The following is a 71,910-nucleotide window of genomic DNA, read 5'->3' as shown; positions in this document are numbered from 1 at the left end:
GCAATGCCAGATGCTTAACCCACTGAGCAAGGCCAGGGATCGAACCCACAACTTCATGGTTCCTAGTTGGATTCATTTCCACTGCGCCAAGATGGGAACTCCCTGAATGAAATTTCTACACTTAAATTTTGGCTCGTCTATCAGATGGGTGATCAAAAAAACTTATTTTATTTCTCTTGGCCCTGGCTTCCCCAGCCATAAAATGGTAGCTGATTCTACACTTACTTATACAGTTAAATGCATATACATATATGTGTATATATTTGTACGTTGTATGTCTACATATATGTACATACATATATAATTTATACAATGTTTTACATTTATACACATATACATATATATGTATATGTATATATGTATATGTCTATGTGTATAAATATGCACATATATATGCACACACATATATATATGTATATATGCATATAGTGTGGAATGTTGTGCATACAGGGCAGTGTTCACTGGGTAGTGGTTGTTTATCTGATTACTCTATCACCTTCCCTCCAAAAGGAGGGGCAGGAACTCATGTCCTTGAAGGGCAGGGCTTGGTGGCCTCCAGGGCATGACTGCATGAGAACATCAAGGACTTTATGAAAGGGGAAAATTTAAGGTTGGAATAAGTCTAAAAGAAAATAGTAAATCCTGAACAGATTTGCTAAATGAGAATGGATTGCAGCACTCTGGCCAGAGGGAAATTCAGGAGTTAGTGCAGCAATTACAGCCCTCCCAGAGTTATAGGGCGCACCAGAGAGTCCTTAACTGATGCCCTGTAGCTGGAAGAGTAATTCACCAAGTGGGGCTGTACATCTAAAGAGAAGCCTTGCTGGAGACCAGGCGGTTTTTCCTTTCAAATTAAAAAGCAATTTGGATCCTTAAATCACAAGCTGTTGAGTTCTCCTCACACCACTATGCAAATCTTTTTCTATAGGCAGATAGATTGAGACAGCAGTTAAAAAAGAAAATAAATAAATAACTGCTCCATACATTTAAACCTCTTCTGCTCTCCATTCAGAACAGAGTGGAGCACACACCCCACCCCTGCCCCCACTGCTTGCAGATCCCAGCTGTTTCTGCCTGATTCCCTCAGCCCAGTCACTTGCTGAGCATTTGCTGGGTGTAGGACAAAGTCTGGGCCCCAATCTGACCCGCCAGCTCAAGATGGGAAGCAGAGAACTAATTTAGTCCCAGACTTCCAGCCAGATCCCAAGGAAGAACTAGGTAATACTAAAATCAAATGGAAGAAATGAATAGCTGTTGAGCATTTATCATGCAATATGGGCTCTTGGGTGGTAATTCTCAAGAAAGCAAGCCCCGTTCGGTATCATATTTCTCATTTCACCAAGGACACTGAGCATAAGTGAGGTGAGAATTCTTCCAGGTTCCAGTGACAAAAACCCAAGTCAAAGCAGATTCAGCAGGAAAGGGGGTTCAAAGGGAGGATGATGGGGAGCTCGTAGAAGGCAGAAGAGCTGCGTAAATCCTTGTGCCTCGAATCCTGGAGCCTGGACTGAGGGCCGTGTGTTCTTGGGACATAACTTTCTCTCCCCCCACCCGTCCTGGCTTTCTCCCTCCTTGCTCACTCTTGCCCCTCCACCACACTGCTCTGCTTCTCTGCTTGGCTCTGATCCATCCAAGTGGGAGTAGGTGCCTGTCCTCTGGCTCTCCCATAGTGGAGCCATGATTGGTGAGCTGCTGTTGCAACTAGAATGAGGAAGAGCCACTTTCAAAGGGGGTGTGTGAGTATGTGCATGTGTGTGCGTGGAGGCAGGTATTGTCAAAAGAAAGGAGAGGAGAGCTAGGCTGACAAAAGCCATGACCTATGTCCAAAGATATCTAAGGCCTGCAGGGAAGACCCTCGCTTCCATAGAGTGGAAAGGGGGCATAGGTTTCATATGAAGCACTGAGACCTGTATTGGGGTAATGTGATGTTTTTTCATGTGTGTGCCTATGACCACTAATGTTGGAATCTTGCCGGATGCTGCTAAAATGCAGGTTCATAGGCTCGATCTTGGCCCTATGGAGTCGGACTCCCATACCTTTCATGTCATCTAAATGGTCTTTATGTGGAGCAGAGCCCTGACACTTTCACACCAGGACACTTAAGGTTACCACAGATGTCTAAGGGTCTTGAGGTTACCACAGATATCTAAGGACACCCATTAATTCCTTCTACACCTATTGATCACCTGCTCATGCCAGGCCTGGAGCCATGAGATCAATGAGACATGGCTCCCAACGTTGAGGAGTCAACAGAGGGTAGGAATTATAGGTGCTGATTTTTGTATCTTCCCAGAGAGCCTAGTCACATATTCACAGATCAAACTTTCAGTACTTGAGAATGAATGAATGGATGGATGGAGTTTGTAGGACCCCTAAGCTTTCATTTACTCCCCATAAAACACAAACACACTCTGAAGAATATAAAGAAGAACCAAGACAGGAGTCCCCGTTGTGGTGCAGTGGTTAATGAATCCGACTAGGAACCATGAGGTTGTGGGTTCGATCCCTGGCCTTGCTCAGTGGGTTTAAGGATCCAGCATTGCCGTGAGCTGTGGTGTAGGTTGCAGACGTGGCTCGGATCCCGCGTTGCTGTGGCTCTGGCGTAGGCCAGTGGCTATGGCTCCGATTCGACCCCTAGCCTGGGAAACTCCATATGCTGCAGGAGCAGCCCAAGAAATGGCAAAAAGACAAAAAGAAAAAAAAAAGAAGAACCAACGCAATTGCAGAGAAGACTGGCTGACTGTAGAGATGTGTGACTTTTTGGCTGGTGGATGTTCTTGTTTGACTGTGTCAGCACTTAGAGCTCATCTGGGAAAAGGGCTATCTGCTGCTGTGTCTATAGGGGGATGCATCTATCACAGACCTTACTTTGGGGCTCTGGTCTATATTGCCAACAGAACTCATCGATTAGGTGCCAACTGCCTATTAAATGGGGCATGTGATCCTCCACCCCCTTTTTCACTAACAGTCTACAGCTCAGCCTGAGGTGAAGAGAGGGGTTCCTGCTGTGGTGCAATGCGATCGGCAGCATCTCTGCAGCACCAAGGATGCAGGTTCAATCCTGGCCCAGCCCAGTGGGTTAAAGGATTTGGCACTGTAGCAGCAGCTGGAGCATAGGTGGCAACAGTGGCTCAGATCTGATCCCTGGCCCGAGAACTCCATATGCTCTGGGATGGCATATATTGCTGTGATCGTATAGTGTTTAGTACTCTGCATTGTGTGTAAGAGAAAGGACTTTTAAAACCAACACATTTCATTATCTTCTTCATTCAAAGAGAAGTCAAGAGGGAGCTGGGGAGGTTCCAGGAGGGCAGCTGTCTTCCCCCAGAGCATGGTGTGAACCTCCTGGGGTGGGACAAAGTGTATTCCCAACGTACAGGCTCCACAATGTGGTTGGTGGCTGGCACCCCTGATGGGGCAGTCAACCTGCCCAGCCACACCTGGAAACAGATACCTCCATCCCCAATCATGGGTGCCCTCCTTCCCCTCTGTCCTCCTGTCACCCAGCTCCTCACAGGAGTCTACTGGGTCCTGGGTGAGAAAGTTAAAGAAGCCATGGCTGCGGCTTTTCTCTAGGATAGAGCATCTCCTCAGGAGCCCCCCAGCTTCCTGCTGCTTTGGGGCCTTGGGAATTGCAACCCAGTCTCTCAGGTTCTCCCTGGTGGGGGCAGATTCTCATAGACACCCAGTACCTGGTGCCCCACTCTGCCCAGTTCCCTCTTACATAAGCACACAGACCCTCAAGCAGCCAGGAAGGTGCTGCCCAGCCTAGGCTGCATCCAGGATCTTGCATCTTCTCTCTGTGGCCCAAAAAGCAGGCTGCCACCTGCCACCAGCTAGATGCCCACCATCCACCTGCGCCCCGTCCATCCTGGACCAGGAGCTGCAGAATTTCCAGAGAATGAAAAGACAGTTCCTTTCTTGAGGACACCTTGGAATCTCTGGGAGATGAAGTATAGGCACAACCATGCCCCAGAGGACTGAGCAGAGCAGCTGGACTGCTGCAGGTGACAGGCATCAAGGAGGCTGGGGGCTGGAGCTCTTGGTCAGGAAGAGCCTGGGTGAGAGGCTCTTGGTCAGGGTAGCTGGGTGAGAGCTGGTGTGGATGGAGGAGGATGTTCCATGGAGAGATGAGAGGGTGTAGGAGCTTGGAGGAGGGGTATCCGCAGGTCTGGGGGAGCCTGGTGACATGTCACATTCCACCTACAATTTATGCTCAGAACATGTTATGGCCCCAGTACTGTGGGGACTGATTCCCACCCCCAAGCCTTTGCCATGTGTTTCGCCTTGTCCAGATTCCTCTTTCCAGGAGGTTCCTCCTGGCACAGTGGGCTAAGTATTGGGCATTGTTGCAGCTGTGCCACAGGCTGCAACTGTGGCATGGGTTTGGTCCTTGGTCCAAGAGTGGGTTCAGCAAAAGAAAAAAAAATCCACCACATCTCCCTTTCCTCCTTCAGAACCCTTCAGGGGGCTTTCTCCCTTAAGCCCACAGACCAGGAGAGGGAGTCACCCAGCCTGTACCACCCCCTCCATGTGTAGGCTGGACTTCACACAGCCTCTCCATCCTCTGCTGGGCCCTCCCAAGGACAGGCACTTTTGACTCCCAGCGCCCAGCACAAGGCCCGTCACAAAAATGCTGATCAGATCTAACTGAGCTGCTGGCCAAGCCCGCCCAAGAGCCTCTTTCCACTGTGAACATGCCCATTCTGTCTTGAGGCTAGTCCTCTTCCTCACTGCCCTGCATCTCTGCTCCTCTCCAGCTCTGCCACTTACACCCAGTGACCCCTGGGCCACTTGCTTTAACTTTCAAGCCTCATGCTCCTCCATATCAGTTAGTTATAAAGAGATCTCTACACTGAGTGGTTACGAAGCTTCCATGGCGCAGAGCCTGGCACCTCAGAGGCCCTCCATAAATATCCACTTCCTTCCTTTACCCTGGGGTCCCTTCACTGGCCCCTGTCCTGCTGCTGTGGCCCATCTCCTTTTAGCCTGTCTTCCCATTGCTGACACCTCTTTGTGTCTCAGGTGAGTTTTGGGGCTACTTAGACTCTCAGAGCTTCCCTAACAGGAAGCTTTGGCATGTTTGTTTAGTAGGAGAAAACACAACCCTGCCAGAGGGAAGGCTGGAGTATGTAAAGGCAAGAGAAGCCTTGGGGACTTGGACCCCAGTGAGGAAAACACCCACTTAGCAGGCCTCTCAACCTTTGCCTGCTCTCAAGTGCATCTGGCGTGGCTGGAGGAAGAGGGTCTACCCGGTTGCAGACACCTCAACCCTGCTGAAACAAATATGACAATAGCCATATAGGCGCTAGGTCCAATTCTGCTTTAGCCATCTATATAGCTGTGTGACTTCTGGCAAATTATTTGACCTCTCTGAGCCTCAGACTCCCCAGGTAGAATATGAGAATAGTGCTAGAACCATTCTCAAAGAGGCTGATGTGAAGATGAAATGTAATAATGCTAATGCCATGCTTAGCATGGTGCAGGGGATGTGGGAAGCACAAAATGAATTATATGAATTAGTAAATATGTGCATTTTTATGACTTGACCAAGCCCCAAAGAACAGAAGGATCCTTAGGGTGTATGGGGCCCCAGGAAAATATTTGATTAAAAATGTGTTCTAAAATCCATGTGGAGTGTAATGATTTATTGATGAAGATTTAGAATAATGGGCAGAGAAGTGAAACAATTGTTTATGGTCCAATCAGAGCTCCTGAAGCCTCTTTGGTGTCCCCAGGAAGTGTCTCTCTCCCTGTTCTGGCCCTGGAACCACCTTTTTGTATTCCTAATTGTTACATGCACACTCTCGACTAATTTTGTACTTCCCACTGCAAGGAAAAGGTGGCAACACCATGTTAACTCTCAATGCCATGGCTTTTTGGAACCTGTGTGTATTGGAGTCATGCAAATCTTTTTGCCCCTGCAGGTCCCTAATGCTATTTAGCTAATGCTGATTGACATCATGACTCCCAAAGCTGCATCAGCTGCTGTGCTGGCCGTGACCACTAACTTCAAGTTGTTATTGTGTTATAGTTACTGATGACCACATGGGCATGGCTTTCCTGAAGACTTCAAGGAAATGGGAGCAATAATTCATTTTCTAGTCATGTTAAACTTGGCCCTCGGAATTTTACAGCCTAAAAGTAAAACAACACATCTTCCAGCCATGTCTTTTCTGGAACTCATTAGGCTGAAATCACTATGTCCCTAGAATGTGATCGCTTGCAGGTATCAGCCTTTCATAAGCTGCCACAGGCATGGAGGACAGGCAGAGGGTGTAGGGGGAGCCACAGACTGGTGCATGCACATTGGGGTGCCCACTCCCTCTCCAAGTGGCTTAAGATGGGCTGGGGGAGTGTGGCGTCCCCACACCCATCAGTCACAAAAGAATGCATCGGTAGGAAAGGTCCATTGGCATTTCTCCAAAGCCCTTGGAGGAAATAAGTGTGGTCAGCCTGGAGGCTGCCTGACTTGGAGCCTGGGAGAGAGGTGTGGGCTTCATCCTGGGTAACAGAGATGGGAGGCACTCGGGGTGAAGGAGGCCTGCCACCACCCCCCACTGGCCTTGGGTGCCATAGACTGAGGCAGCAGCTGTGGTAAAACACGCCCAGAGAGAAGCAGCACGTGGGCCCATAGTGGTCACTCAAGCCCAGGTCCACCGTGGACTGTGCATAGCTCAGAGCCCCAAATTTGTCTGCCTGTCACGCATGAGAGTTACCTCAAAGTAGCATGTCAGCACCACTCTAGGGGCACAAGCCCATGCCAGCCAGTGAAAGAAATAACTTGCCAGCCAGTAGTTGTGATCCACTCAGCTGGCCACCCTCCTGTGAGTGTGGCCTGGCCATGGGCCTTGGGATGATTCCCAAGGCATGAGTCCTGGGGACTTCAGTTGTCTTGTATATCCCATGTGTGGGAGAGAGGGTCTGAGAACACCTGGAGAAACAGGCCTAGAGGTCTCACCTGTCTAAATTCAGACTAGGGGTGCCCAGCACAGAGGTTCTGCCAGCACGGGGGGTCTCAAGTACCAGAAGGATCCTAAGAAATCATCAAGGAGGGAGCCGTTAGAACTTAGGAACAGGAGTTCCCATTGTGGCTCAGTGGTAACAAACCCGACTAGTATCCATGAGGATGCAGGTTCGATCCCTGGCCCCACTCAGTGGGTTAAGGATCTGGCGTTGCCATGAGCTGTGGTGTAGGTCGCAGAGACATGGCTTGGATCGTGCATTGCTATGGCTATGTCGTAGGCCGGCAGCTGTAGCTCTGACTGAATTCCTAGCCTGGCAACTTCCATATGCCGCAGGTGCAGCCCTAAAAACAAACAAAACCTTAGAAACATACAGGATCTGGTCTGGGCCTGAGGTACCCTGATTGGTCATAACTCCTAGTCCTGGCCAGTCCCAGGTACCCAAGGGGACACAGAGAATTTCAAGAAAGTCACCCCAAAAGCAGGAAGCTGTAAGGCACAGAGCCAGGGGTCTGCTCACCTGGGCCTAAGGGAGGTATTTGCAAAAAAAACACTGAGATTTTAAACCTTATGTTCAAGAACTGAATTGCGTAAGAATTTCTCTGCCCCGTCTAGCCTGTAACCTAATTACCATGGACATGGCAGGGCTGCAGTGGGGCTGATGGGCCTGGCATAGGAAGTGATGGCCCAGGTCCCCAGGGAGGCCACTGTTTGAAGAGGGCACCTCAGCAGGCCAGTGCTTCTCCCTGGGCCCTGCCTTCCTGTGCCAGGTGGGGGTGCCCAACCTGGAGGCACAATTGGAGTTGCCTGGCGATGTTCTGGACCCATGCCAGCCCAGCTGAACCAGAATCTCTGGGGGCTCCTGTGCTTAGGGAAAAGATGAAGAGGGAACAGTGAACAGAAAGGGCTTTGGAGTCAGCAGACCTGAGTCCCAAATCCTAACTCCTCCACCTACAAGCTTTTTAACCTTGAACAGATTAATTAACGTCTCTGAGATTCAGTTTCTCCCTCTGTAAATGGGGTAGTTATGCCTCCTAGGACTGTCCCAAATGCAGTAATGAAGACTTGGAAGGCAGGCAAGTGCTCTGTTCTCTACTGATTGTGACCTTGGCCAATTATCTAACCTCTCCTGAATCTTCATTCTTTCAGTTTTTATTTATTTATCTTTAGGACCACACCCATGGCATATGGAAGTTCCCAGGATAGGGGCTGAACCAGAGCTGCAGCTGCCAGCCCATGCCAGAGCCACAGCAACATAGGATCTAAGCCACCTCTGTGACCTACACCACAGCTCAGGGCAACGGCAGATCCTTAACCCACTGAGTGGGGCGGGCCAGGGATTGAATCTGCATCCTCATGGATACTAGTCAGGTTCCTTACCACTGAACCACAACAGGAACTCCCCCTCCAATTTTTAAATGGGATTGTGTTAGCTCCCGGGGCTGTGGAGATGGAAGAAGATAAAGTCTTTCAAATTTCTAACATAAGACCTGGCGTATTATAAGGAATTTAAAAAAATGATCCTCTTGCCTGGAAGACCTGCCTATGAGGAGTGGGTGATCAGATACCCCATGGACAGTTGGCTGTCTCCACTGTTGCCTTCCTGTCTGCCTCCCCCGCCCCCAGCCCTGACAACACACCCCTCATCAATCCTTCTCTCCCCTAACTGCTTCAGTCATATTAATCTTCCTTGTTCTTTCTTATCTCCGAGCCTTTGCTCCTGTCAGGTGCGACAGAATGATCTCGCCTCTCCTGTCTGCCAAACGAGCCTGAGCACCTCATTCATGCCTTTGTCAAATGAAAATTTTCTCCATGGCAAAAAATACCCCGAACAAAGTAAAAGGACAAACCAAGGGAATCTTTTTACATATTCATAGCCATGCAATAGGAAGAGCTCTTACAAATTAGTGAAAAAGAATAATAACTCAATTTAAAAAAAGGGAATGAACACATAAGACAATTTCCAAAAAGGGAAGTGCAAATGGTCAATAAACATATGAAAAGAAGCTCAGACTCACTCATTATTAAAAAATGCACACACAAACAGAGATGCCATTTTTCACAATTATATTGGCAAAATAATGATGACAACGACTGTCCAGCCAGAGGACGGGGAGAAAGACGGTCCTGTACTGTTAATGGGGATGTGAGCTGGTGCAGCCTCTTGGGACTAGTGATTTGATGGATTTGCTGGTGTTTTAAAGGGTTGTTCCCTTTGAGAGGGCAATGCGACTTCTGGGAGCTACTTTACAGCTGTAATCACATGTGCACCTCTGTTCATTCCAGAGGTCTGCAGTAAACTCCTGCTGTATACCAGGCACTGTCCCTGGCACTGGGATGCAATGAGGGGTGGGCAAACCACAGCTGCAGCTGGTTAGTTTCTGACTGCTGCCGTAAAAATGACCACAAACCAGGTGACTTAAAACGACATGGATTTATCATCTTACAATTCTGGAGGTCAGGAGTCCGACGAATAAGGTTTCAGCAGGGCTGAGTGCCTTGTGGAGGCCCTAGGAAGATCTATTTCCCTGCTTTCCAGGTTCTAAAGGCCACCGTCTGCATTGCTGGGCTCACGGCTCCTCATTTTCTCTCTGCCTCTTATCTTCCTGCCTTACCCTTATAATGACCTGAGGGCCCACAGGGAGAATCCAGGTCAATCTTCCCATCTCCAGACCTTTAAGGTGATCACATCAGCAAAGTCCCTTTTGCTACATGTAGGAGCATATCCACAGGTCCTGGGGATTAGGATGTGGGCATCTTTGGGGGCTGTTTTATGTGGAGTAAATATTCTAGCATTACTTATACACAAAGGTATTCATGGCAGAATTATGAATGCCAGTGGTAGTGAACTAGCTGAACTGGTTATGACACATTCCTTTCATGGGACCCCAGGAGGATCTGACAGTAGAGCTGCATGTAGTCACAGGGATCCATCTCCCCGAGGCATGGTTGGGTGAAGTGACTCCAGAGCAGGGTGAAGAGTAGGCTGACAACTGTATAGAAAAGAAAGCAAGTGTGTTTCTGCATGTATAGACTATATTTGGAACTACACACAAGAACCTGCGAACAGAGCCAGCATCAGGATCTAGGGTTCAAGTCAGGGTGAGGCTTACACTTCAAAAGATATCCTGCCATATTCCTTTCCTCTTTTACCATTTGTGAATATAACTTTTCAATGAAAAGATTGAAACGATACCTTAGCATCTTACCTGCAGCCTCCATCACTTCCCCAAAGGTCTGCCCCCATTGTCTTCCTTCATGGCCTCCCCTCAGGGACAGGAGGGAGCTGATCTGGGTGGGTGGGTGAGTGGTTCTTGGAAACTTGAAGCTGAGGCAGCAGCAGAGTAAGGAGGTAAGATCTGAAGTGAAGTAAGGGCAGGACAGAGAACACCTAGATATTCTCACTCATTCATTCATTTATTCATTCAACACATCCACATAGGAAGTCACTGAGTGAGGGCCTGCCACAGGGGTTGGGCAGGAGGGAGAGCTTGGAGATAACCCTGGGGCTGAGTAACACTCTTAACCCACCCCCACCCCCATCTAACTTCAGACCCACAGACAGTTGTCAGCTGCCTGCTCTCTGCCTGGTCCTGGGCTGAACTGTGCTGCTTGGAAGTCAGGTTTGAATGTTAGAGACCCCTGGACTACAGGGGGCCACAGAGATCAGCCAAGAACTGAGGCAGGTGACCAGCTGGAGGCTGGTTCAGGGGAGAGAGAACAAGATCTGGATTAAGACTATGGCTGCCAGGGAGAGGGTGAGAAGCTGAGGATGACCTGGGGACTGAATGGAAAGAGCTGGCAAACTGAAGCCAGCCCCTGTTTCCTGAGGAGCTGCGTAGATGACAGCTGCCAGTGGGAAGAGGAATCTGGTGAGAAAGTTAGGGACTGTGCAGTGGAAGGCCCTAGCGGGACATTCAGATGGTAACTCCAGAAAAGGATGAGGAAATGAAAGGCAGAGAATGTTTCAAAAAGTACATAGTACATTTTGAATTAAAAAAAAAACAAAAACATTTTTTTGGGAAAGGAGGCAATGGTTAACACAGTCAAATATCTCCAATATCTGTCTATCTATCTTTCGATCTGTCTACCCAACCATCCATCCATTTACCTAATCAGTAAGTACTTGAGACAGACCTGCCAGGCACAAGGCATCATGCTAAAATCTGCAGGCAATGCTGTTAAGGTGCCTTATACTCTAGTCGGTTGAAAATTGAAACTAGCTATAAAATATTTAAATAACAGTTTAACCCTGAAGCCACAAAGGAAAAGACTGATAAATTTGACCACACACAAAAAAATTTAAAAGCTTTAGTACAGAGGAAAAAAGTCTTCAGGACCAACTGTAAAGGTATTTCTAATGCATATTGCAGACAAAAGACGAGTTTCCTTAATTTACATGGGAAGAATCATTGAGAGATAGATCCTGAATGAGCAGATGTGAACAGGAAATTCTTAAAAATGAAAGCTGATATGACAGTATTCTCAACCTGACTCATAATTACTGAAATGTAATTCAAAACAGCAATGAGATTTCATTAACCACATCTCAGGTTGGCAAATATTAAGATGCTCATTACTATCCAGAGCCACGCAGAGTGTGGGGAGATAGACAGCCTCTTGCTACTGATACAAGTTCACTAGTACAGCGTTTTTGGAAGCTAATTTAGTACCATGTCAACATTTAAAATACATATCCCGGAGTTCCCGTCGTGGCGCAGTGGTTAACGAATCCGACTAGGAACCATGAGGTTGCGGGTTCAGTCCCTGCCCTTGCTCAGTGGGTTAACGATCCGGCGTTGCCGTGAGCTGTGGTGTAGGTTGCAGACACGGCTCGGATCCTGCGTTGGTGTGGCTCTGGCGTTAGGCCGGTGGCTACAGCTCCAATTCAACCCCTAGCGTGGGAACCTCCATATGCCGCGGGAGCGGCCCAAGAAATAGCAACAACAACAACAACAACAATAACAACAACAACAACAAAAAGACAAAAATAAATAAATAAATAAAAAATAAAAAATAAAATACATATCTCACTTGACCTAGAAGTTTTATCCCTAGGAATGAGCTTCCTAGGTGTCTTGCATAGGTAGACCAAGGTGGACCAGGAAGGATGCTCATGGTGGCAAAGACTGCACATGAACTAATACTCATCAACTGGGGACTGGCTAGATAAGTTATGCTATGTCCAGACTATAGAATAATGTACATCTATTGGAAAAGATGAACTATAAGTGAAAGCAGCTTGGCAGAGAATAGTGTACCTCATTATAATATCAGGCTGGATTAAAAGGAGGGGGAGGGATTGGAATAGACTGGGAGTTTGGGGTTGGTAGATGCAAACTATTGCATTTGGAATAGACAGCAACGAGGCACTGCTGTACAGCACAGGGAACACTATCTAGTCACTTGTGATGGAACGTGATGGAGGATAATGTGAGAAAACGAATATATATATATATATATATATATACACACACACACATATATATGACTGGGTCACTTTGCTGTACAGCAGAAATTGACAGAACACTATGAATCAGCAATAATTTAAAAAATCTTGGAGTTCCCATCATGGCTCAGTGGAAATAAATCTGACTAGCAACCATGAGGACACAGGTTCGATTTCTGGCTCTATCTGTGGGTTAAGGATCCGGTGTTGCTGTGAGCTGTAGTGTAGTTTGCAGACATGGCTCGGATCTGGCGTTGCTGTGACTGTGGCATAGGCCAGCGGCTATAGCTCCAATTTTACCTCTAGCCTGGGAACTTTCATATGCCACAAGTGAGGCCCTAAAAAAAAAAAAAAAAAAAGAAAAAAAAGAAAAAAAAAAGAAAAAATCTTTAGGACTTCCCTTGTGGTTCACAACATAATTACTTAGTGTTGATTCTACAGTGGCTGTGGCTCAATCCCTGGCTCAGGGACTTCTATGTGCCACAGGTGTGCCCACTTGTTAAAAAAAAGAAAAAAACATCTTAAAAAAAGTATATATAGGGCATATGGATTATACTAAATTTTATTTTGGAAGAAGACTTGCAAACCTAGTAACCATTTCTGTCCTGAGACACTATGTGAATGATTGTCCCATCAAATGAGATATGAAATACAGAAGTGGGGGTGGGAGGGGAACATGAGTCTTGACTGTTGAGTTTAAAGTACACTTGGGGGGAGGGCTGAGCAGAGTTCAATGTAGATGGGAAGGCTGTTATTATCTGCATTATGTTTTCAAGTACTATTTGAACTTTTTATTATGTGCATGAATTATGTTTTATAATATATAAAATATTTTATAATAGATTTTAAATACAATTACATATTAAGACAATACTTGAGGAGTTCCTGTGTGGCTCAGTGGTAATGAACCCAACTAGTGTCCGTGAAGCCACGGATTTGATCCCTGGCCTCACAGAGTGGGTTAAGGATCTTGTGTTGCTGTGAGCTATGGTGTAGGTCGAAGACACGGCTTGGATCTGGCATTGCTGTGGCTGTGGTGTAGGCTGGCAGCTGCAGCTCCAATTTGATCCCTAGCCTAGGAACTTCCATGTGTTGCAGGTGCAGCCCTAGAAAGCAAAACAAAACAAAACAAAAACAAAACAAAAAAATCCCAATATTTAACAGCTGGCCCAAGGCCTGATGTGAGAAATATCTTTGAATCGTTAACCCAACAAGGGACAGAACGAGAAATTTCTCTGATCACATTGTTTCTCTATTTGGGAAAATCCTCCTGTCACTTCAAACTGTTTATAGAGGCCCTTAGGAAAATCCTCTAAGTGCCTGAGATATTTCCCCACCACCACAGCCCCACCACCTTGGCTCAACATACAACCATGATAGGCGTTTGTTCTGAGCCAAAGCATGAAAGTATGCTCTTAGCCAAAGACAGGATGAAACGAATCACTAATTCGGACAACTCTGTGTGTGTGTGTGTCTCTCTGTCTGTCTGTGTCAGTGGGCGTCTTTGTGTCTGCCAGGGTAAGCTGCACAGCTTGATGAATAGAAGGAGCCCTGAGGTAGGGACCAGGAAGCTGGGCTCAAATCTAGCTCAGTGATCAACCAGCTGTGTCCTGTGGCCAACTGCACTGGCTCTAAAATGAAGGAATCCAGCTAAGTCGTGGTGTCTAATGATTTGTGCAAGCCACATTCTGGTTTTTCTATGTTTTCTTCTAGGCCCCATTTCAAGGCTTGGTTATCTTTTCTTCCCTTTTTCTACTTTATCTGTAGAGCCTCCTACAGGGCTAAGCCTGCAGAGGGTTGGGGTACATGGCTTCCTGGGGAGGAGAGTTTGGATCTTAGAGGCAGATATCCTTTGATTTGAACCCCATTTCTGCTCCTTACAAGCTGTGGGGCCTGGAATATGACAATTACTTATTCTGAGCCTTGGTTTCTCCCTTTTATAAACTACTTTCAAGGTAGTGGTATGGAGTAGAGATCTCAGGCGACTGGCACTTATTAGGTGCTCAATAAAAAGGGAAATTCTAATAACGGCATCAGAAAGTGATGATAGGAGGGCACAAGGTGCCTACTTCCTTATCTCCTTCAAGTCTTCTCAAATGCCATTCTTCTGGGTATTTATGTCACCACCTCTTTGACTGTGTGTGTCACGTCCTATTGAAATTGTCTGTTAAATGTCTTTGTGTCGCCCACTAGACTGTGAATTCCTTGGGGTCCTGAATCATAATCCCTAGCACCTGGCACAGTACCTGGCACAGATATACTTTTGTCAGGTGAGTGTACCTGCCTGGTTACCTGCCACAGGTAGGCCCGAGAGGCCTGCAGGCTTTGGAGGTGGTTTTTCCTCAGGCCCAAACCATCATTGGCCCACATGTTTCAGCTGCAGTGGCGCTATCCTAGGAGGGTTCCTATGTGGATGGCGGTGGGGAGGGCTCTCTGGGCCACCTGATATAAGCAGCGACCCCTGTGCCATGTGCCTGGTAGGGATTCAGCCATCAGCCAGGAGCCTGAGGGAGAAGCAAGGCCATTCATCCAGGAGATAAAGAGCCATCAGGTGTGCTGGGGAGTGTCTGCAAATGCCACTCACCAGAGAAGGAGGCTCATTTTTAATTAATTGCAGCCTCTTTTATCAGTGACAGCAGGGCCCACAATCAGCATCACAGAATCATTGTAATTGCCTCTGAGAACTCTCCACACTTCAGGTGGCCTGGGAGTACCTCCTCAGCAGGCCCACATAGCCCCCCAGGGGCCCTCCTGTTGTCACTGATTGCACAACTCCTCAGAGGTTCTCACAGGTCCAGCCCAAGCTGCTCTCCCCACAAACTACCCTCCCAAATTCTCCATTTCAGTGAATAGCACAAGGCTCCTGGGCAGCCCAGCCAGGAACCCAAGAATAAAGCTGGAATTGACCCTCCTCTCTAGGCTTTGAGGGCCATCTGGTGCACCCTGGCCATGTGCCAGGCCTCGTCCCCTCTCAGTGGGGCAGTTGGGCAACTGGGCCTGTTTCCTCAAGGTCTTGTTCCCTAGGGGCCCCTCCCACAGTTCCGTCTTCTTAGAGCAGCTTCTCTCTGCCCTCCCTCCCCTAGCTGACTACTCATCCTCCCAGGGCCTCCATCACTCCCTCCCCTCTGCAGTTCACCGTCCTCCTTTGTTCCCTGGTCCCTGTACTGGATAACCTGGTTGAATGCCAATGGTTCTGTTTCCCCAGCTGGACCTAGCGCCTTGAGGGTCCAGCCACAGGTTGCCCCCATCCCAGTGCCCCACACCTGCCACAGGGCCTGACACTTAGAATGTGCCCGGGCAGGGTGTATCGAAACAAAATTGAACTCACAGTGGAAGGAGCAAAGGAAGGGTGGGCTGTCAAGTGCTGGGAATGCCACCTGATGCCAGAGGGTGCAAGATGTAACCAGTGGCCTTGGGGTACTGCTGATCTGGGTACTTGCTGTCCTGCTTCCCTGCCTTCTCAGACCACTGGCTACCCTCAGGCAGGCCTGGAGTGGGGCCACTTTTCAGAAGCCCTGGTCTTCTGGTACCCAGATCCCACTTCACAGATGGCATGGCTCCAAGACTGTACAATGGCTCCTCTTGGCTCTTTTCTGACGTCTCTGGCCAGCCTTTGGAGGAAGCCCCTAGCTGGGGAGTCCTCTAGGCATAAACTGTTATAGATGCTGGGGTGCCCTGGAATGACCTAGTCCCACCCCTCCTTGTCCAAACAAGGGACCAAGCTCTGGAGGGGCAGGATCTGGCTGGAGGTCACTAGCTAACATGTGACTGAGTAGAGGCTAGGACTGTCTAGATCCGTGCTTTTCCCGCTATAGAACATTCAGCGTTTCCCAAGCTCTTCAGAAGTCCTTCCATCAAAGCTGCTGTAGCAGCATCTCCTCTTTCCCAGGTTCTTTATTCTGCGGTGTGGGCATGGGAAGAACAGAGCAAGGATGGGGAGGACATGGGCTTCAGATTAGCCTTGAGTTTGGACTATTAGCGCTGTTGCAACCAGCTCGCTGGCGGTCCCTGGCAAATAACCTAACCTCTCTGAGCTTCTCACTAAAATGGGAGCTATAGAATCTCATGAGATTTTCCTGAAGAATGAGTGTACATAAAGAACCTCACACAATACCAGTCCATAGTGAGTGCTTAAGAAGTTGGAATTTCCCAGCGTCCTAAGGGTGCTGACTCCCCGAAGGGCTGTTTGGAAGAGATTCTGTTCAGGGCCAGCAGTAAACTGGTTATTACTGGGCATCAGGAGGAGAGAATGAGGGGAGAGTTTAGCTGAAGCCCGGACGTAGCGAAGAGGAACAGGGTGTAATACCTCTGAGCGGTGGGCGGGGTGCGGAAGGTGCTGGCCCTGAAGCCTCCGCGGGGACCCTCCGCTTCTCTAGGTCCGGGCCAAGCGAAGGCTGGCAGAAATCAAGGCCGGCGCCTGGCAGGCTGAGCACGGCCTGCAGCGCCCCCTCGTGTCCGCAGCGAAAAGGCGGCCTCCCGACCGCGGTTGGATCGGCCTCCTAGGCCTTGTCCCTGGAGCTGTACAGCAATCGCGCGGAGCGGGAGGCAGCCCGGTTACGTTTGTGAGGTGGGAGGCCTGAAACCCACATTACCCCCGACTCTTACACAGCCTCAGCTCTGCCACTGCCTGCAGTGGTCAGTCATCGCGCAGTGTTTACTGAGTTCTCGGAGCGGCACCAAGCCTGTGGCACCAAACACCTACTGTGTTCCACGGTGCACCTACTGCGTTCTTCTCAGTCCCCTCCGAAAGGGGCAGAGGTCCAGAGAAGAGCTCCCATCAGCTTGTTGGAAAATTCCAATCAGAAAATACAAAAAAAAAAAAAAGCCATTTTAACAAAGACGCAAATTTCATTTGTTCTTTAGTATAATTTTGAATGCATTTCCTGGAGAGATATCACACAGCTGTTTGGATGAGTTGATTAAGATTTTACCATACAAGAGTTACCATTTTAGCTCAGCCAGGTTCTAGTCGTTTACTAGAATTGGACTAGTAACCCTGAGGACGAGGTTTGATCCCTGGCCTCACTTAGTGGGCTAAGGATCTGGATTTGCCTCAAGCTGCAGTGTAGGTTGCAGATGGGACTAGGATCTGGTGTTCCTGTGGCTGTGGTGAAGGCTGGCAGCTACGGCACTAATTCAACCCCTAGCCTGGGAATTTCCATGTGCCACAGGTGTGGCCCTAAAAAGAAAGAAAAAAATTTTACCATGCAGATGAGGAGAGGGGGTAGGGAAGGAATCCCAACCACCTGGCCCAGGGCCTGGGGGCATTCAGAGCAGAGACCCCTACAGCCTACACTCTCCTGGGCCAGGCCAGCCCATCACTAATGCTGAGACCAAATTCATTTATGGTTTCTGCCATGAACTATGACCTCAGGGGTCACGAAGTGGGTCTTTAATCTTTGTATCTGTGGCTCCCAGCACAGCACCTCACACATAGAAGGTGCAGGTGAATGCAAATTACAGGGGCAAATGCAGTGTGAGATGGTGAGTTTGGGAACAGGGTTGTGACAGGTGGAAAGGAAAAGAGAAGTGCAGTTACAGGATTACACACAGAAGGGGCCCTCGTTAAAAAGTCCCTAAACTCTCCTGGTAGGACATTACACTTCATGTATTAGAGCTCCCAGACTTGCCAGTCCTACAGGAAACAGGACTTGACCAAGAGACAAGAAGTAGGGTGAGGTCGTGCCCAGCTGGGCAGATTGGGAGGCAGGACACAAGGGCTCAGCGAGGGAGACTTGTTTCTGTCATCAGATACATCCAGTTCAAATCCAGCCTCTGCCTCTTGCTAACTGTGTGACCTTGAACCCACAGCTCCAGGAATCTGACTTGGCAACTTGTTCGGAAGATGAAGTAAGAATGTGTGCCTTGCCCAGGGGGAACTCTCAGTGGAGGTCTCCCAACTACTTCTAATATTTCCAGGAAAGGGGCAGTGCAACCCACCCCACTCCAGCATCAGAGCCTTATTCTGAGACACCCCCAGCTCCTGTTCCTCCTCTGCCACTCTGGGGAGGACCTTGGTTCATGCATCTGAGGAAATAGGAGTAATCAGATGAGAACTCCCTCGTCCCTCATCTTGCCACCACCAAATCCACTGGCTTCTGCATCTTTATTCAGATTTTCACCTCTTTCCTACTATTGTGGAACTGCTCCTGCCCCACTGATTGCTTAAAACCTCTCAGCCTCTAGTCTGGGTAAGGACTCGGCTCCTGAAATCATGACCTCCCTTCTGAATTATTAATTCCTCCCTCTCTACTGGGCCATTCCCATCAGCATACAAACAAGACGCACTCCATCTTGTTATAACTCCTCTCCTGCAGCCCACCTGTCTTCCTCTGGCTGCAGCCACATATCTCTTCACAGCTCACACAGCAAAGGTATGCTCCTGACCCTGCACTTCCTGTCCTCCCAGGCGCCTGTGCACCAGGACACACGGGGACACTGGGGCTGAAAGTCTGAGCTCTGGAGGAGGAAGGTTCTGGGCTCTTTGATGATGCATATTGTGCTTTTATTGCTTACTTTAAATACCAATTTCTTTTCTGCTTGTAAAAATAGACTCATGACAGACAACACCCAAATCATGGAAAGATACAAAAAAAAAAAAGAAAAAAAGAAAAGAAAAAGCCATCATAATTTTACTGCCAAACATTTTAATGTGTTTCCTTCCAATTTTTTTTTTGCCTAAGTATACACATATTTAAATGTATGTGTATATATATATATATATGTATATATGTATGTATATATATAGAGAGATGATGCATATTGTGCTTAAAGTAAGCAATAAAAGCACAATATGCATCATTGAAGAGCCCAGAATCCTTTGTGTACACACACACACACACACACACACACACACACACACTATGGGAATTCCCTGATGGCTCAGTTGGTTAAAGATCCAGCATTGTCACTGCTGTGAGGAGGGTGCTGCTGTGGCAAGTGTTCAACCCCTGGCCCAGGAACTTCTGCATGTGTAGGCATGCAGGCACAGCCAAAACAAAAAAACAAACAAAAAAACCAAACCAGACTCTATATACCATGTACCATGCCCTGTGCTCAACAGTGGGAATAAAGTAAGATACAGGTCCTGCTTCAGAGTAGAGAGAGGCAGTGAAGAGTTCTAAACCATGCCGAGTGCTGCCATGCTGGCTGAATCAGGTGTGTGGCCCTCAGGGAACAGGCTGAATGACCACTGCTGTTCTGAGGGATTGGATGAAGTTCCTCAGGCTAGAGAGGAAGTTTAGGCTGGTGGGAAGTGGTGATTCAAAAGTTGACAGGCTGGCAGGGGCTGAAGGACTGAGGCCTCTTATGCAGTGGCTGGGAGTGGATACTTGCTTGTAGTGGCAGTGGGTAGTCTTTGAAGGTTTTGTAACAAGGAAAGTGATGAGAGCTCAGGCAACTCTGGCAAAGAACGGGTGAGACTTAAAGGGGAGAAACCAGCAGGGAGGCCACAGCCATTATCTAGGACTCTGGTTCCAGCCATGCTGGCGGAGGTGGGGGTAAGAGGATGTGCCCCAGAAGCCTCTCAGGGAGAACTCACAAGTCTCTGGTGCTTGACTGAATCTGGGGTAGATATCTACCCCTGATCTGAGAGAGAAGAAGGAAATTCTTTTTATTAAATCATGGTCCTTCTGTATGTAGTGTTTTATAAATTTTTCTCTTAAAATGAATATATCTTTTGTTGTTGTTTTTGGCTGCCCCATGGCATATGGAGTTCCCAAGCCAGGGGTCAGATCCAAGCCACAGCTGCAACCTATGCCACAGCTGCAGCAACACCAGATCCTTTAACCCACTGTGCTGGGCAGGGGTTTGAACCTGTGCCCTGGTGCTGCTGAGATGCCTCTGATCCGGTTCTGTAATTGCATGTTGTGTGTATCATTTATTTAACCAGTGGTCTCCTGCTGGCCATCGGCTAGTTCTAATTTTTCTTTACAAGAAATCTCAGTTCATAGCACATGGCACTTTGCTTTACCACATCTGGTAGGTATTGAATTTTTACAAATTGAAAATTTGTGACAACCCTACATTTTCAGATGATGGTTAGCATTTTTAGTAATAAAGTGTTTTATTTTTTAATTTTTATTTTTGTCTTTTTAGGGCCACACCCACAGCATAAGGAGGTTCCCAGGTTAGGAGTACAATTGGAGCTGTAGCTGCTGGCCCACAGCCACAGCAACATGTGATCCAAGTTGTGTCTGCAACCTACACCACAGCTCACAGCAACGCTGGATCTTTAACTCACGAGCAAGGCCAGGGATCAAACCCACATCCTAACGGATGGTAGTCGGATTTGTTAACCACTGAGCCACCTTGGGAACTCCAGCAATAAAGTGTTTTAAATTAAGGTATGCACATTGTTTATTTAAACATAATGCTATCGCACACTTGATAGACTCCAGTAGAGTGTAGACATAATATTTATAAAAACTGGGAAACTCAAAAATTCTCGTGACTCACTTTATTGTGATTTATTTTTTTTATAGCAATGGCCTGGAGCTGAACCCATGATATCTCCAAGGCCTGCCTTTATAGTCAAAATTCCTTTGAAAACCCTTTCAATAGCTCATGAAGTACAGTCTTCCTTGTTTTGTGTACATGGCCATGGAGAGTACTGGGTATGTATAAATATATAATATACAGCATCTACTAAAGAAGATATGTGCAAAATAGAACTTTAGGACACTAAATTGCCATTTTTCTTTTAATTTTTCTGAACTCGAGTAGTTGAATTTATATAAGTTAACCATGCATTTGTGTGATTCTACAGTGGTGTACACAGTGCTCTGAAGAATTTGATCTACATGTGTTAGGCCCCATTGGCCCCAGTTTGGGATCCCATCTCCCTACTTTTGTAAATTCCCTTTGTCCCTTTGCTATCCTCCCACCAGGGGTAGAGGGAACTTCCCTGCTGGGTGACTGTGTTCAACCATGTGACTAACTTTGGCCAGTGAAATGTGAGTGATAGCGTGGTTCCTCTGAGCCCAGACCTTAAGAGGCATCACGTGTTCCTGCTCACTCTTTCATGCCTCTGCCTTCACCAGGAGGCAAGTTCTAGAAGGATACAAGTGGAGCAACCCTAAGCCTGGCCAAGCCCAACTGGACTGCAGCTTGAAGCAGAGCTGCCCAGCTGAGCCCAGCCCAGGTCATCCCAGCCAATGTCCAGCTGACCTGCAGATGCATGAGTGAGCATAAATGATGTATCCTACAAAATCTTGGTATGATTTGTTATGCAGCAATAACTAACCAATATAGTAGGCATTTTTTGATTAGCTCCTTTGGTTTATTTAAAAAGCTCAGATGACATCTTCCAAATTTCAATAACTACCATTGAAATCCATTTTTATTTCTATTTATAGTTTCTCTCCCTTCTCACCAACACCAACGTTTTTTTTTTTTAAATTGCTGATTTGATGTGGAAATAAATGATCTCCCTCTTTTTGCATTTCTTTTATTATAAGTAAGGATGAATATTTAAAATATACATATGTTCACTAGCCTATGGACTCTCTTTTGTGAATTGATGGTTTATATTCCTGGGGCTTGGTTTTATTCACCTCTGATTATCCTGCCCCTGAAGGAAACTGAAGACTGTTGAATGAATGAATCCATTGTATTCTGAGCCCCTCCTCAGCCTCATAGACTTAGAAAATCCTATCAGGCGAGTGCTTTTTGTGTACAATTTTAATAATGCAAGTTCCTATGTTGCAAAAATACAAAATTTTCTGAATGCCTTCCGCATCCAGCATGGTGCAAATGAAAACATATTCAGAATTAGGAAGAACTGGCGATGAATTCTAATGACCAAAGGGGAATCATTTTATTTCTCCCAGCCTCAGTTTTTCTGTCTGTAAAATGGAGATAATAGTGGAACATCCCACTCAGTATTGCTGTGAAGAATAAATAAGGTAACAGGTCACCAGGACAAAAATGTAGCACACCTAGTATGGTGCATACCACACCGTAAGGCCTCAAAAAAATTCTTACGTTTTTTTTTTTAATTTTTATTTTTAGGGCCACACCTGTAGCATATGGAAGTTCCCAGGCTAGGGGTCGAATCAGAGCTACAACTGCGGGCCTACACCACAGCCACAGCAATGCAGGATCCAAATCGAGTCTGCAACCTATACCACAGCCCAGAGCAACGCTGGATCCTTAACCCACTGAATGAGGCCAGGGATCGAACCCGAATCCCATGGATACTAATTGGATTTGTTTCCACTTCACCACAACAGGAACTCCAAAAATATTAGATTCTGCTCTGATTTTTTCCTTCCTCACGTGGATGGGCTCAATGGATTAAGAGTTTGCTGGAGTGAAAGCAATCTGGGAAGTTTACTTAAAAGAAGTACAATTGGAACTGGGTGTTAAAGGGTGGGGAGGATTCTAGAGTAGTGGGTAGAAGAAGAGAAGATATTCTAGGTGGAATTCTGTTAAGAACAGGCTTGGATTCAGGAGTTGTTCTAATAAATGTTGCTGTTATTCAGTACCCAGTATATGCCAAGAGCACATGAGTTAATCCACATGAGGTAGTATTTTATTTTTACCATCATCATCCTCACCATATTCCCTCTTGACAGATAATGAAGAAGAAGTTCAGAGAGGTTATGTGGTATCCCTAAGCCATACAATTGGTCACTGGTCCTGGATTTGAATCTGAACCAAGTCCCACCCTCTTTTCAGCAAACCACCTCTGGCTTCAACAGGAGCCTCTGGCACCAGGGCACCATGTAGAGGCTCCACCTCCACACCCAGGCCAAGGCCGTGCACCTCCGAAGCAGCCCCAAGCCAGGGACTGAGTTTGGAGAAGGCACTAGGTCTGCAGGCTCCTGGACAGCTTGGGACTCCCTGAGGGGCCATCTTGGCTCACATCTCCCTGGAGAGCAGACTGAGACTCTGCTGGTTTGTCTGAGGCTCTCCTCTCACCTTTCATCTTTCACAGGTGTTACTCCCAACAAACTTCTTCCGCTCCCAGCTCCATCCATGCAGGCTTCTGGAGACCCACAGACACCATCCTAGGCCGTCCTACCCACCAGCCTATGTGCATGGGGCAGGGGGTATGGGGGGCCCAAGGAGATGCACAGCCAACACTGGGGTGAGGGCAACTGTGAAGGTTCTTGAAGGATCATAACCGACACTGAGCATTTCCCACGTTCCTGGCACCATTTAAAATGCTTTCTTTTATCTGATCCTGTGAATGAATCCTCACAAGAGCTCCGAGAGGGAGGAACTGTTACGATCTTTATTTTACAGATGAGGAAATGGGGCCCAGAGGGTTTCAAGAACTTGATTGTCCAGGAAAAGCCCTGTTATGTGGCAGCACAGGGTCCTAATCCAGGCAGTCTGGTTCTGGAACCTCAGTTCTGAGCCAAGTCTCCATAGCTGGGGGCTGGGAAGCTCTCCGGGTTTGCCCTGCCAGGCAGGGGGGTGATGGGGGCTTGTGCACAGTGGTTTTTTGAGGAACTTGCCATGGCTGTCATATCCAGTATTGCTCCATGCTGGCGTCTGTCCTACAGGCCTCAGCCAGGGCACAGCGTCCCCTGGGAGGGGAAGCAGGAGGGAGGAGAGTTATTTCAAACAAACAGCAGTGTCACTCAGAGTTCATGACGTGCGGTGGCCCCAGCCCCTCCCTGGCCTGCTCTCTGACAGTTGAGGATGCCATCTGGCTGATTTTACCCAGTTCCTCTTCAGGCCCACAATCAGCCACAGCACTATCATGCCACATGCTGTGGCCACCTTCTCTGGTCCCTGCAGTCCTGAAGGGGGTTTCCTGAGAGCTTATCAGAGGACCCACTGCCAAGGGGTGGATGGCAACCCCCTTCCCCACCAAGGAGTGAGCCCCTCTCTGCTTCTTACTGTGTGTAGTTTTACCAGGCAGTTATTGCTTATATAGCAAATCTCCCCCAAGCCTAGTGGCTTTAAGCCACAACCATCTGTGATCACTTATGATTCTTTGGGGTGCTTGGGCAGTGAATCCTGATGTGGACCAGGCTTGGCCAGTCTTGGTGGGGCTCCTGAACGTTGCTGTAGGATGGACCATGGAGGAGGCCTTTGCAGGGGCAACTGGGCCCTGCTCCATACGCTCACTCATCCTTCAGCAGGATAGTCTGAGCTTGGTGTCATATGTTGAAGGAATTCCGAGAGAAAGAGAGAGTGAGAGAGTAACAGGTCTGGCTCCTGTTGAGAAGACTTGCTGTCCCACTGCAAAGGCCATGAAGGGTGGTGAATGGGAGCCAACATACCTCAGTACTGAACCTTGTGGGGACTCAGTTTGCTCATCTGTAAGATGGGGATGATACTGCTTATGTCATGTGTTGCTCTAGTGTGCTGTGTCATTTTAGGGGATGGTCAAATGCAGCTTCAGGAGCAGGTGCAGGAGAGGCACAGGCAAAGTCTATTATACTCAACGATTCTAGAGAGACAGAGGCACTGCAGACCAAGAGGGCCACATGCAGAGGGCTCCAGGGGACTGGGTCAGCCATGCAGAACAGAGAGCCGGGAGAGGGTGAGGAGCTGTGGGTGAGGGCCTTTATTTGGGGTGAGGTGGGATACCTAAGCAAAAAGTGTGAGGGGATTTCATTAGTGTGTTTTGGCTTTGTTTTTGTTTTTGTTTTTTAAATAGCTGAGCCTATGGCATATGGAAGTTCCTGGGCTAGGGGTTGAATCAAAGCTATAGCTGGGGAGTTCCTGTCCTGGCTCAGTGGTTAATGGACCCGACTAGTATCCATGAGGAAGAGGGTTCCATCCCTGGCCTCACTCAGTGGGTTAAGGATCTGGTGTTGCCATGAGCTGTGGTGTAGGTCACAGACACCACTTGGATCTGGCATTGCTGTGGCTGTGGAATAGGCCAGCAGCTGTAGTTCCGATTCAACCCCTAGCCTGGGAACTTTCATATGCCACAGATGCAGCCCTAAAACACACACACACACACACACACACACACACACAAAGTTGTTTACACTGCCTCTTGTGGCAACACCAGCTCCTTAACCCACTGAGTGAGGCCACGGATTGAGCCCACATCCTCACGGAGACAATGTAGGATCCTTAACCTGCTGAGCCACAAGTGGAACTCCCTCGTTGGTGGGTTTGTGTCATTAGGTCACAGTCACAGGAGGGGAGGAAAGGAATTTGTGGTAGGGGCCCAGCTTATCACTTGGGCTCCCCTGGTCACCTGGGCTGGTGCTGTGGGAATGCTGAGGCAGGAGGAGGATAAAAACTTTTAATATTGAAAATACGCCTTGTAAAACTTGGGTCCCATTAGTTTGTTTTGAAAGCTAATCTTATAAGATGTAAAAGGCTGGTATTAGATCTGCCTTTGGAGAAAACCATTTCTTCATGTTGGGGAACCTGTTTAGTGGGTGTGGATGGGGGGTCTTTAGCCAGGATAATTAGAGTACAACACACAACAAGGATGTGCTGAGGAAAGACTGTGAAGCAATCTCAATACTGAGGAGATAAGTGCTCTGTTTAACATTCCTTCATTCCTTCACTTGTTTATGCAGTAATTCATTTATTCAGGGAGCCAGTTGGAAAATGTTTATCATGATTCTATTGTGTAAGAAACATTGTATAAGAGAAATTCTATGAACAAAGGACTGGATGTAATAGAGGGGAAGCATTACGTTTGCTGGAAGCCTGTGTGAAGTCAATTGTCAGGGGCTTGTCTTTGTCTATAAGGCTGAGTTTGGCCCACTGCCTAAGGTAATGGGGAGCCACTGAAAGCTATAGGCAGGGAGTGGCATGGTGACCTACGTCATTTCTAAAGATCTCTCAGGTAGCTGCCTGCAGAATGAACAGGTGGTTGGTTGGGCGTGGTGGAGAGGAGACTGATTATGAGAATTTCCAAGCATCCAGGCCACTGGGGCTGTGGCCTGGACCACTATGGTGGCAGAAATGGAGAGATGTGGGTGAATCGGAGAGATGTTTGGGAGGGAGAATGAGTGAGGCTTGGTGCCTGGGGGAGGTATGGTGTGTGACATTCAGTTTTTGTCTTGGACACTGACTGGATGGAGGGAGCCGCTGGTTGTGATGGGGGTAGATGATGAACAGGCTTTAGCTGCCTGACCTTCGAGGTACTGTGTAGAGGGAATTGGTAGGCATGAAGACGAGCAGAGATTAGGAGAGAGGTCTGCACTTCAAGTACAGGTTGTGGGGAATTGACAGCCAAGAGATGAGCACCAAAGCCCTGGAAGGAAAGTGTGGGCTGTGGCTGAACTCTGTTTTTGAGCTTTCTTACTGTGGTAGGTGCTGGAGGATGGTCCATTCCATAGGCAAAGATTTTTGTCTATGCCTATAAGTTGTTGTTTGTACCTATGGAAAGGGTGTGTGTGTGTGTGTGTGTGTGTGTGTGTGTGTGTGTGTGTGTGTGAGAGAGAGAGAGAGAGAGAGAGAGAGAGAGAGAGAGAGAGAGAGAGAGAGAGGGAGCGAGAGCATGTGAGCAAGCATACAGGCTGGCACATCCCTAAGGATGGCAGAAGGGGTTCCCTAGGCAGGAACCAATCCCAGTTCATCATTCTTGGAGGAGGCAGATCCTGGGCTAGGAGATGAGAGTGGGAAAACAGGACCTGAGAATCCAGGGAAGATCCTCCTCTGTTTCTGTCCTCCTCTCCTGCCTTTCTCTGATGGGCAGGGGGCTTTCCTGGTACCTACCCTTCCTGCTTGCTCTGCTCAGACCTCCTATACTTAAAATACCATGATCAAGTTAGCCAGGCTTGGCTTTTGGTAAGCTATGCAGAAAAATCTAGAAAGCTGTTTCTGCTTTCAACTTTATTTTCATGGCTCTCTCATTTCTCAAAAGGTTCAGGAAGTCAGCTTTGAGATTTAGATGGGAGAGGTGATGTCCTGTTTCAGGCTGTACCTGCCCTTTCCTTCCCTTGGGTAATAAACAGACAAACAAAAAACCAACCTTATGGGGAGATAAGGAACAGGCAACAAGATTTGAGAGATCTGAGAGATCAGGAGGCTGATAAGACACATTAGTTACACATTTGCAAAATATTATATCCCATAACACCTGATAGGGCTTAAAACATCTTCTTTCCTCCCTGATCTACCACTTCCCCATCCCAAAGTGCTAGAAAAACCTGCATCATTATAGAGGTTTCTGCCAAATGAAAATGTCCAGCTTTCAGAGATCCCATCGTGGCTCAGCGGTTAACGAACCCAACTAGTATCCATGAGGACGTGGGTTCGATCCCTGGCCTCGGTCAGTGGGTTAAGGATCCGGCGTTGCCATGATCTGTGGTCACAGACGAGGCTCGGATCTGGCGTTGCTGTGGCGGTGGGGCAGGCTGGCAGCTGTAGCTGCAATTCAACCCCTAGCCTGGAAACTTCTATATGCTGTGGGTGTGGCCGTAAAAAGCAAAAAAAAAAAAAAAAAAAAAGAAAGAAAGAAAAAGAAAAAAAAAAGAAAAACATCCAGCTTTCAAAGCCCCATCCACCCCCCTCTCCCCATCAAGGGCGCCCTCAGCCTTGATACCTGCACTGATTGAGCCGCTGCAGCCTCTAAAACCAGAAAGCACGCATGTATTGGGTCCTAGGCGGCTGGTTGAGCTCTTGAGGGAGGAAGCCCTGAGATCTCCACTCCATCCCCAGGCCTTCTACTGTTCCTCCTGGGTTCAAACTGTGACCCTGGGCAATTCTGCTAATGCCCCAAGGCTAAGCTCCTTACAGGTCAAGTGTGAATGAAGATGCCTCAGAGTCACATCCTGTCATAGGTGCACTGGACGCTCTGGATTTCACACTACCCTGAACCATTTACACCTGGAGGAGTGGGGGTGGGGTGTGTGACCACACTTGGAATACACGTCATCCCGTCATCCCGGGGGAGACTGCAAAGGGGACAAGGCGTTTCTCAGAGATGATGAGCTGCTCTACCTTCCTGGTTTAATTCAGTCATTCATTACATAAATATTAATTTATGGAGCCCTGTAGGGGCTCAGGAGAGGACGAAAATTCCTGCATTCATGGAGCTCACATCCTAACGAGACACATTTTCATGCTTAAAAGTACAATTTCTATTTTCCATACAACCTGATGCCAACATCATGGGCCTCTTCATTTGCTGGAGGGAGCGCTGGCAGCTGCAGAAGTGCTACATCTGAATGATTGAAGGGCTGATCATGACTAAATCTGACTACAGGTGAACCATCACATTTTGGTCCCTTGTCCCCTCACCCTCCCCTGGCTCTGAGTTGACACTCCACTGTCCCTGTGTGCAGTGGGGTAGGGGTGTGAGGACTGAATAAAACACTAGAAGCAGTGAGTGCAAGTATCCCTAAGGGGTGGGAGGGGCCAGCTAGTGATTTCAGCCACAGCCCAGGGCGGTGTCAGATAGCGCTTTGAGCTTTATTAGCTTAGAGCTTTATTAGCGGAGCCCACCCCCAGGGGCTGCTCAGCCACCCCCAGGGAGATCCAAGAAAGCACAGGGCTGAGTCTGGGCTGCAGACACCTGAGGGACAGAGTGGTGTCGGCTGTGGGGTCAGCTGCAGTTCACGCCTGCATCCTCATTGTGGTTGCAATTGTGAGATCCCCAGGTATTCTTGCTGCAGTCCCACAGGGTAAATTCGCTCCCTTTACATGCCACATTGTCCAGCCAGATGGTCCCAGTGCCTAGACACAGAGAAAGTGAGAGGGGAGAGGAATGTGGAATTGAGGTCCAAGCAGCCTGGCTCATCTGTCCTCAGGGGGCGTCCACCGATTTCTCCCACATCCGCCCAGTGCTGATAGCTGCTCTGCTTGCAAGATGACTCTGCCTCCGATCTGCTTTCTACCCTTTGACAGAAATCTCATCCAAGTATTTAATATGTAGTCTGAACATGATTTGAAATCTCCTCCTGGGGGTTGCCCAGTGTTAGTCTCTTCCTCAAACACCTTTGTAACCAGGCCAATCCCCTGGTTACATAGGGATTCAAACCTTCCTCAAGCTCCCTTCCTTCTAATATTACGGATTTCAGATCAAGAGCTCAGAGGACTTCCTGAATTATTTGATCCCGATAATTTATTTATACTACAGTGGGACAATCGATATAGGCTTAACCTGTGTGAGGAGAATGTGTATTCTAATGGGATTTTATAATCCAACTGGACTCAGATTTAAAAGTAGGTATGTACTTTTGGGGGAGGGAGGGATAAGAGCAGAGAATATTTTGGGGGTAGGAGCAGGAGAAACTGGCTTAGTGTTCCTGCTAAGGTCAGCCTTCAGGGCCAAAGAAACCATCTCAGACTAGAGGGTTAACTCTTTTATTAAAAGTCTAAACTTTTGCTGTAAGACATAACTGAGTGTCTGGCACCCCATGGACATTTTTCCGACACTGATCTCAGGAAGTCCCTGCTCTGATTCATTTTCTCTTCCCTTCACACTTTCTCCTTAAAGATGATCAAAGCCAGGCCTCCTGGTTCCAAAGAGCCAGAATGCCCATTGTATTTGCTCGCCCCGTCTCTTCTCTGTTCTCCCAGCTCTAGGCCCTCAGCCATCCTTCAGAGAGCGTCCCTCACAAACACCCTTGGGCAGGTGACCTTCTGGCTTCGGGGGTGGACAGACAATGGCCCGACCAAGCTTTTGCTGTCCCTTCGGGAAGAGAGCCTTCTTTTTCCTGGGGCTTTCAAGCTAGAAGGATGCAAACCCGGGGCCCTGAGCTACAGAATTTTTCAGTGGCTTGGACCAATTCTTTTCTTTTAACCAAGCCACACTGAGCCACTTGCAACCAAAGGGTGCCAACAACCTACCAGGGAGAGAAAGCCCACGTCAGTTCCTCCAGGAAAGAGGGTCCTGGTCAGGGAGTCACTTACCTCCTCCCACATTGTAAACGGCACTTCCTGAGGAGTAACCCAGCATGCGGCAGAAGACGGTGGCATCCGAATTGTCCCAGTCATCATCACAAATTGTCCCCCAGACACCGCTATAGAAAATTTCAGCTCGGCCTTGGTTCCTAGAGCCGATAATCCTGACAGACAGCATGGATTCACCTGGGCGACAAAACACATGGGAGAGGTGAGGGAAGCAGCCTGGCCACTTTGTGTGGATACGGGTTCTGCCTTTTCGGTTTTTGAAGCTGTGTAGTTAGGGAAAAGAAACCTCCTGCTTGGCTGTCCAGAACTGGGAAGGTCCCACATGGTGACAGCAGCACCCTCTGGCCAGTGGCCTCCATGTCCCTGGGTCTGTAGGTGTGAGACCATAGTGACAGGTTCTTCTGCAGCTAGCCTTACACATCCAACTCACAAGTTTTGCCTTCTGCTATGGAGGAAAAAAAGGAGAAGGAAGGAAGGAGGAAGGGAAGGAAGGAAGAAAGGAAGGAAACCATTGTCTGTGTCTTCAAGCTATGTGCAGTCTTATTCAAAGGTCAAACCCATTAGCTTTTCTCCAGAATGAGGAATCTCTGAAAACCAAGGCCTCTCCCCAGCACATTTGTAACTTTCAGGCACAGAGTAGCCTCTAAAGCATACATTAAAAAGAACAGGAATAAGAGTTCCCATCGTGGCTCAACGGAAACAAATCTGACTAGCATCCATGAGGACGCAGGTTTGATACTTGGTCTTGCCCAGTGGGTTAAGGATCCAGCGTTGCCGTAAACTGTGGTGTAGGTCACAGATGTGCCTCGGATGTGATGTTGCTCTGGCTGTGGCATAGGCCAGTGGCTATAGCTCCAACTGGACCCCTGGTCCGGGAACCTTCATGTGCTGCAGGTGTGAACTTAAAAAAAACAAAAACAAAAGCAAAAAAAAAGAAAGAAATTAAAAAGAACAGGAATAGTAATTACCTTTTTCACCCTTTGCTCCCTTTGCTCCCTGTAGCCCAGAAGATCCTGTCATAAGGAGAAAAACCACACAGTTGGAGGGAAAACAAGCCAGGACCCCCTTGCCCTCCTTTGCCAGCAGTGGGGAAGGGGTGTGGGGAGAAGGGTGGAGTGGTGGGGGTGTCAGACTCTCTTCTCTGACCCCCAGCTTTGCCAGCCACCTGGCATCATCGGGGCTGGATGTGCCATGGGCCCCCATGGTTGAGCAAGAAGAGATGGGCCTGAGCTACAGCAGGAGGGGTTGAAGCTGGTTAGAGAGGGACATTTAAGAGACATGGAGTGGAAGGCCTTTCCTCTGGTCAGTGTCAGAGCCTGTGCAGTGGCAGGGCCTGCCTGGGTGTGGTACCAGACATGGTCACCTGCCTTCCTCTTACAGTTCAGGCTGTGCCTTATGTCTGTAAGCTCAGTGCTGAGGGCAAGCCCAGAACAGGGCATAGTACCACTAAGCCTCCACCCTTCTGGTTCTGAGAACTCCCAACCCCTTACAGCAGGCCTCTCCTAGAACCCTCAGATCAGAAACAGAGGCCTTACCTTTGGCTCCGGGCTCTCCCTTTTGGCCACCTAGTCCAGGGGCACCCCTGGAGCCTTCCAGGCCTCGGCTTCCCTTCTCTCCCTTCAGACCTGCAGGGCCTGGAGAGGAGAGAAACCATCGCCATCAGATGCTCTGCTCTGCTTCCCAAGGGGGACCGAGAGTATTTAGTGAATGAGTTTCCCACCCCCACCCCTATCAACAGCTGTTTAGATGGTGGGCCTGGGACAGGGGTGGGGTGCTGCCCAGATCATCCTACAGCCAGGTAAACTCTGGTTGAGGATGTGCAGGTGAAAATAGCCACCAGGATTCCAAGTCTGTTGATCCTCATGGACTAAATAATTGTGTGGAAGTTCTAGCCTTTCTGGGAGAATTTGCTAGAACATTTCCAGGCTTCAATTTCTCCTTCAATAAATTAGAATAGGAATAGAACATCCAGCTCAGGAGGAAGAAAGGCTGCTCAGGAAATGTGTCTGAGGAGTTTTGCTGTGTCTGCTTGGGTTAGGCAGGAGAGATTAGAAATGCCACCGGTAGAGCACAGTAACCAACCACAGATAAGGGCGGGGCCATGGGGGATGGTAATGATATTCTGTGAGAGGCAGCAGGAGGGGTGGGGGTAGGGCTTAAGGGCTAAAGGGAGGATGGAGAGGGATGGAAGCAGATGTGGACAGGAAGATGGAGGCAAGGCAACCAACTGGGAACTAGAGATGAAGGTGGCCCAGCTCCCAGGGCCGCTGTGCAGCCTGACACCACCACCAGGGGGCAGCTCTCCCATCCTTCTTTACCCTTCACACTCTCAGCCCCTGCCCCTCTCTCTACCCCCTCCCCATCGGAAGAAGAAGAATCTGAGGCTGGAGGGACCCAGCCCTGGAGTCTCAGCCTCAGACCAGCTTGGTCCAGGCCACTCTGGAGGAAGGTTACTGCTGTGATTTCAGGGTCCATAAGACTTGACCTTGGAGCACAAGCCTTTCCAGTGATCATTCCGAGAAATTAAAATGAGGCTGGCCCTTTACCTGGAAATCCTGATTCTCCTTTTGTTCCTTTCTGTCCTTGAAGTCCTAAGATCAAAATACAGAAAAGAGGAGAAGATAATAAAACTTAGATATTAGACACTTTTAATCTTAGACAACCTCTACCTTTTGTCTGATTAATGCAGTAGGAAAGGTACATTGGTTCTCCACGATTGTTTAAAGCCTCTTTAGTGGAGCATAAAAGGAGACAGGCTGCAGATAAATGGGGACGCGTGTTGGGGTGAAATTGAAATGTATTGGATCAAAATCTGGATTATACAGACAGGCAGACAGACCCCAGACAACCTGACTTGGTGTCTAAATTCAATCCCATTCCTTTCTGTTGCATTTTATTGGAAAACAATTGAGTAATACTTTGATAATAATTTTTATTTCTAAAAGACTGTGGAGGGGAATCAGTGGCCACCAGGAGCTTTGGAGGTGTTCATCCACCATAGACTCCATAGCATTTATTGGTGGATTTCATTGTGGCCCCCAAGTGTAGCTAAAGAGTCATGTGGATAAAGGGTTTTACGGCCAGAAAATGGAAAAGTCATCACTGCCATTATTGGTGATAGTCCTATTTGCAGTTCTTTTTACCTTTTTTTTAGGGCTGCATCCGAGGCATATGGAAGTTCCCAGGCTAGGGGTTGAATCTGAGCTGCAGCTGCCAGCCTACACCACAGCCACAGTGATGAGGGAGCTGAGCCATGTCTGAGACCTACACCACAGCTCACGGCAATGCTGGATCTTTAACCCACTGAGTGGGGAACAGGGATGGAATCTGGACCTCATGTATACTAGTCAGGTTCGTTACTGCCGCCATAGCGGGAACTCCACCTATTCACAGTTCTAATGTGAGAGTTCCTTCCTTCCTTCCCTTCTCCCCGCTTCCTTCCTTCCTCCCATTCATCTCTTTATCACTAATTTACATGGAAGGGCCACTGTTCCTGGCACCATGCTGGGTCACTGTGGGACAACAATTTCTTGGTTTACAACATCATGGTCTCTCAATTTGAAGTGCCAATATTGATTTTATCTCAGAGAAACAGGACTCTCCAAGACATTTGCAAAGACTCAGGGAAATGAAAGCTCATTATTGACTGAAAAGTAACAATTACTAGAAGGTAACAATGGGAATGCACTTCCACTATGTGCTTCACTGTTGTCCCTCTCATGGCGCCAGCCCAGGTTTAACCAAAGATGCATTGGTTTGATGATCACCAGAAACCACAAGGACCTTAGTTACCCTCACTGACAGTTGCCTGGGAGAAGTTCCTGCCTCCCACTTCAATTCTTGACTTTGCTGAGCACTTACTATGTGCTCAGTGGAGGGCAGGCCACTTCAGGATCCTTTCTTGGAATAATGAGCAAGGGAAATCCTGCTCCCAGCAGCTTTTCACATGGCTCATCGGAGGCTGGGTGCTGCCTGGGGAGGAGGGTCAGAGGGCTAACAGCTAGGAAGCACTACTGCAGGCCTGGGCCAAGAGAGGTAGGAACACCTGGATCTGAGAGGGCAACTAGTTCTGCCCCTCATTGTGGGGATGAGGACCAGATTGAGGCTCAGAGAGCTTCTTCCAAAAGCTGGAGGGACCTTTGAGTTGGGCACAAGCCAGGCAGGCCCCAGCTCATCCTGGGAAACCTGTGTCCACCCTGGACCCTCTCTTTGGAAAGCCTGACCCCTTCGGTCCCCAGGAGAACTTCAGCAACCTGTGAAACCTGCTAAGCAGCCTTCTCTGGCCTCACCCATGGATAATGCACTTCCTCCCAAGGCAGCACAGTGGCCAGTCAGACAGCCTGGGCTTGTGTCTGCCTCTGTGACCTTGAGCCATGTTCCCTCTCCCTGAGTCTCCTGGCTGCCTCCAGGAGTGGTTGTGAGACTGAAATGAAGTCTGTGTCAAGCACTGATCCCCACATCTGGCCAGTGGTGCCCCAAGCACCCCAGGGGCTCTGTTGCACGTGTGTGTCTCTCCTCCAGTGGGGATTGTCTGGGGTTCTGGGGCTGAAGCCCCTGTGTGAGCTCCAGCCTTGCTGCTGAGCAAGCCCACCCCAATGTTTGCTGTTGACTTTAGGTGGCCCAGCAGAGGTGGCTGATGTATCCTTTATGCTCACCTGCATCTGAACTGCAGGTTACAAGCTTAGGGAGTCCTAAGTTTGTTTGTTTGTTTCTTTTTCTTTTTTTTGTCTTTTTTGTCTTTTAGGGCCACACCCGTGGCATATAGAGGCTCCCAAGGTAGGGGTCCAATCGGAACTGTAGCCACTGGCCTATGCTAGAGCCACAGCAACGCGGGATCCAAGCCACACCTGCAACCTACACCACAGCTCACAGCAACGCTGGATCCTTAAGCCACTGAGAGAGGTCAGGGATAGAACCCGCGTGCTCATGGGTGCTAGTCGGGTTTGCTAACCACTGAGCCATGACAGCAACTCCAGAGTCCTAAGCTCCTCAGCCACATTCAGAAACACGTCTTTGGTTGTTAAATAGAAAAATGGTCCATATCTGGACTCTTGACCCTCTCCTTCGTATCCTAAAGGGTGCCATATTGCACAAATCTCTAAGTGCCCTGTCCCTAGAAGCAAGGTGCAGGGATACCTGGCACAGTGGTCTCCCCATATTGCCTCCCTCCTCCACCCCTGCCAAAGAAGTGCTCCTCTCTAAAGCACCGAACGACAAATGCCCTATACAGACAGGAGCCCTAGAGAAGTCCCTGTTCACCAGGTCCATGGTCCCCTTGGCCTGACCCTCCCCCACTTTATTTCTCACACCCTCCCTCCAGCCCCTCACCTCTGGGGACTTGGCATCTGCTGCAGCCTGCACTATGCAGGCACTGTAAGCTACCCTTCAAGGTCCTGTCATTTCCTTCTTTACAGAGGAGAAAGTCCACACTCAGAGACTCCAGATGATTTGTCCCAGGTAACACAGGGAGAGAATGGTGTGGTTGGGGTTGGGACCCAGGGTTGTCCTCCTACTGGGCACCTCGGCTGCCAGTGTTCCTCCAGCTATGCCAGCTCCCTCCTTCCTGGAATTTCACTTGGATTGTCTGCCTGGTTCCAAAGCCTCTCAGTGGCCTTGGGCCACCCCTGACTCCACAATGAGTAGTCAAACTAGAGTGAGCCCCAGAATCACCTGCACAGGGTTTGTTAGAAAATAGTTTGCTAAGCCACTCCCCCCACCCTCCATCAGAGTTGCTGATTCACTGCATCTAGGTTGGGGCTCCGAGACACTGCAGTTTTTTTGTTTTGGTTTCTTTTAGGACTGTGCCCACGGCATGTGGAAGTCCCCAGGCTAAGGGTTGAATCAGAGCTGCAGCTGCTGGTCTACAACACACCCACAATAATGCAAGATCTGAGCCTTGTCCTCGACCTACATTGCATCTCATGGCAACAACAGATCCTAACCACTGAGCAATGCCAGGAATTGAACCTGCATCCTCATGGATACTGGTTGGCTTCATTATTCACTGAGCCACAAAGGGAACTCTAGCACAGCACTTTTAACAAGTTTCCAGGCATTGCTGGTGCTGCTGGCCCAGGAACCATGGTTTGAGTAACCACTTCCCTGAAGATATCTCACTCAATCTTCAGGAACCAGTTAATTCACAGCCTGCCTCCTCCAAGGAGTCTTCCTGACTCTGAGGAACTCACAGCCCTGCCCCATTCTGAGCTCTCCCTCTATGCCTTGGCCGTTGATAAAACGCCCTGTGAGATGCATATAATGGATGTTGGTTTTCTCCTCAAACACCACCGGCCCACCCTGATTGGATCGGGGAGAAGGAGACATGGATGAAAGCTAGGGTCTAGAGGTGCATGTTGTAAATGTACAGTGGGAGGGAACAAATGTCGTGGTCCTCTTAACCACAAGCAAATTGGGAGTCCCTGAGTATCACAGAGCATCAAGCCGAAAGGGCCCAAAGTGTTTACTGGCAAGGTGCTTATTTAGAGAAATGATTTTCTTCCAAGAAAAGAGTTTAGTTAGAAAGCACAGGCCTTCCTATTGTTTTATGTTCGGCCAATGTTCTAAAATCTTAGAACATCCCTGCTTGGAAAGAAAATTGCCTGTTTCCAACCCAGCGTGCTGGAAAATTGGCCAAATTCTAGACCTCTCCTTACACTCCACAGAGGAGGAAACTGAGGCCCTGGGATGATGTCCCTACCCACTGTCACCTAGCTGGTCGGCAAGTCCAAGGTGATGGGCAGGTCTCCTTTGATGGAAACTTCCTTAGTACCATCCTGACTTACAGGCTAAGTACAGCCTGGCCAATTTAGGATTAATTTAATAGCTTACAAATTGAGCTGTGTGGCAAGAAGGAAGATAGGAGGTAGGGCACCCAAAATTGGGACCCACGTAGATTTCTGCAGATGTCTCTAAGAAATTTTGAGGAAAATGAGGAAAAGTCTAAGTGACAAGTAATATGAGTTCATTATGAGTTAGGTAGCATATAATAAAGTCTTGGACTAACTCGATACTTAGGGAATTCATGGTATAGGGCTTAATTTCTATTATGGATTATTCTTTGCTGCTTATCTTTAAAGTAAAAAAAAAAAACCTTAAAATACAGAGGAGAAACGTGATTTCAGGTTATTTCCCCTTTGGCTTTGCCTCAAGAGAAAAATAAAAGGACATAGAAAATTCAGATCCTTGTTCTATTTTAGACATGAAGTCTGTTGAGATGTAGAATTTCTGATCTGATCGGTTTTTGGGAGCTTAACTGTTTTGGCTGCCTCTCACATCATTTCAGGAAGATGGGAAAGGTAGAAAAAGAAAAATGCCATGATTACAAGTTGAATTGAGCCCTTCCTCATTTCCAAACAAACTTTCCAAAATGGCTAAGAGATTTAGAGCTAAAACTGGTTTTGTTGTGTTTCTGTGGAGTTTTTTTTTTTTTTTTTTCAGTTTTCTCCCAAAATTAAATGATTTATTTTGCAGTCATTTGAAAGATCAAAGGTTAGAAAAAACTAAGTTTTGGAGGGTTTATGAAACCTTATTTCCTTTCTTTCTTTCCTTCTTTTTTTTTTTTCTTTTTGTCTATTTAGCCCCACTCCTGCAGCATATGGATGTTCCCAGGCTGGTGGTCGAATCAGAGCTGAAGCTGCCAGTCCACGCCACAGCCACGGCTGCCAGATCTGAGCTGTGTCTGTGACCTACACTACAGCTCACAGTAACACCAGATCCTTAACACACTGAGCGAGTCCAGGGATTGAACCCGCATCCTTGTGGATACTAGGCAGGTTCATTACCTTTGAGCCACAATGGGAACTCCCAAAACCTTATTTTCTGAATGATGCAGGAAACTACCATTAGAGAAAGTTCTTCTGGGTGTTAATGATCTTCAATAAACTATGCAGTCTGACTTCCCAGCCGAATGGAAGGAGTCTCCTCCTCGCCGTCTTTAGTCTGAGAAGGCTCCTTTTTCTCATGGGTTGTGAACAAGGGGAAACATTCCACCAGAATGGGTTGGAGTGCAGTTAGTGAGACTCCACGACAGCAGGAAGATTTGCCAGCTAAGCCAGGATTTACTCATCTACCAGAGGTGTAAGAGGTTTGAGCGATTCTGATTTCTTTGAATCCTACACTCTATGTTATTCTATGCGACAAAATTTAGAAAAGCACAATTTTGGGCTTAGACTTTGGGATTAACTTCTGAATTCAGTGTATATTAACTGTGAAAGCCTGAGGAAAGCTCTTACCCTCTGGGAGCCTTTGCTTCCTGAGCTGTCAGGTAGGGATGATGAAACTCAGTTGTGTGGGGAGAGGACCTAAGATCATGGGAGTAAAGCTCCAAGCGCAGTGCTGGCTCAGAGGCATCGTTAATAATAAACAGACCTCTTACGTTTGGTAATGAATGCACAATAATGAGATCTAGCTGTTACCTAGGTCAATCCAATGCCCTGTAATTTCTCTGTTTTCATCCCAGGAAGCTAGATAGTCTCTTGTGAGATTAATGATTTTATTTACAAAACGGAAAATGCTTCTGTTTGAAGACTGGCTTGATATAATTGAAACTGAACAAATGCCACAGTATCTCTGGTTTGGGGAGTACCAACATCCTAATACTGAAAACTATGCATTATCTTCTGCAGTGGGAAGATCTGGCTCCCAATCACCCCACCTTTCCTTCTCCCACCTCGGAAATCTGACCTCTCCAAAAGTTCATGAATCTATGACCTCAGGATGGTGTACAGCCCTGGCTATAACCAGGGTCCTATGGGAATTCCCTCCTGAGAGGACTATCAGCTACTTAATCAAGACAAACATTTGTATTTGAGTGAGAAACCTATGCAACTTGGGATAAGTTGTAATCATCACATGCCCCAGATGAAAGTAATTCACCATGTCTAGCTGAGCAGCCAGGATTAAGGAACAGCCTTTAGAATATGCCTGGTTGGTATTCACCAGGACTGATTAATGGATATTCCTCTAATGGTGCTCCACAGATGTGCACAGGCTCGTTAATGGAAATAAAATGGTTCTGACTGTGGGCCAAATGTGTCTGTGCTAAAATAGGGGTGAGGGAGTTCCTGCGGTAGCACAGTGGGTTAAGAACCTGACTGCAGTGGGTTGAGTGGCTGTGGAGACTCAGGTTCAATCCCCAGCCCAATACAGTGGGTTAAAGGATCCACCATTGCTATAACTGCAGAGTAGGTCACAGCTGCAGCTTGGATTCAATCCCTGGCCTGGGGAACTTCCATATGCCTCTGGTGTGGCTATTTAAAAAAAAGGAGAGTAAGATCTTGAGTAAATAATAAGGAGACATAGCAGGGTCTGAGGGCTCCATGTTTCCTAAGACTGGAAGAAGCTGCTCTGATTCTTCTAGGACTTGGGTAGAGAGAGAAGGTGTTGCTTATCAGAGGGCCCTGATGGTGGCAGAGATACCTTGGGGCTGCCTGGGGAGGAAGACAGTAGGGGGAAGTAAAATGGATGAGGCCTGAGCTTTGCCAGCCAGGCCTTCCTTTTGACCCACTCTGCACCTCTTTCTGTGAAGCAGCTCTAATTAGGGTTGAAAATACTCCTAATTGGGAGCTGCTCTTATTATGCAAATCCTCCCAGGACACAGGTGCAGGCAAGACTCCCCACCCTCAGACCATGGAAGCACAGTGCCCCTTGTGAGCAAAACAATGCTTTTTCTCCAATACTCTTGCTTCAGCCCTATTCACAATAGCCAAGACATGGAAACAACCCAAATGTCCATCTACAGAAGAATGGATTAAGAAGATGTGGTATATATACATAATGGAATACTACTCAGCCATAAAATAGAACAAAATAATGCCATTCGCAGCAACAGGGATACAACTAGAGACTCTCATACTAAGTGAAGTAAGTCAGAAGGAGAAAGACAAACACCATATAATATCATTTATATCTGGAATCTAATATATGGCACTAAATGAGCCTATCTATAGAAAAGAAACAAACTCATGGACATGATGAACACACTTGTATTTGCCAAGGAGGAGAGGGAGGAAGTGGCATGGACTGGGAGTTTAGGGTTAGTAGATGCAAACTATTGCATTTGGAGTGGATAAGCAATGAGATCCTACTGTGTAGCACAGGAAACTATATCTAGTCTCTTGTGGTGGAACATGATGTAGGATAATGTGAGAAAAAGAATGTAAATATATTGGAATTCCCATCATGGCTCAGCGGAAATGAATCTGACTAGAATCCGTGAGGATGCAGGTTCGATCCCTGACCTCAACCAGTGGGTTAAGGATCCAGTGCTGTGAGCTGTTGTGTAGACCGCAGAAGCAGCTTGGATCTGGCATTGCTGTGGCTGTGGTGTAGGCCAGGAGCTAGAGCTCTGATTTGACCTCTAGCCTGGGAACCTTCATATGTTGCAGTTACAGCCCTAAAAAGGCAAAAAAAAAAATGTGTATATATATATATATATGACTGGGTCACTTTGCTGTACAGCATAAATTGACAGAACATTGCAGATCGACTGTTATAAAATTTTTTTTAAAAAAGAATCATTAGGAGTTCCCGTCGTGGCGCAGTGGTTAACAAATCCGACTAGGAACCATGAGGTTGCGGGTTTGGTCCCTGCCCTTGCTCAGTGGGTTAAGGATCCAGCGTTGCCGTGAGCTGTGGTGTAGGTTGCAGACGCGGCTCGGATCCCATGTTGCTGTGGCTCTGGCATGGGCCAGCGGCTACAGCTCCAATTAGACCCCTAGCCTGGGAACCTCCATATGCCACAGAAGCCATCCAAAGAAATAGCAAAAAGGCAAAAAATAAATAAATAAATAAAAAAGAATCATTAGTCTGACAATGGTGGTGCAGGGCAGAGGTTCTCCCAGTTTATAACTGAGGGAGAAAAGCCAACATCTCCATGAAGCCCAGAATAACACTCAGGGGCAAGACAGTCTCAGGCCTCAGGGTCAGACCCTGAAGATCTGGGGTAAGGGAAAATAGAAGAATCAGATCAGAAAGAGGCAGGCAACAAATCAGGAACCCCTGACAACCACTCCCATATGGAATGCAAGACCTTGCTGGTGGCCTTCAGGTGGCATCTCCATGGCATCAGGCAGCAGCACCTCTGATGGTACTGATCCACCATCCATGAAAAGGAGGTCAGTTTCAAGGCTGGATGGATTGAAAAGACAGCCAGCATAGGAGTTGCCTGGGCCATGGATCCTGACAAGCTTGAGGGAAACCTCAAAGATTTCAGAGAGCAAGTCTCAGGAAGGGGCCCAGCCCACCCCTCTGACTAGAGCTCCTGAGCCTCCATCACACCGCAGACTTGACTTCAGGGACACCAACCTACAGAGCCCTCCATCACGCCCCTCACCAACTGTGCCTGCTCTGTGCCCTCTCCAGACTTGCCTTCCCCTCCTCCATATGGATGAGCTCTATGCAGCCTCCAAGCCTCAGCTCCATCTCCTCCATGCCTCTGTACTGCTCTGCCTTTTGCTACCCCCAATAGGAACCACTGTGAACCTGGAGCATTGAACAGAACTTTTTTATTTGTTTAATGAATCAATCAGTCAGTTGACCACTTTTTTTTTTTTTTTTTTACTTTTTAGGGCCATACCTGCAGCGTATGGAAGTTGCCAGGCTAGGGGTTGAATTGAAGCTCTAGCTGCCAGCTTACACCACAGCCACAGCAACACCGTATCTGAGCCTCATCTGTGACCGACACCATAGCTCACGGCAACGCTGGATCCTTAACCCACTGAGCGAGGCCGAAGATGGAACCTGCATACTTGTGGATACTAGTTGGGTTCGTTTCCATTGAGCCATAACAGGAACTCTCAATCAGTTGACCACTTTATCAATGAAAATGGAGAGGGCCTGCCCCTGGTGTGGGTTTCTAGCATGGCTCTGAGGTGAAGGCATCCAGGTTGTCTACCTCAAGCATGACCTTCTGCTCTGGCAGAGAAGGGGCTGCAACGGACAGTCCACAGCACAGCCCTTTCTCACAACCCTGCACTGGCCACAACACCTCCTGGCCTGCACCTGGCTTTCTAAATGGCATGTGGCACTTCTCCATGCAAAACCCACAGAATGCTTGTCTCTTGTACCAGTCTGCATGTCTGAGGCAGGAACCAGGTCTTATGTGCTACCGGGGTCCAGTACCCAACACAGTAGACCAGCCTTTCTAGACCATTGAAGATGTCTGAGCTCACTGAATGACTAGAGAAAATTAGCACAGTGGTTTATAAAGTAGACCACATTGGCATGACGGTTTATAACCTACACTAAATTGAGGCGATAGTTTATAAATAACCTTGACTAAGTTTGCACGATGGTTTATATATTAGTCTCTGTGAGTTTGTTACTGTGGGTCATTCCTCTCAGACTTTGGCCCCGCTGGGAAAATGTGCAAGAACGGGTTTATTGACACCTGCTGCCTGAATCCAGAGCCCTGACCTTTGAGGCCTACGGCAGGTCAGTGGGAGAGAGTGGACCTTATGCACGCAGCTGGAAGGCAGACCAGGAGACACTGCAGGTGAGCTGCCCTGCTCTCCTCTTTGACAATGAAAGCTTGGTCATGATGTTCAAGGCCTTTCACGGACTCTGGGCAGAGAAAGGGTAGCCTCAGGGCCTTGGACTGAAAGGATTCTGGCAGAGGAAAATGTACTAACAGATGCCAGAGCACAGGAGACCCTCTTTCTCTTTCTGGTGAGCCTGCTGGGAAGTAGTCCTCCCCTCATCCTCCTGACACCCAGCAAGTCCACCCACCCACCTACCCACACCCTCTGTTACCTGTGTCCCCCTTGCTTCCTTTCAAGCCTTCGGCTCCTGGACTCCCGGGACTCCCTGCTGGTCCTGGACAACAGATGCCATAGAGGGTGTCAGGGCTGGACTGGGTGGATCTTCAGACCTCACTCCCAAACTCACCACAGGACCCATAAGCTCACCTGTTGGCCCAGTGAGGCCAGGGCTGCCAGGCTCACCCTTGGCACCAGGGGATCCCGCAGCTCCTGGAAGGCCTGGAAGACCCCTGGTTCCAGGCTGTCCTGAAAGTTAAGTCATGAGTGAAAGGCTGGCAGAGGGCCTGGCTGCCTACCCCTTCAATACACCTCTGTTCTCTGCAGTGACACATGAATTGCTTAACACTTTAAATGCCCCACGTACAGCTTAAAGGAGATCTCTCTTTAGAAGCCTTGAACTAGCCCTATTAGTGGGAGGAAAATTAAAGTCTCAGCAATTTATTTATTTATTTATTTATTTTCCATTCACTGATGTAGGGTTTGGGGCTTATGGACTTACTAGGAATTCTGTGAGTGCTTCGCACCACTGGGCAGCAGAGTGGAGCAAAGCTCAAAAAAAAAAAAATCGATTAGGCTTTCCTCTACATATTGCTCTGTCCTCTTAGGAGGCACCAAGTTTTATGAAACCCTAGAGGCTCTGGCTTAATACTATGAAATAAAAGATAGTAAAGTCAGGAACAGTGGTAGCTGGAATGATGCCCAGATTCCCAGTTCTTACCTTGATCTCCTTTGAGTCCAGGAACTCCAGCCACACCTAAAACACAGAGAGACTTTTAGTGATCTTTTTCCCCTCTAGCTCAGTGGACCAGAAAAAAAGGGGAATACCCACAGGTCAACGGACCTGACAGAGCAGACTCTTACCTGGGGACCCGGGCATCCCCAAGTCACCTTTATGCCCCTGGGCTCCGGGGGGTCCCATGAGCCCCATGTCCCCTTTCATGCCCATGTCTCCTTTTCTTCCTGAAAAACCAAGAAGTTGCAGTCAGACATGGGATGAGGGCAAACCTGGCTGCCACGTCCAACTCTGACACTGCCCGTCTCACCCAAATTCCCAACTCAGACTCCTTGGACTCCTCCTTGGTGCCCAGAGTGGAAGATACAGTGGCTGCTCTCCAAAAGCACACCACCTTGCTCCAGAGACAAGACACCAACTCCTGAAATGTGGCCGAGGTGGCCCAGCCTGGAGGATGGGCTTCGGTACTCTCAGAGCCCTGGTCAGTGCCCCAGTCCCTAGAGGATGGACCACAGCCCAGGGCTCAACCAGCATTGACCAGCTTATCTGAGTGTCTGCATTTGGGGAATTGTTTTTTCAAACTTCCCAAACTTAAATCTGAATATTCCAGAAAGCAGATCCCAGGTGCTGAGAATAGAAGCTTTGAAGCATTGATGGAAAGAAAAACATTGCAGCAGCACTTATGCCCCCAGAGGTTCAGCCACAGGCTTTCCTGGTGCCCAAGGTTTCAAATTTTCCACTTGTCATCAGCATTCCAGGCTCACCCTTGTCCGTCCTCTCCTCGGTCCTCTGTCACTCCCTCCTCCTCTCTGCCACTGCTCAGCGCATACCAATCAAGGGAGGCTCCTCCCAGGCAGGGCCTGGCAGCCCTTCCCAAACTTGCCAGCTGTCCCACGGGATTAGGAAGCCATTAACATTTCATCATCAGCAGAGTCCCACCCCAAGCTACTCCCTCAGGTGCCAGGACTGACTGGTTGGGATAGAATTTGGTTAAAGTCTCTATTCTGTGATTTTTAAGATTTCAGAGCTGGAGAGGACTCAGAAGGGTGCCAGGCTCTTCTGGTACCCTTAGGTTAGGAAAGTAGACAAAGTCATCTGGAGTGGAGGGAAAGAAGCCACTGTCATTCGGGGCTCTCTGGGTCAAAAGTTTGAGTGACCTTAGGTGTCCACATGAGCAGAGGGGCCAAAAGGCACTTGTGAGAAGAGGCTAGGAATTATTTCCCTAGAGGGATTTGTTGGTGTCTTGTTTTTGTTTTTGTTTTGTTTTTTGTTTTTTTTTTTTTTTTGATTTTTTTGCTTTTTAGGGCTGCACCCGTGGCATGTGGAAGTTCCCAGGCTAGGGGTTGAATCCGAGCTACAGCTGCCGGCCTATACCACAGCCACAGCAACGTGGGATACATCCGAACCTCATCTCACGGCAATGCTGGATCCCTGACCCACTGAGCGAAGCCAGGGATGGAACCCTTATCCTCATGGGTACTAGTTGGATTCGTTTTCACTCTGCCATGATGCGAACTCCTTGTTGGTTCCCTATTGCTTGGGGCTGGCCAGAGTCATTGCATTAAGGTAATTGTGTGGCTGTATGAGGGGTCTTGTGACCGGTCTGGGCCTGAATCTGTGACTTTCATGCCTCCATCAAAGGGGGAAACCTGGGGAAGCAGAGCAGTACCGGTGAAAGGACCAGAGCCTGGCACCAGCTGAGGAGTCACATCTACGCCTGACTTCAGAACCTTCCCATCATCACAGCTAAAGGTGGAGTGAGGGAAACAAATGTATCCCCTGGCACCTCACCACCTGGCATTACCCATCTGCTGGGACAAAGAGCAGAAAACCTAAATATGGCTGAGTCAGGTCTCACCTGGTCCGCTGGCCCCATCTGCAGGCAGTGCCTGGGGCAAGCAGTGGGTAAAGAGAGATCTGGTGATCTTGGGCAAGGAAATTTGGGAAGAGGAGGGGTAGGTTAGAGCCCTGATTTCTGAAGATGTGAAACCAATGCATTTCCCCTTGCTGGCCCCAGCATTTCCAGGCCTGAGTCTGGGTGTGGCCACAGGTGAGTGTGGGATGGGAAGCAGTGTGGCCCAGACCCCAGGGGCAGAGTCTAAAGGGCAAAGGCCTGGCTGTCATCCCCTCTCTGGGGCTGACGGGATCCCCTTGAGAAAGCCTGGACCTCCCTTCCCAGCGCCAGGAGAATTGTCGAGGGCCACCTCAGAGGTCAATTGTCCCTCTGTCTTCCTGGTGGAAGGTGAATTCTCCTTCAGTCCAGCCAAGGAGAATTTTTGCAGCCCCTCTTCCCTACCCCTTCATCTGCTCATTTCATTGTGGGGAGGTCCTAGTCTTAACAGGTTGTCCCTCCCTTACCTCAGCATAATTCATTCTGCTGAAACCTTTGCTGGTTGGCCCTCATTATTCAGCTGGCTACCACTGAAAGCAAGTCTATTTTCTCTTCCATGAGATCCTGCCTAATATTTGAGAATAGTTGACACATCCCTGTAAAGATTCTCTTCCTGGAGGCCGGCTCCCTCAGTTTTTTATCATAGAAATAGTTCCTCTTCACCAGGTACAGTATCACACATCCCATATACCTTATATTCCTGTTGTAATCAGTCATCATTAAAAGTTTCTATTATTGGAGTCCCCATTGTGGCTCAGTGGGTTAAGGGCACAGCATTATGTCTGTGAGGATGCAGGTTCGATCCCTGGCCTCGCTCAGTACGTTAAGGATCTGGCATAGCATAGGATTAAGCTGAAGCATAGGTCACAGATATGGCTCTGATCTGGTGTTGCTGTGGCTGTGGTGTAGGCCAGCAGCTGCAGCCCCAATTGAAACCCTGGTCCAGGAACTTCCATATGCCGCAGGTGGCTGTAAAAAGAAAAATAAAAGTTGCTTTTATTATCCTTCTTTCATAGGTGAGTAAATTGAGGCTCAGAGAGGTGAAGTCATCTACCCAAGGTCACACAGCTAGTGAGCCACGCTAGAACCCAGATCTGTCTGATCTTGGAAAGGATTCCCTTACCTTTCTAACTTACAGGATCACTAACGCTACCTGCCATGTGGCAGAGTTTGAAAATGTGATCTCTAACCCCTATGACCGCCCTGAAAAACATGTATAATTTAATTGTTACTTTTTTTTTTAGTTTTTATAATTAGTATGAGCATTCCATCTTTTTGTCTTTTTAGTGTCTTTTTAGGGCTGCACCCATGGCATATGGAGGGTCCCGAGCTAGGGGTCTAATTGGAGCTGTAGCCGCTGGTCTATGCCACAGCCACAGCAATGCCAGATCTGAGTTGCGTCTGTGACCTACACCACAGCTCATGGCAACACTGGATCCCTGAACCGCTGAGGGAAGCCAGGGATCAAGCCCGCAACCTCATGGTCCCTAGTCAGATTCGTTTCCACTGCACTGCAATGGGAACTCCAATTATTACTATTTTAATGTAATTGTCATTCTTTTCTGAAATGAAAAAAATTAAATCTCAGCTGGCCAAATGATGTGTCTAGTTACACAGGTGAAGTGGCACAGAGCAGGTATGGCAACAGAGCCTACAACTCCAGAGTCCTCAGCCTCCCTACTACCTCACAGAGCCACTCTGAGGAGCCACCAAGGGGCCAAGAGACTGGGAGTATGAGGTTGGTTCAGTCAGAGGGCTAGGGCAATGCTTCCCAGAATGTGTCCCTATGCCTCCAGGATCAGAACACTCCAGGGTCTCTAAGGCACAGACCTGCATCTCTTTTTCTCTCTGTCTCTCTCTTTTTTTTTTTTTTTTTTGCTTTTAAGGGCTGCACCTGTGGCACATGGAAGTTCCCAGGCTAGGGGTCAAATCAGAGCTACAGCCACCAGCCTATGCCACAGCCACAGCAACACCAGATCCCAGTTGAATCCATGACTTACACCATGGCTTTTGGCAACACTGGATCCTTAACTCACAAGTGAGCCCAGCTTGGACACTGGTCAGGCTCTTAACCTACAGAGCCACAGCAGGAACTCCCAGATCTGCATTTTGACCAGGCACCTCAGATGGTTCTTCTCCATGGTCCATAACCTGAGAAACACTGCTTTAGAGATGGCACTTGCCATTGAGGGAGGAGCCTAGATGTCTGAAGTCCTTCTTCTGGAATCAACCCTTTGTCGTCGTTCCAGCAACTCTCCCCTCCTTCCACAGGCCCACCTCAGGCCCTCCTTCAGTGTCTTATCTTCTTCTTGGAGCTCCCAGCACTGCCTGAGTCCCTACTTGCCTGGCAGGAAATTGTCCCCCCTCACTTTGCCCTTAGATGGCCCATTCCTGTCCTTTGCTTGCCTGGGCAGAAGGGACCACAGCTGAGCTCCCGGGATGCCTGGCCACTCGACATCTTCTGGGTAACCTTGCTTGGCTCTGGCTCCAAAGGCTAAGTATGAATGTAAGTTCGTGCCTGGAGTGGTGAGTGCGTATGCTCGTGTGAGCAAGTGCACGAGTGTGATCGTTCGTGATTGTATTGCATAAATCTGTGAGTGCTTGTGTGTGTCCCTCTTTGTACCACAAACTCTCCTCCTACTGTTTGCTCAGCTGAAAATCTCCCCAGAAAAACCCTGCTGGAGACTTAGAACACTAGACTTTTTGGGATTTCCCTTCTGTGAAATTCTTTCCAAAAATTAGTTTCTCTAGAAAGAGTTTCCCTCTTAACACATGTCCTGTCTGTAAGTGATGATGTTTTTCTTTCTGTTCAGTGGCCTGGAGGCTTAGAGGCTGTCAGCTGGTTCATTTCCCCCTCCCTCTGCAAACCATCTCATTCTGCTCTCTCTCTAGTTGTGTTTGTCTTTGCAGCTTTACGCTTCAGGGACTGTAGTTTGGAGGGTCTAAGTGGAGAACAGAGTGGACTGTAACAGCAATGGGTCCTTCCCCTGGGAGGCAGCCGAGCTCCCACGTTCTCTGACCCAGACATGCTGTGGCCATTTGTAAGACAGCTGGGTAGCCTAAAAGAGGGAGACAATCATGGGCTTTGAATCATTATCTTCAACCTCCTAGTCACCCTCTGAAGCACTCTCATTCCCATGTTACAGACAAAGAAACTGAGACTAAGAAAGATACAAGAAACCTCCCAAGGTCCCAGAGCCTGTCCATGCATGGGGAAGGCAGATGTGTCAGAATGTGGAGTCTGGACCAATGAGCTGGACTCTCCCCAGTGATGCTCACAGGCTTGTACTCCAAGTACCAAGGAGGAGATTGGAGTCCACACCTGGGTGCCCTCCCTGGGATGCAGGCACTTCCTAGCATCCCTAGCCCATCTTGGGTCTCACCCTGCCTGGCCTCCCTCACACACAGACCCCCCCCACCCCGGGTGTTCAGACTCTGGTGGGTGTGTTCCTGCAGTCCTCTGAGGCTGCTACAAGAAAACCTGCTGTGGGTGCTGGTATACACACCCAGCCCCTGCTTACCTGTCTCTCCCTTGATTCCTGGTGGGCCTTGGGGACCTGGGGGGCCTAGAAAGGAAACAGAATTCACAATGTTGACTGGACAAGAAGGAGAAAAATGATTATGGGGCTGGTAGACAGAGGGCATTCTCTGTGCCTCCCTCCCATCCAGGCCCCCCTTCTCTTCTGGTGCAGGTACACCCTGGGGCCCTTTAGACCTGAAAGACCTGAGGAAGAGAAGCAGAGGCACCAATGCATCAGGCAACAAGGTGAGGTGACAGTGCCACTCCCAGTATCATTTACTCAACAAAGTATTACTGGGCACCAAGGACCAGCCCAACTGTATGAAAAGACAGAGCTCCTTCCCACAAGAAGCTCAAGGCCCAGCCGGCAAAACACAGTTTTGCAGATGCTGAGGGATGATGAGTGGGGCCGAGTCAGACAGACATGGGTTCAAACAGTAGCACTGCCTTTTAGCTGGGTGATCCCAGGCACGTCATTTCATTGTTGGGAGGGTCAGCTTCCTTGTCAGTGAATAGGGATCCACATGCTAGTTGCTTGCTTGGGGCTCTCCTGAAGTCACCATGTGGAGACCACCACAGAAAGCATGCCCAGGCTCTGAAAAATGGCACTTCTTACTGCCGCCACCCACTTAGGAACACTCCCTTTCCAGGGCTGCTCTGCGGTCTCACAATGACTCTGGTGGGAGGGACAGGGCTCCTCGTCCTGCCTTAGTGCATTTGGCTGCTTTAACCAAACAGCACAGGCTGGGGGGCTTAACCAGCAGAAATTCACTTCTCAGAGTTCTGGAGGTTGGAAGCCCAAGATCAGGGGCCTGACGGCTATATTCCCAGGAAGAGTCTCTTCCATGTGGCAGACTGCCACCTCCTGTTGTGTCCTCATGTGGTGGGAGGACCAAGGAGCTCTCAGGGGTCTCTTCTATAAGGGCAGGTTCTCTTCCCTCCGAGGTCCACATGCTGGCTGCACTGGCCTGATGCCCACCCTTACTCCCTCCAGCCATGGGCCAGTGTTAGTCGGCTGCTTGGGAGTGGTCCTGAGACTCCTCCAGCCCTGTATCCTATTTGCCCTCCCACACATTTTGGATCAATTGGGCCTTGGGCTGGTTGCTCCAGACCCAGGCTCTTGGAGGTCACACTCTTCTTGGACAGGGTCCTTGGTTCCTAGGTTCCCAATCCCACTGTCTCCCAGAGATCTGTCTGCAGCCACCCAGGGTGTCTGTCACTTCATGCCCACCCTATATGGCCTTCACCCCCAGGGTCTCATACTAGGCCAGGATCTGGGAACCCCCCCTTGCCAAAGAAAGGGATTCAGGTCCAAAGACCCCCTTGCCCACTCACAAGTGGCTCCCCCTTTCCCATGACCTCTGAGGAGTCCCATCCCAGGGGGGAGGGGCCAACCTGGGATCTGAGTACAGTTGTCCACCCGTCTCAGTAACTGCTCCTGCCTGGCGCAGAGCTGGGTGAGCTGGGTTTGGAGGATTTGCAGTCTCGGTGCATCCCCAGCTGGGGGAGGGATGCTCTGGAGGAAAGAGGACCAGCTCCCCTCCGTGGCCAGCGTTTCATTGTGAGGGTAGATCACCAGGGCCCGGAGCTGCTCCTGCAATTTCAGAACTGAACACCCACCCCACCCCCATAGCACCCTCTCAGGGACCTCATTCAAGCCCGAGGCAACTGGGCATTCTGTGTCATATGTGCAGGACCCTGTAATTCCTGAATAGGGCAAACTCATGTTTCAGGTGAGGATCTAGCATGAGCACAGAACTTTGCATCTTACATGTGTGAACACCACACTCAGGAGTACATCACACCTTCACAGAACAGACCTGCATGGCATGTGTACCCACTGCACCCAAGATCAACCTTCATGCAGTTAAGGGCTTTGTGCATGTTCTGGGTGCGAATGCATGGCCACTAAGATGCTGGTCGGGCCTAATATGCATGTGACATGTGTTTATGACAACTGGGAACATGACAATCTTGAGTGACTTCACTGTCTACTGGTGGAACTATTTCATGACCTAACCATTTGGACTGGGAGCACTTTGGAAGTAAAATCATGTTAAAATGAAATGGTCTGATCAATAAAATCATGGGCATGGAGAAGAGACTTGTGATTGCTAAGGGAGAAGGGGAGGGAGTGGGATAGACTGGGAATTTGGGGTTAATGCAAACTATTGCCATTGGAATGGATAAGCAATGAGATCCTGCTGTATAGCACTGGGAACTATATCTAGTCACCTATGATGGAGCATAATAATGTAAGAAAAAAGAATGTATACATGTATGTGTGACTGGGTCACCTTTCTGTACAGTAGAAAATTGACAGAACATTGTAAACCAGCTATAATGGAAAAAATAAAAATCATAATAAAATTAAAAAAAAACAACAAAATGCTCTGATCAACAAAACTTCTTCCCACTCAGAGGTTGGGAATCATTGATGTGAGATGAATAGGATGTGTGAAATCACTGCATCTTTCACTGCCTTAGACAAACACACACACACAGGTGCAGTCTCTCTCTCTCTCTCCTCCCTCCCCCTATCCTCTCCCTGCACCCCCAGCACACACACACACACACACACACACACACACACACACACCACACACACTCCCCTCTCTGCTTCCTCTTCCCTCCCCCCACCACTGTGGCCACTCAGATAGTGGGAACTCTCTACCAGCATGTGGGCATCAGTGACCTCAGGACCCTCCTCTGAACTTGAGCCCTGTGTCTGGTGGGACTACAATGTCATGCTAGGAGGGACCAGACAGGACCAAGATGCTTTTACCTGTCACCACCAGCATCCCGGTGCCCACGGTGAGCAGAATCAGGTAGATGACCACCAGGAACATGAACCAGTTCATCCCAATTCTTTTCTTGGGCTTTGACTCTGAAAGGCAACCGGGGCAGAAGGTGGCTGCTGCAGAGTGTGGAGAGCAGGGAACCCCGGCTCGTTTCTGAACCCTCTCTTTGTGAGCAGGGGGCTCCTTCGGAGGTCCCAGGAGGGGAAAGACACAAAGGCCCATGACCCCCACATCTTCCCCTTGATCTTCCTTCTTGCCACAAGGCAAGAAATGCCATTATGGATCCCTCATTTGTGTGGCTGCGTGAAAAACCACCACACACATATCCTTGCCTGGAGGAGCACAGTCCTTAAACTGGTATTATGTGGGCCTTACTTGCTGTCCAAGTCTCAGCAGGGTCCCTGGCCAAAGGGGGTGCTCAGTAGAAGCTCATCAGATGAGTTAATGAATTAACATATTTCAATTTCAAAACTCCAGGAAGATGGCAATGAGTGAGTTTTGGGACGGTGGAAATCCAGTGGAAGAAAGGTTCTAAGACAAGATTTAGAGATTTTGTCCAGGGCTTTTTTTCTTTTTCTTTAGATGTTTTAATTTTAAAGTAAAACAGTCTTGCTCTTTTCCTCCCTGGCTGTTTGAAGACCAGCCGCCATCATGAATGACACAGTAACTATTGGGACCAGGAAGTTCATGACCAGCTGACTACTTGAGTGGAAACAAACAGTCATCCATGTCCTTCACCCTGGGAAGGCAACAGTACCCTAAAACAGAAATTCAGGAAAAAAATAACCAAATGTACAAGACACACCAGATATCATATTTATGTTTGGATTCAAAACCCATTTTGGTGGTGGCAAGGCAACTGGCTTTGGTCTGATTTAGGATGCCTTGAATTACACAAAGAAAAATTAGCCCAGACACAGGTTTGTAAGACATGGCTTGTATGAGAAGAAAAAGACCTCAGGAAAACATCAGGGAAAAAAAAAGAAAAAAAGAACAGAATGAAGAAAGTCAGGGGCACTGCAAAGACCAAGGTTGGCACTTGCAAAAAAGAGTAAAGACTCTGCAGTGACTATGTTTGTGGTGATTGTCCAGGTTTTTCGTGAGAGGATTAATGGGATGGGTGATGTCTCTGCAGCACCAGGATGCAGGTTCGATTCCTGCCAGGCATAGTGGGTTAAAGGATCTGAGATCTGGTGTTGTTATAGCTGTGGTGTAAGTTGCAACTGTGGCTTGGTTTTGATCCCTGGGAAATCCATGTGCCTTGGGGAGGCAGAAAAAGAAAAAAATAAAGGAAAATAAATAAACTAGGAATTTCTACATGTAATTTTTTTAAAAAGCAAAACACGCTTAATACAATTTGTCAAACAATATGGAGAGCATTGCAAGAATAAATAATCTTGCAATTAACCTCCGGAGGTCCTAACCCATTGAAGTAAGCTGTGTTAGCATTCTGGGGTGTGGCCTTCCTCCCACTCCACATTTCTCTCAGAAATTTACAAACCCATATACTCCTAGGTAGACTTGGTTTTTTTCTTTTAATTTTACACTAATAATATATTAATAACATCATATTACAATTACATATTGCATATCATTTACAGAAGCTTGCTTTCTGCAATGAATGATTTACCCTTCTAGTTTCCTCAGTAGAAATTTAACTATTTATTTTGCAGCTGCCTCATATTCCTTTAAGACATGTGGTGAGGCTCAGTCTAGCACAGGGTGTCTCCACCATGCACCTTCAGAGTCTGGGCTGACTTGGCAGCCTGAGTGAGCTCTCGAACATACAACCTGGTCAAGTTGTCTCCTTGCCTTCAGCTCTTTAATGGTGACTCACTGCCTTTAGGACAAACAGCTCCTGCCTGGTACATGAAGCCTGGATGCCATCCAGATCTCCTATGGAAACTCCATGCCACACCTCCAGGTAGAGCAATGGTCAGGCTGGACCACTCTGCTTACACCTTTCTGACTTCAGGCAGCATATCTTCTCTGAATACCCAGCCTCCCCTCCTTCTTTCAGCAGAACTAGTTCTTCTCCTTTGGGAGAACAGTGGAGTTTTCCTGCTCCAAGATAGATTTTCTGGCTCCCCTGTGCTGGGTGGACCCTTCTCTAATTCCCACATCACTCTGTGTTTTCTTCCACTGTGGCACTGAGCACCCTGGACTGTGTCTATGTCTCAATCTCTTCCAGATGGCCTGGAAGTTTCTTAGGTATGCTGGGAAGATGATGGCTGGCTAGATGAATGGAGAAATGAGTGGTTGTTGAGATTTAGATGCTAAACATGGACAGAGTTGAATGCTGCCAGTTTAGAAGTGATAAGAGAGTATTGTGAATGCAATTTAGGACCTCAGTATCCATACAATCATCACGGTAAGGATAACACACAAGGGAAGTCTTGCATTTGACAGAAGGTGTTGGGTGGTGAATAAAATCTCATAAACAGCACTAAACATGATGAAACATAACACATAATGGGAATAGAGAGATGAACTATGCTTCAGAGGTATAGGTACTATAGAGGTCAGAGGTGGGGTGAGGGTCAACATTGGAGATATAAAGATATTTTCAAACTGGATAGTAGGAGGATGGTGCAAGACATTTGAGTAAGGATGATGAAGGGGAAAGTGGACATGGTAGTATGATGAGAATAGATCAGGCCCAGATGCTTTTTAATTCAGAGCTATTACTTGGCATTGTGGCAAAGTATTTTAGAAACTGGGGACTTCAAGTCTGTGGACTTTGTCTAACTCACTCTGTACAAAACAGAGGATCTGATAAATTCTTGACCCCTATGCTGATCACTTCATCTCTTAGTGGTAAGAAGAAACTGCAAAGAAAATACCTACTCTGGATTGGATTTGACCAATGACAAAGAGTTACTTGAGATAAGAGAATGATAAAAAAAAATACTCATTTGAATAAGAACGAGCTTTCCTGGAGTAAAATATGGCAATTCTGGTTGAAAATTTTAGGAAAGCCAGTTATAGAAATTTGACAGTCCTGTTGTCTGACTCACAGTAGAAATATGGCTTCAGAGGGAAATAAAATCTCAATTTTTAAAAGAATGCAATGAAGAAAAAGGTCTGGAGTTCCCCTTGGCGCTGCAGTTTAAGGATGAGGCATTGTCACTGCAGTGGCTTAGGTTGCTGCTGTGGTATGGGTTCTATCCCTGGCCTAGGAACTTCCACATGTCCACAAAATAGGCCAGAATCTATGTAATAAACATTAAGAATTTATGTAAGAAAACTAAATCTAAACCTATCACTGAGATGACGTAAATGTTGGAATTCTTCATAAGAATTTTAAGCCATAACAGGAGTTCCTGTCATAGCTCAGCAGAAATGAATCTGACTACTACCCATGAGGATGCAGGTTTGATCCCTGGCCTCGCTCAGTGGGTTAAGGATCTGGCATTGTCATGAGCTGTGGTCTAGGTCACAGACGTGGCTTTGATCTGGTCTTGCTGTGGCTGTAGGGAAACCTCCATATGGTACATGTGCAGCCCTAAAAAAGACCAAAAAAAAATTTTAAGCCATAACAAAAACGCTTTAATGAGTAATTTCAAATAAAACTTCTTTTAAAAATCTTGCCCCAAAGTAGAAGATACATAAAAGAACAAAATGGAAATTTTATAACTTCAAGACACCAATTTTTTTAAACTTCACTACTTTGGCTCAATAGTGTGATAAATATGACAAAATAAAGAAGCAATGAACTAAATGATAGAACAATAGAAATTACTTAATCTGAAAAACAGAGAAAATCATTATCAACAACAACAAATAAACAGAACTTCAGAGACCTGTGAGTCCATAAAAAACACATAATACTCATATCATTGCAGTTCCAGAAAGAGTGTGAAGCTGAAGAAATATTTGAAGAAATAATAGCTGAAAGTTTCTCAAACTTTTTGGAAGACATAAACCTACAGATTCAAAAAGTTGAGCAAATCTCAAATATGATAATTTTGAAGAAATCCATGCCAAGACATATCACACTCAGGTAAAAATCTGAAAAAAATCTAGAGATAAAGACAATTAAAAATCTAAAGAAAAAGAAAAAATCTTGAAAGCAGAGAAAAATGACACATTACCTATAAAATAATACCAAATTATAATAACAATAGATTTCTCATCTTAAACCCTGGAGATCACATAGAAGTGGCACAATGTTTTTTGTGTGCTGAAAGATGTGAATTGTCAACCATGAATTCTATATCTAGTGAAAATATCCTTCCACAATGAATGGGAAATAGAGATTCTTAGATGAAGGAAAACTAAGATAAGTTATTGCTAGTAAACTTACCTTTTAAAACTAGCTAAAGAAAGTTTTGCAAACAGAATGGAAATGATAGAAGAAGATGTGGCACTTCAAAAAAGGAAGGAAGACCAGAAAAATGGAAAAAAGAATGAGTAAAATATAGGACTATAACTAGACCATCCTTCTAGTCATAATTTTTTAGTACTGTATTATTTAATTGTAATGTACAGTTGCATTATTTAATTATAATTATCACAAATTCTTTGATGGAGAGGAAATCAGAATCAGATGTAAGAAGACATCGGCATTCCAAGAATGATGTCAAATGACCCCCTTCATTTACTATGGACTTATTTACTATGAGATATATTTCTTCTCCAGAGATTCCTTGTTTGTATATCAATTGTAGATTTTTGGTTTGCAGTTATTCTGAAGTTTTGATATAAGAGTCTATATGTATATGAGATTGTTTTAAGTTGTTGTTCTCTTAATTGCAAGTTCATCTCCAGTGTCCTGCATTTGTACCCACCTCTTCTCATGATTTCTGATTTTGGTGGTATAACTGTGCATGGATGATTTCGTATCTTTACTGGTGAGCCTTGTCATTTGTGGAATTTTTGTTTCCTGTTGCTGTCTTTTCTTTTCTGACTAGAGAAGTTCCTTTAGTATTTGCTGTAAGGCTGGTTTAGTGTTGCTGAATTCTCTCAACTTTTGCTTATCTGTGAAGGTTTTGATTTCTCCTTCAAATCTGAATGAGAGCCTTGCTGGATAAGGTAATCTTGCTTGGAGGTTTTTTCCTTTCATCACGTTAAGTATATCATGCCGCTCCCTTCTGGCCTGCAGAGTTTCTGCTGAAAAATCTGCCAATAACCTTATTGGGGTTCCCTTGTATGTTACTTGTTTCTTTTCGCTAACTGCTTTCAAGATTTTCTCTTTGTCTTTAATTTTGGTCAGTTTGATTAATATGTGTCTTGGTGCAGTCCTCCTTGGGTTTATTTTATATGGTACTTGTTGTGCTTCCTGGATTTGAATGAGTTGTTCCTTTCCCATGTTAGGGAAGTTTTTGGCTGTTATCTCTTGGAATATTTTTTCTGTCTGCTTCTCTCTCTCTTCTCCTTCTGACACCGCTATAATATGGATGTTGGTGTGTTTCACGTTGTCCCAGAGTTCTCTGAGACTCTCTTCATTTGTTTTCAATCTTTTTTCTCTTTTCTGTTCTGCATCAGTGATTTCCATTAATCTGTCCTCCACCTTGCTTATTCATTCTTCTGCCTCCTGTATTCTGCTGTTAGCTGCTTCTAGTGAATTTTTTATTTCAGTTATTGTATTTTGCATCTCTTCTTGTTTAAGTTTTATATCTTGTATCTTTTTGCTCATCATTTCCTGTAAGTTATCCATCTTTGCCTCCAGTTTATTTCCAATGTCTTGCATCATCTTCAGCATCAGCACTCTAAAGTCTTTTTCCTGGAGGCTGAGAATCTCCCCATGGCTTAGCTGATTTTCTGGTGTTTTTCCTTTCTCCCTCATCTGAGTTATAGTTCTCTGTCTTTTCATTTTTATAGGTTGTTGGTGTGGTGACCTTTTTATAGATAATAGAGTTGTAGCCTCTCTTCCTTCTGGAGTCTGCCCCCCCTTGTGGCTGAAGTCGGTATGGGGGCTTGCTGTAGGCTTCCTGATGGGAGGGGCTGATGCCTGCCCACTGGTAGGTGGAGCTGATTCTAATCCCTCTGGTGGGTGGGGCTTAGTCTCTGGATGGGATTAGAGACAGCCGTTTGCCTGAGGGGTCTTTAGGTAGCCTGTTTTCTGAGGGGCAGGGCTGTGATCCCACCTGGATTGTTGTTTGCCCTGGGGCTTCTCAGGCTGACTTATGGGTGGGGCCAGATTTTCCCAAAATGGCCACCTCCAGGGAAAGGCAGCTGCTGAATATTCACCAGAGCTTTGCCTTCAATGTCCATCCCTCACAACAAGCCACATTGACCCTGTTTTCCCAGGATGTCCTCCAAGAACTGCAGTCAGGTTTGACCCAGATTCCTATGGAGACCTCGCTCTGCCCTGGGACCCAGTGCACGTGAAAGTCTGTGTGCACCTTTTAAGAATGGGGACTCCATTTCCCCCAGTCCTGTGGAGCTCCTGTGCACAAGCCCCATTGGTCTTCAATGCCAAATGCTCCAGGGGCTCTTTCTCCCAGTGCCGGATCCCCACACATGAGGGTTTGATGTGGGGCTCAGAACTCTCATTCCTGTAGGTGAGTCTCTGTGAACCAGTTAGTTTTCAGTCTGTGGAGCTTCCCACCCGGGAGGTATGGGGTTGTTTGTATCATGAAATCGCCCCTCCTACCTCTTGATGTGGCCTCCTCTTTTTCTTCTAGAGTAGGGTATCTTTTTTAAGGTTTCCAGTCCATTTGGGTGAAGAGCACTCAGTCTTTAGTTGTGAATTTTGTTGTTTTTAGGAGAGAAGTTGACTCCAGGCCTTCTATTCTGCCATCTTAATCCTGTCTCCCATAATTTTTTTGTGTGTGTGTCTTTTTGTCTTTTCTAGGGCCATACCCACAGCATATGGAGGTTCCCAGGCTAGGGGTCCAATCAGAGCTGTAGCCACCAGCCTACACCAGAGCCATAGCAATGCAGGATCCGAGCCACATCTGCGACTTTCACCACAGCTCACAGCAACACCAGATCCTTAACCCACTGAGCAAGGCCAGGGATTGAACCCGCAACCTTGTGGTTCCTAGTTGGATTCATTAACCACTGAGGCATGATGGGAACTCCATCCTTCTCCAAATAATTTTAAAGAATCACATTTGATGGTTGAAACATAAATTTTAATACTATCTGATATGGTACTCAGTGTATGTGGAGGAATACCTCAGACAATTCATTTTTAAAAGTTAAGAGGATAGAAAGACATAAATGGATATAATATTTCTATACTTCACTCAAAGTCATAAAATGTTGACACCAATAGACTGTGATAAGTTATGTATCACAGATATAATCCATAACATATGTAATGCCCAGAGCAACAACTAAATGAACTACTTGAAGAGATGTACCCCCATAACCTGAAAATAAATAAAATGGAATTCTAAAAAAGGGCTCAAGTAACCCATAGGAAGGTAAGAAAAGAGAAACAGATGAATCAGAAACAGAGGAAACAGAGTAAATACAAAATAAAATGCAGATTTAAACCTACCATATGTGAAATTACTTTAATATAAATAGTCTAAATACACCAAGTAAATGGCAGATATTGGCAAAGTGAATTTAAAAGCAGGATTCAATTATAAGCTATCTGTAAGAAATCAAACAGTAGCTCTTCTATTCACATGAAAAAAAATTGATACAACTGAAAGGAGAAATGGACAAATGTCACTTATAATTGGGGACATTAACATCCCATTCTCAGCAATTGATAGGAAATAAGCAAAAATATAGAAGAAATGAACAACACCATCAACCAATAGGATCTAACATTTATAGACTATTCCAAGCAACAACAGTAGAATACACATTTTTTTGCATGCATACATGGAATATTCCCTAAGACCATATCATGGGTCATAAAACAAACCCAATAAAATGTAAAAGAATTTAAATTTTGCAGAGTGTGTTCTCTGACAATAATGGAATCAAAACAGAAATCAGTAACATGTAGGCAATAGAAAAAAATCTCCAAATACTTGGAATTTTTTTTAAACTTCTAACTTATGCATGGATCATAGAGAAAGTCTCAAAGGAAAAAAGTTTTAAAATAAAGCTGAATGATAGTGAAAATACAACACATCAAAGTATGGGATACAGCTAAAATAGCACTGGGAGGGAAATTTACAGCGCTAAATACTTACATTTCAAATGAGGAAAGGTCACAAGTCAATAAACTAAGTTCTTACCTCAAGAAACCAGAAAAGAAGAACAAAATAACCCCTAAACAGGTTACAATAAAGATCTGAGCAGAAATCAATGAGATTTAAAATAAGAATACAAAAGAAAAAAATCTGAAACAGCAAGTTCCTACTCTATAGCACAGGGAACTATATCCAATCTCCTGGGATAGATCATGATGAAAAAGATATATATAAAAGGAATGTGTGTGTGTATATATGTATATGTGTATATATATGTATATATATATACATATATCACTTTGCTGTATAGCATAAGTTGGCATAACATTGTAAATCAACTATAATTTTAAAATACTCCAGTTTCAAAATCTAATAATAAACTTTATCTACCCTACAAAAAAATCTAGTTCTTTGAATGAAATCAATAAAATTGATAAATCTCTAGCAAGACTGACCAATATAAAAAGGAAGAAAACACAAATCACCAATATCAAAAATAAAACAGGTAGTATCACCACAGATGCTGCAACTATTAAAAAGAAAATAAGAGGAGTTCTTGTCATGGCTCAGCAGAAACAAATCTGAGTAGTATCCATGAGGACGCACATTCCATCCCTGGCCTCTCTCAGTGGGTTAAAAATCCGAGGTTGCCATGAGCTGTGGTGTACATTGCTCAGATCCAGCTTTGCTGTTGCTGTGGCATAGGCCAGCGGCTACAGCTCTGATTTGACCGCTAACCTGGGAACCTCCATATGCCACATGTGCGGACCTAAAGAAAAAAAAAAAGGACAGAAAAAAAAATAAGAAAATACAACTAACTTTTTGCTCACAACTTAGAAGAAATGAACCATTTCCTCAAAAATTACAAACTACAAAAATTCAACTAAGATGAAATAGATAATATAAATATCTATATCCATTAAACACATTAAGTTTGTAATTTAAAAGAAATATCCAGGTCCATATAATTTTGTTGGAGTATCCTAACCTTTAAAAAAGTACTTAGCACCAAGTTTAAACAATTTTTTATGAATAATAAAAGGGTAGAAAATACCCCCAACTCATTTTCTATTACCCTAATATGAAAATTAGACAAACACAGAGTTCCCGTCATGGTTCAGTGGTAATGGAACTTGACTAGAATCCATGAGGATGCAGGTTCAGTCCCTGGCCTCGCCTCTCTCAGTGGGTTAACTGATCTGCCATTGCAGATGCAGCTCGGTTCTGGTGAGGCTGTAGCTATCACTTAGGCTTCAACCCCTGGCCTGGGAACTTCCACATGCTGCGAGTGTGCACCTCCCCCGCCACCAAAAAAAAAAAGAAAAAAACAAAATCAGACAAAGACAGTACAAAAAAGGAAACTAAAGATTAATATCTCTCACAAATTTCATACAAAAATCTTCAACAAAATAACAGTAAACCATATAAAGCAATATCAATAGGATTTATATACCATGACTAAGGAATTTCCAGGTATGTAAGACCAGTTCAATACCTGAAAATTGATCATTATAATCAACATATCAGTAGCCTAAAGAGGAAAAACCATATAATCATATAGTTGATGAATAAAAAGACCTTAACAAAATCCAATTTGTAATATAACTGTCATAATTATAATTCTCATAATAACTAACAACAACAGAACCAGAAGAGAATTTCCTCAAGTTAAAGAGAGAGAGAGAGAGAGCATCTACAAGATATCTAAAGTTTATATAACACATAATGGTAAGACAGAAAATTTTCTCTTTAGATTGGGAACAAGACAAGGAAGTCTGTTCTCATTCCCTTTTTCTATATGCAACTGACAAATGAGTGGAAATCAAAATTAAAAATGGAATGGCATTTATAATTGCTCCAAAGAAAATGAAATATTTAGATATAAATTTAACCAAATGTATGCAGGATCTGCATGCTGAAAGTTATACAATCCTTATTAAAAATAAAATCCAATGACCTAAATAAATTTAGAAACATATCATATTCATGGATTGTAAGACTGAATATAGTAAAGATGTCAATTCTCAAACTAATCTAGAGGTATGATATAATTCTTAAAAAATCCCAGAAAGGATTTTTGTAGGTATAAATTTATACCAAAATTTATATGGAAAGGCAGAAGTTCCAGAAGTTAATGTTGAAATAAAAGAACTAAATGTGAGAAATAACTACCTGATGTCAAGACATACAGTATCAAGACAATGCAGTCTTGGTGCAGAGATAGACATGTAGATTAATGGGACAGAATAAAGAACACAGAAATAGACCCACAGATGTATATCCAACTGATTTCTGACAAAGGAGCAAAAGTAATTAACTAGAGGAAGGATAGTCTTTTCAGCAGATGGTATTGAAGCAATTGGATATCCACAAGAAAAACAAACAAACAAACCCAACCTCAACTTCCTATCTTAAAAAATCAACTCACAATTAACCATGGTACTATAATGTAAAACTATAAAACTTTTAGAATTAAGTCTAGGAGAAATTCTTCAGGACTCAGGGCTAGGTGAAAAGTTCTCAGTCTTGACACCAAAAGCACCATCCATAAAAAGAAAATCAATAAATTGGACCTCAGTAGAATTAAATACTTTGGTTTTGCAAAAGACTTTGTTAGGAGGATAAAAAGACAAATTATGGACTGGGAGAGAATATCTGAAAAATATCCAGACTTGTATCTTGAATGTATCAAGAATTCTCAAAACATTTATTATTAGTTTAGCTTAGTAAAAACACAAAAAATCCGGAGTTTCTTCATGGCCCAGCAGTTAATGAACCCGACTAGTATCCATGAGGATGCGTTTTTGATCCCTGGCCTCACTTAGTGGGTTAAGGATCTGGCTTTGCCATGAGCTGTGGTGTAATTTGCAGACTCAGCTTGGATCCAGCATTGCTGTGGCTGTGGTGTAGGCCAGCAGCTGCAGCTCCAATTTTACCTCTAGCCTGGGAACTTCCATATGCTGCAGGTGCGGCCCTTAAAAAAACAAACAAAAACACACCAGTGAAAACATAGGCAAATGACATGAATAGGCATTTCACTTATGAGGGTATAAAATGGCAACTGAACATGCAAAGATATTCAACATTATTAGCTATCAAGGAAAAGCAAAGCAAATTATAACTATAATGACATATCACTATTACATGTCTATCAAAGTGACTAAAATAAAAATAGTAATAATACCAATTGCTGGTAAGGATACAGAAAAAAGGAAATCAGATGCACACTGCTGGTGGGAATGTAAAATGGTACATTTACACTGGAAAAATAGATTAGCTGCTTCCTGTGATACCAAACATATATTTACAATCTAGAAATTTCACTTTGGGGCATTTATCACAGAGAAATGAAAATTTATGCTTATATAAATGGTCATAAAAGCTTTATTTTTAATAGCCAAAATGGAAACAACCCAAATGTCTTTCAATGAGTGAATGGTTAAACCAACTGTGATACATTCATATCACACAATAATATACATAAATAATACTCATTAATAAAAGAACCAACTATTGATACATACAACAACTTGGATGGATCTCAATGGAATTATGCTACATGAAAAAAAAAGCTAATCTTTAAAATGTTGCATGCTGTGGAATTTTATTTATATAATATTTTTTAAATAGCAAAGTTATAGAAAGGAGGAACAGATTAGTGGTTACTGGGAAGTAGTGATTTTTGGGTGGGCAAAGAGAGTATGTGTGTCTATAAAAAAGTCATGAGATGTTTGTGGTGATGGATTGTTTTGTATCTTGATTTTGGTGATGGTTACACAAATACACACATCTGGTAAAATTGTAGAGACCTATATTCACACACACAAATGAGAGCATGTAAGACTAAAGAAATCTAAAAAGCTCTTGGGTTATACTAGTATCAGTTTCCTACCTGGCATATTGTTCTATAGCTGTGCAAGATTTTATCACTAGAGAAAAATGGGTGAAGGTCACAGAGCTTCCCTGTACATTTTTTTTTTTGCAACTGTCTCTGAATTTAGAATTACTTTCCAAAAAATAGTGGGAAAAAAATCACCTCTGCATAAATCATATTTCTTTAAATGATGAAAATAGTGACATGACAAAAAAAAATTACATCAGAACAATGACATGAAGTGAAAGTAGTCCTATCAGCAAGGCTGACCCTGAATGCACTCCGGGGTTAAGGTCTGTTGGCAGAACATTTAAAATTAACTTCAGTGCAGGAAGAAGGGACAGGTAGATACAATGCTGGGACCAATGCTTAATGTTAAGACAAACAAACAGCACAAAAACTCATGATTTCTCAATTTGTATTTTTAGAGGTCTTCTTTGTCAATAAGGATGTTCTTCAGACTGAAATTGGTGGAAGAAATATTATGAAGAAAGATGTGAAACCTGAAATAGTGGAGGGCTTCTGGTAAGAGGATCAGATAATACCACAAAGATTGGAAGGGGCTTGGTGTGGTAACAGAACTTGAAGAGCCAGACACATCAGAAAAGTGACAGGAAGACTTGAGACAGGCAAATGCTCATATTTTCAAGAGAGTGGAAAGGAGCACATTCCAGAAAGATGTTGTTCACAGGGACAAACGAGAAAGCTCTTGTTTAAGCTCAAATGTTCTGTTGCTAAAGGGAAGAGGCTGATACTGGTTCATGAGGGGAGACCAGGATTTCGCTGGACCTTCAGGGCAGCAAGAGCCAAAATATGCAGTCTCTTCAGAAAACCAAAGCAGTCTTCAGCCGACAGATAGGTAGATAGATAGGTGATAGATAGATAGATAGATAGATAGATAGATAGATAGATAGATAGATAGATAGATAAACTGACAGGTAAACAAGCTTGGAGCCATTTAGTGCTGAAGCAAGTTGATTTTGTTTTTTTTTTTAATCTCAGTAAGTCCCAAGGGTGTCCCTGTGTTACAGAGCCTCACGGTGATCACTCCATAATGGCTCTCATCTAGAAAGTTCCATGTGTTCCATGTTCTTTGTATGAGGAGAGACAGGAAGTTGTGAAAACATTTAGGAAAATGTTCCATCCAAACTGGACTGATTTGGGGTTTTGGTTAAATTTTTAGTTTGTTGCATCTATAAACCCAAGTCAGAAATCTGAGATTCACCCTTGACTCTTTCATCGTCCTCACTTGCCTTGTGTCCCCACTATAGAACTACTGATTTGACTTCTAATAATTCTCCAGAGTATTCTCTCTCTTCCTTCAACACACCCACTGCTTCTCATCATCTCTTGCTGCCCAGCTGTCCTCTGTCCTTGGCGTTACTCTTTCCAGCTCGTCCCCCATCCACCACCCCATCAAATTCCAATCACTGCCTCTCAGCCCAGCTTCAATCTCTTCAAAGCTCCCCAATTGCCCTCAGGGTGAAGTCCAAATTAATTTGTCCTACTGTCAATCCCCACTAAGATTCCCCATCCAATTTTGGCCCAACAGTATGAAGTTATTTGTATTTTTTTTTCTTAATATTCCTTCTAAGTATATCATAAACACATGGTACCCTCGCCACCATCTCCTTTCTCTAAGCAATCCTTTTTATCCTTTAAACTTTAGAAGAGGTCTCAGCTCTGCCCTCCAGGGCCCCAAACCAGGTTGGATCTGTCCATAAGGTCCTGTGAAAATCTCAGTGAGAGCCAGCAATGAATTGTATAGAGGTAGGTTATGGATAGGCTCGCTCTGCCATCCTCCTGCCACCGCCAGCATGACTATGGGCTCCCTGAGGCCAGAGGCCATGCTGATCTTTGTCTGTTTCCTCAGTGCTGAGTGCAACACCCAGCAGGTAGTAGGTGCAAATATGTTTTATCATCTGACTTTGCTTGAACATTTTCAGCATCTTAAAAAGTCATAAGTTCAAAATGCTGCCTTCCCCAAAGTTCTGAGTAGCCAACAATTAAAGTCACTTATGCCCCTGCTTTCTTTGTCATACCACCATAAATTCTTAAAGGCAGAGCCTTGGACCACTCATCTTTGGATCCCCCATCTTTGGACCCCCATAAATTCCAGACAGTGACCTTCACAGACAGACTCTGGATGAGAAGGAGAGTCAGGACAGGGGATGGTGCTGCATTTGTTCCCACACATATAACTTCCAGAAAAGACTGGGAATGGGGGTGACTGATTGACTTGGAAGACAATTTCAAAAGGATATTCTGAAATGAGAAATCAGAGATCCCCTGAGGAAAGCACTCAACAATGACTTTAAATGCTACAAATTCTAGAGGATTTTAAAAAAGGTATCACCCATGTAACACTGAGGGAGAAAAAAAAACAACAGAGTTGACTGAATTTTTAAAATATGAGTATAATCTAAGACAAACTAATTACCAAGCTATAATATATCCTAGGACACACCAGATGGAGAAATTGCTCCCTGAGCAACACAGGATTTTTAACAGAAGTCACCTTAAAGAATTTTGTTGGAATGGCATTAAATAAATATAAAACTTGGCTTCAGTTTTTGTGGAATTTTTTCATCCCTCTTGTTCTGCATTATTCTTTCATCACACAGTTCATCACACCTATAACCTCATGTCAGAATGAGACACTAATAAAAAGGAGGGCCATATAATAAACAGTAGGATCAATCAAAGGGAAAATATTTAAGTGCAATTTAAAGGAGTTGTGAAACTAAAGAAAAAAATCCCTGGGAGTTCCCATCCTGGTGCAGTGGAAGTGAGTCCAACTAGGAACCATGGGGTTGGGGGTTCAATCCCTGGACTCAGTCAGGGGGTTAAGGATCTGGGATGCCTTGAGCTTTGGTGTAGGTCACAGATGTGGCTTGGATCCTGCATTGCTGTGGCATAGCCTGGCAGTTGTAGCTCCGATTAGACCCTTAGTCTGGGAACCTCTATATGCCACAGGTGTGGCCCTAAAAAGCAAAATCAAACAAACAACAACAACAAAAACCCCTGTATACTTAAAGACAGAGCACTTATTACTAACATCATACAAATTTCTGATGGAAGCATGAAAGCAAACAGAACTGTATTATTGAGAGTCAAAGGTGCAAACCTAGACTTTCAATTGACTTGTCTACTCTTGTGTTGCCAAGAGAAAGACTATATCACAGGCAATGTCATTATTGGGGAGTAGTACTTTACCATTAATTTCAAAGGTCTCCACTGTAGGCAACATGGTTTGGTCATGAGCTGTCCTTTCTCTGGTGCTGGCCAACGGCTCCTCTTCCTTGAGAATTTCCTTATTTTCCACTGCTAAGCTTTATAGATGGCCAAAGTTCTGGAGCCAGCAGAAATGCTCCCCCAAGAGGAACCACTCAGGAAAGATTGTTCCCTTTTAACTGCTGCTGCTACTTGTAGAGCACTCAGAACTTCCTTTGGCTCTGATTTCCTAATTAGCAAAATGATTCTTGACATGATCAGATGAGGCATTTCAAAATGGGCTATCCACATGTGGAACTCCTGCCTCGTGCAGCTACTTGTTAAGGGGGACCTCTGGGGCATGAGTCCCAAGTCCTTGAAAGCATTCCTTGCTCCCATATCCCTGAAAGCAGAGAGCTGATGACTTCAGAAGGCCATTTCTCCCCATCTCATCTACCTACCCAAGCATTGCCATCATCCTAGACCCAATGCATTGTCCTGGGACTACTCTGGCCCACACTGAAACCTGCCTCCTCTGACCTACTTCAGCCCTAGGAGTTCATCCTTGCTGCCCAAGGTGTGGACCATGGACCAGCAGCATTAGCATCACTTGGGAAATTTTTATAAAGGCAGAGTCCCAAGTCCCACCCCATATGCGCAACTAAAAGCTGAGAGTTAAGTTTTATTTTGGGCAAAATTAGGACTTAAGCCCAGGAGGAAGTATCTAAAGTAACCCTGAGGAATCCAATCCAGGGAGGCAAGGGAGGAGCTAAGATACATTGGAGTTTTTGCAACAAAAAGGCAGTTAGTAAGTAGGAACAAAAAATTACTTCTAGTAACAGAAAACCAGGTATATTAAGTCGAGGAATTTGGTACTTTTCTATGGGAAGATGCAAAGGCCTGGGCTCACTGAAATCATTCCTTTGATATACAACCCAGCCATCTGGGGCAAATATCTTGTGTTTTCAGAGCCTGAGTTTCCTCAGGGCTCACTCTTAGGAGTGGCTGCAGTCTGATGACTGCTAGATGGCAAGTATTCTTTGTTTCTTTCCTAAGTTCCCTTAGGGTTCACTGACTCACACTTGGAGGTGGCTACACTCACAGATGTCTGTGACATCCTTTGTTTTGTTGACTTAACTATAGCCCAGGAGGCAGCATTTTAGACAGTTCTGAAATACCACCCCAAAGAGGAAAGGGGGGAATATCAGGATATATGTGATAAAGCTGAAAAGAGAGGTGCATGCAGCCATGCACACATTTCACCAAGGTTTGCTGCTTGTCTCACGAAGGTTACTACCAATCCCTAGGAGCAGACATCACCATTTAATGATTTTCTAGATACCAGGAGATCCAAGGATTGGGCACATAAAGTCTTCTGAAAATATCTATCTGAAGACCTGTCTTTCAGTTTTTCCAGAGCGCAGAGTGCCTCACTCCTTGTCTCCACCCTGAGCTCCTTTCAGGGGATGGTGCGTGTTGGCAGTTGCAGTAGCTCATGATTTAATCCATCTAGAGGCAGATGGCAAGTGCCAAACTCCAGTTCACAATGTGGATACAACTGAATTCCTAAAAATCACTGTTGGTGACTGGAGCAGCTGGTAGGGCAGAGGTGGCCCAGATGCAGGGGAAGCAGGGGAGGGAAACTGCAAGGAACTTTATGATTAGATCTGGGTTTAAAGGTAGTTCCCTTGTGGCTCATGGGTTAAAGACCTGGTATTGTCACTGCAGTGGTGAGAGTTCAGTCTCTGGCCTGGGATCTTCCACATGACAGGCATGGCCAAAAAAGAAAATGAAATGAAGGGATGATTGGGGGGTTACCTGTAAAGCAAGATAAGGCAAGGGCCTCACTGATGACAAAGATGGCAAGTGTAGCCTCACAGATGCAGGGGCCAAGGGACAGGGGAACCAGGGATGACTGAGATACTTGGCACATGAGAGGAGAAGGGTTAGGAGATGGGGCTGAGCTGGGCCAAGTCACTTTCTTTGGCCTGTGTCCTGGCAGAAAGCCAAAGGGGAAAGAAACCCAGGAAGGGCAGTGTCTTGCCAGGCAGGGGTCCCCAGTGTGTCTACAGTGTTGACACTCAGGAAGTCACAGGTTTGGCCTGAGGGCTAGAAGCAGAAGCCAGGACAGAAACAGTTAAAGAAAGATACTTGGAAGTGAGGAAATGAAGGCAGCTGGCAGCTTCAGTTACAAGTTTGGGGATGAACCACCCCAGAACAGGGGCTACAAGGGGCTTCTGCCTCCCCCCAAAAAAGAACCTTCAGCTGAGCTGCAGTGACTCCTCTTTCCACCTGCTCAGTGCAGCTCTGACAATGTTGGTCCTCACTCACAGGGTGCAGAAGGGACACCTGTAGTTTTCTTTAGAGGGAGCATCTGGTGGATGTCAAATATTGTCATTTAGTTCTGGCTCTGGGCCAGATAGGTATGGCACCCAAACCCAGCTCTTTTGTTAACTTGCTGTGTGAGCTTGGGTGACTGACTTAATTTCTCTGAACTTCACAAAGGAATAGCTCATAGAAGTATTAATTGTTACCCAGGAAGGATGTATTAGGTGTCAGGAACTGTGCTGGACACTTAGAGACATTACTTAGTACTCACAATAACTTGCAACTTGATCCAGATCTTGTGGTTAGAAAGGGATGACACCAGAATTCAAATTCAGGATGTCCTGCCTCTACGGTTTGGTTTAAATCTAGTTTAATCCAAGGGCTGTAATCTAGAAGTTCATACCAGATGAGCTTTGTGAAAACACACATGGCATTCCCCAACCCGAGACTCAGATTCTGTTTTTTTTTTTTCCTGTCTTTTTAGGACCGTGGCATATGGAGGTTCCCAGGCTAGGGTTCTAATTGGAGCTGTAGCCGCCGGCCTACACCACAGCTACAGCAATGCCAGGTCCGAGCAGCATCTGCGACCTACACCACAGCTTATGGCAACACTGGATCCTTAACCCACTGAGCAAGCCCAGGGATTGAACCCGCAACCTCACGGTTCCTAGTCAGATTTGTTTCCACTGTGCCATGATGGGAACTCCAGGTTCTGGTTTTAATAAGAAGCCTCATGGCTGATTCTAATGCACAACCAGGCTGAGGACCAATGGGAAGAATAATAAGGGGGTGACAGGCAGCACAGAGACCTGCATGAGCCCTCAGGACTCCATCCTGGGAGGATCCATGACATTAAACCATTGGAAATTACTGTTATTTATTCCATATGACACTTGATAAATGGGTACTTCATAGGATTCAAGCTAATCCATTCAACCTGTAGGGCCAGGACTAGGCAAATAAGGCACTAGCTTGAGATACAAAAGGCTCAGTAATCAAAGTAAGCAGTATTTAATTTAATTTAATTAATTATTTTTTTTTAACAGCCATACCTGTGGCATATGGGGCTAGGGGTCAAATCAGAACTGCAGCTACAACTTGTACCGCAGTTTGCATCAACACCAGATCTTTTCTTTTTTTTTTTTGACTTTTGGGGCTGCACCTTTGGCATATGGAAGTTCCAAGGCTAGGGGTGGAATTGGAGCTGTAGGTGCCAGCCTATGTTACAGCCACAGCAACATGGGGTCTGAACTGCGTTTGTGACCTACGCCACAGCTCACTGCAAAGCCAGATCCTTAACCCACTGAATGAGGTCAGAGATCCTCATGGATACTAGTTGGATTTGTTACCATGAGCCACAATGGGAATGCCAACGCCAGATCTTTAACCCACTAAGGGAGACTAGGGATCCAACTCTCATTCCCAAGGAGACAATGTCAGGTCCTTAACCTGCTGAGTCACAACAGGAGCTCCAAAGTAAGTAGTATTTTAACACAATACATTAAAAATCAAAATTAATGCAGAAATCCCATCATGAAAACAAAATCAACATTTTAAATAAACCACAAGATCCCACACTTTATTTTCAATGACTCTGGTCACCTCCTCACCCTGGCCACAGCCCTGCTCCTTTTTCTGTGTTTCAGCATCCTCATTTGCAAAATGGGGTAATATTAGTTTCCCTGTTTGCCTATGGAGGGCGGGTGTGAGGATCAAAAGAAATAATAATAAAAGTGTAAGTGTATTTGTAAATGAAAGGGCTTTCAGTGGAATAGCATCTTATATCAAGCCAGCATGAAATGTGAAACTCCTGCATTGTCAATATTACCCTTAAAAATCCCTTGTTTTCCATGAAGTGCAAAACACACAACTTGGGGAATATTGTACAGTCTCTTCCTAAGTCCCACTCAGACACTTTTATCTGGTTGTTACTTCCCTTGAGCACCAGATGAAGTGGTCAACTTGCATCTGGGGATAATGTTGTTCAAGAAATGCAAGCTTTGGCTTTATTTTTCTAGCAGAGTGTATATAATTGCATTGGAGAATTTAAATGTGTTTTCTGAGGGCTTCTGTTGCAGTTTTTTTCAAGTTCTGGTGTCCTCCAAAGTGACAGCCACATGGCTCATGGAACTTTAATAGACATGGTACTGGGGCTAGAGTCCCAGGCAAGCAAGACCCAGCTCATTCTGTCCTCTGCAAAGCTTAACTCCCTATGAACAAGTGGGTCCCAAGTTAGTGCAGTCCATGGCTACCTGACAGATAACCAGGAACTCCTGAGCGATCCCATTCCAATTTAAAACTGGGGCAACCATGTTAATGAATGAAAATCATCCACACAAACCCTAAAATTCAAAACAAAACCTCATGGCATGTGAGCAAGTCAAATCCCCAGACGGTCCTTGAATCCTAGTCACCCTTCACAGGCTGTTTGGCCATTTGTTCTGCTGTTAGCTTAATCTCACCAGCAGAGATAAGGGAAAGAA

The 71,910-nt window shown here is 46.0% G+C and overlaps 1 protein-coding gene and 1 pseudogene across 1 annotated transcript; one reads left to right on the top strand and one right to left on the bottom strand.

Annotated features, from left to right (window-relative positions):
* Positions 1-28,738: 28,738 nt before the first annotated feature.
* MARCO (macrophage receptor with collagenous structure) lies at positions 28,739-67,364 on the bottom strand. The gene is made up of 13 exons (XM_047772103.1): positions 67,103-67,364; positions 51,892-51,993; positions 50,502-50,714; positions 49,108-49,152; positions 43,824-43,922; positions 43,681-43,716; positions 43,110-43,208; positions 42,955-43,017; positions 32,751-32,795; positions 31,740-31,838; positions 31,173-31,217; positions 30,205-30,381; positions 28,739-29,025 (listed from the first exon to the last, which is right to left on the bottom strand). Exons 1-13 carry the CDS (start codon positions 67,134-67,136, stop codon positions 28,895-28,897), a joined length of 1,188 nt encoding a protein of 395 aa, XP_047628059.1. The 5' UTR covers positions 67,137-67,364; the 3' UTR covers positions 28,739-28,894.
* On the top strand, positions 52,559-53,026 carry LOC125123015 (40S ribosomal protein S24-like; annotated as a pseudogene).
* Positions 67,365-71,910: the final 4,546 nt, after the last annotated feature.

Source organism: Phacochoerus africanus, chromosome 3 (genome assembly GCF_016906955.1).
Source record: "Phacochoerus africanus isolate WHEZ1 chromosome 3, ROS_Pafr_v1, whole genome shotgun sequence".
Taxonomy (NCBI): domain Eukaryota; kingdom Metazoa; phylum Chordata; class Mammalia; order Artiodactyla; family Suidae; genus Phacochoerus; species Phacochoerus africanus.
The sequence above is the reverse complement of the archived record's forward strand: the minus strand, read 5'-3'. Positions and strand labels throughout refer to the sequence as shown.

Excerpts from the sequence above, each read along its gene's own strand:
- MARCO (XM_047772103.1), bottom strand. The coding sequence starts at position 67,136 with ATGTTGCCTACAGTGGAGACCTTTGAAATTAATG. Across the intron at positions 31,839-32,750 it reads AGGAGAATCAGGATTTCCAG|GCCCTGCAGGTCTGAAGGGA; the intron begins GTAAAGGGCCAG and ends TCTCCTCTCCAG. Across the intron at positions 29,026-30,204 it reads CGTTTACAATGTGGGAGGAG|GCACTGGGACCATCTGGCTG; the intron begins GTAAGTGACTCC and ends CTCTGTGTCTAG.